At 36.5% G+C, this 72,089-nt stretch overlaps 2 non-coding genes across 2 annotated transcripts; one reads left to right on the top strand and one right to left on the bottom strand.

Annotated features, from left to right (window-relative positions):
- Window positions 1-19,558: 19,558 nt before the first annotated feature.
- LOC112704268 (small nucleolar RNA R71) lies at window positions 19,559-19,666 on the top strand. Its single transcript, XR_003154903.1, has one exon. It is a non-coding gene; the product is annotated as a small nucleolar RNA R71 (small nucleolar RNA).
- Window positions 19,667-29,328: 9,662 nt separating this feature from the next.
- On the bottom strand, window positions 29,329-29,432 carry LOC112704561 (small nucleolar RNA R71). Its single transcript, XR_003155180.1, has one exon. It is a non-coding gene; the product is annotated as a small nucleolar RNA R71 (small nucleolar RNA).
- Between the last annotated feature and the right edge of the window lie 42,657 nt (window positions 29,433-72,089).

Below are 72,089 nucleotides of genomic sequence, written 5' to 3'. Positions count from 1 at the left end.
AATTATATCACGAGAGAAGTGTGAAATATTTCAAAACTAGAGGATGCAAAAGAATTTGAAAAATATTTATTAAAAATGAAAGAGAAGAATCATAATTTCTTTTTCGAGCTTGAACTTGAGGTTGATCAATCAATTAAGATTGCTTTCTGGGTCGACGCAACAAGCAGGGCTGCCTGTGAGTATTTTAGAGATATTATTTCATTCGATACCACTTTCAATATAAATAGGTAATATGCTGTTCTGGTTTATGTGTATTTTGATATTACGTTTGGTGTACTTAGACAGTTTTTCAGTGTATATATGATTTTGTTTCTGTGTCGTATTTAAGTATAATCTGGTTTTTGGTTCTTTTGTTGGGGTGAAAAACCACGGTCAATCAACACTTCTGGGGTGTGCTTTGATGAAAAACGAGGATATTCAATCATTCAAATGGTTATTTCAATGTTAGCTTCGTTGCATGAGAGGAAATACACTGAAAGGCATTCTTACTAATCAATGTGCATCGATGCAAAAGGGCTATTGAGGCTCGTATGCCCACACATCAGTGGTGTATTTGGCATATCATGAAGAAGATTCCAAGTAAATTAAATGGCTACAAGTGACACGAAGAAATTGAACACAAGATGAGTCATGTTGTTTGAAACTCTTTTACAAAAGAATCATTTGATAGGAATTGGAATGATTTTCTGATGAAGGGTCTTGAGAACAACAAGTGGCTTTTAGGTAATGGTGTCTTTATTAGGATTAAGTGATGTTGTTTCTTTTAGTGTGTAGATGTTTATGTGTTTTTCTTCTGCAGTAGAGGTGTCAAACTGTATGTCTTTCATATTTTGGTTCTGAGTGGTATTTTTTAATTTTTTAGAGCTTTTCAAAGATTGTCATTTATGGATTTCAGTTGATCTTGATCACTACTTCTGGGCCGGGATGAGAAGCACATAAAATAGCGAGAGCATGCATACTTTTTTTAACAAGTTTATTATGCGCAACAGCCCAATTATCCGATCCGTCAAACAATACGATAATTGCCTAGGAAGTAGAGAGCAGAGAGAGAGAATCGGATGCTGCAGATTTTTATACCGTCATACATACAAAATCCTCAATAGAAGTTCAATTTTAGCATGTGTATACTCACGAGAAGTTCAGGAAGGTCCAAACATAATTTAGAAAAAAGGTGAATTGCATCACAAGATTAACGCAATCTACTCTAGGTTATATGGTATATGAAGTTGTAGAATAGATTTTTAACTCAATATTCAACAAGTTTGAAATTACAACCCACACGATATCATCTCAAGTTACGTACCTCAATAGGTGGGGTCTCCGCTCATAAAGATCTATTGTAATTTCTATTTCTAATCTTTCACCCCACCTCATCCCCCACCTCACATGTAGTAATCTCTGCTCGATCAGCTCAAGTAGGGGTGGCAAAATGGGTAACCCTTCCCACCTAGGAGTGGCAAAATGGGTAACCTTTCCCACCTAGGAGTGGCAAACAGACTAGCCCACTCTGCACTGTCCCGCTTAGTGAGACGGTCCTGAATTCCTCTCCGCCCTGTCTAACGGTAGGTTGGCGGGCTAAGCTCGTCAATTCTCTTTTTTTATTATTAATTTTTTAATTTTTTATTGATAGACCATTAAATATTAATCAATATATATAATTTCACAACTATTTCAATAACTTTATAATTTCTAAAGACATAAAAAAATTATAATTCCTAAGTTCACAGTCTTTATAATTCTAAATATATAATAAACATAAACATCAACCAAAATTTTTGAAATAAAATAATAAAACCAATATTGTAAAAAATAAAACAAACATTGTCCAAAATATATAATTAAACCTCTTCACGTCTCTAATCAATCAAATATAGAACATAATCTAAATTATAATTTAGAACATCTTCAATTACAAAAAAATGACGGGCCCATCGGGAAAGGCTGCCCCGCCCCACCGAAACCTGCCAAATCCCGCAGATTAGAAGGTGTGGGTTAGGTAGGCTTTTTAATTATAGTGGTTTCAAATTTTTAGTTGAGCCCGCCTTTTGTTGACGAATTACGCAGGCCAGTCCGGTGGGTTTCAGTCCATTTGCCACCCCTAGTTCCGTCCCACCATGATCCGCACCAAAAATAGGGCGGATCAACCCTCCTTGCCAAGAAAAATAGGCTCAAAATGCTAGTCCATTCTACTTTATAGCGGGTTGGCGGGAGAGCGGATTAGTCCGTTTAACTCTTTTCTTAAAAACAATAAAATGTATTAAAAAAATATTAATTAAAAAATAAATATAAATAAAAAATAGACAAATTACAATATACTTTTTTATTATTTTCTAAATTTTTAACTTCAAAAGAATTGTTCAAAATAATATCGTCAATAAAATCTATTTTATTTTCAGAAATAAGTCACATAATACCTAATTTGGTCCCTAATATTTCAAACGTCCTATTCTTATCCTACAAAATTTCAAACAGCTTCAGTGTAGTTTTACAATTAAATTTGACACTAATAGTAAACAGAATGAGTGACGTGAACGCTAATAATGTTACTAGTTAAGTCATATCTTCTTCCATATGTTAGAAAAATATAGCCAAAACCTTATTGTAACACTTCTTCTCAATTTCTTTTTTATACGAAATTCCAAATTCTAAAAATAATCATCAACGCTTCAAAATCAAAAGAAAAACTTTTTGGTTAGTGATCGTTGGTGGATTGGTTTACTTACATACTGAAATCAAATATTATTGGCTCTTCAATATGTGAATTGTTTGTGTCAAGTTTAATGTTAGGATAACATTGAACTCGCTTAAAACTTGTTTGGGATTGAAAAATGATGTTTGAAAGTTTTTGAAACTGAAATAGGACATTTAAAATGTTATAGACCAAATTACGAACTAGAATAAATAAAGTTGATAACTAAAAAAAGAATGAAAGAAAAAAACAAAAAATTTATTTGAAAAATTATATAATTATCAACTTTTATAGCACTAATCACTCTTTTATTTGATAAAAAAGAAAATAACCTTTGGCTCGACGGGCTAGCTCGCTTCGTCTTGCCAAAATCCACGAGTTTGGTGGTGCAGGTTTGACGAATTTTTTATTTGGCAGATTTTAAATTCTAACTTGACCCACTCTTTTTGGTGGGTTCGACGGATCAACTCAAGCTATTAGAATTTTTATTAAATTAACAATGAGTTTTTGTTCTTAGAGCATGCATAGCAATAATAAAATTGAAGTCACACTCACTATCACTATTTATATGACAAAAAGTAAAAAAGCAAGGATCTAGCATTGGAAGAGAATGAAAAGAAATTTCTTTATATTATTTGAAGCATGTGGAGCTCTAATAAGAGAGATTTAAGCTTCTTCAAAAATAGCCAATAAAACTTAAACATGTGTCAATAATAAAATAAAAAAATATTTTTAAAGTTAATAAAATTAAAAACAAATTTTATATATATATATATATATATATATATATATATATATGATGTGAAGTAACAGTCATATAACTGTTATTTTTAATATAATTTAGTATTATATTACTATATATAATGCTACTTACATACACTTTTATTCTCATAATTTTTTCTAATCTTCTTCAATCTCCTCTAAAATTTATAAAACTAATTTTTTTAATATTAATATTTTTTTAATAGTAAATTATTTTTGAATTTATAAATTTTAATGATATTATTATAAAAAATAGTAACTACATGGCGCTGTTGTCGCGAATTAATTGAGATTGGCAACTACCACATTAATTTTCTAAATTAGACTTTTTTATTTTCTTTTATTACTCACTAGAAATTTTTATACTGTGATGTTGAGAATTCCACCCTTTTTCTTCTTATTTTTCATGCAAGGCAACAGAGACAAGAAACTCTTTCTATTTGATCTAAAAATTGAGAGTACTCTTCATCAATTAAGGAGAAAATCTAAGATTTAAAGAGGAAGAAATTCAAGAAGAATTCAAAAGCATGGCAACCAACAACAACAATGCCAATGCTAGAAGAACTCCTTGGTCTTTCACTAAACCCACTTCTAAAAATTGTAAAAGTAGTATAGTAGCCTCTGCTATGGAGGCTAATAACTGAGTTGAAACTCCAGCTTATCTCCTTGGTGCAACAAAGTCAATTTAGTGGAAGCCTTCAAGGATATCCAAATTTAAATATTTTTACTTTTCTACAAATTTTTGGCACTGTTAAAACCAATGGAGTCTCTGTCGAAGCCTATAAATTGAGGCTATTCTCATTTTTTAGTGAGGGATCGAGACAAACAGTGTTTCCAAACGCTGATGGAGAGTATTTCAACTTGGGGTAATTTAGTCAACAAGTTCCTACCTAAATTCTTTCTACCATAGAATTTGGCAAAGTTGAAGCATGATATCTAAACTTTTACTCAGAAAAATGGAGAATCTCCCCATGAAGTTTGGGAGAGATACAAAGAAATGTTGAGATTCTCCATTTCTTTGTATCTCAACATTTCTTTGTATCTCTCCCAAACTTCATAGGGAGATTCTCCATCTTTCTGAGTGAAAGTTTAGATATCATGCCTCAAGTTTACCAATTTCTATAGTAGAAAAAATTTGGGTAGAAACTTGTTGACTAAATCACCCCAAGTTAAAATACTCTCCAGCGACATTTGGAACCACTGTTTGACTCAATTCCTCACCAAAAAATGGGAATAGCCTCAATTTTATAGGCTTAGACAGAGACTCTATTGATTTTAACAGTGCCAAAAATTTGTAAAAAAGTAAAAATATGCGAATTCAGGTCTTCTGAGGGCTCCCACTAAATTAACTTTGTTGTACCAAGGAGAAAAGTTAAAGTTTCAACTCAAAGTTATTAGCCTCCATAGTATGGGCTACTATACTACTTCTGCAATTTTTAGAAATGGGTTTAGTGAAAGACTGGAGAGTTCTTCTAGCATTGACATTGTTGTTGTTGATTGCCATGCTTTTGAATTCTTCTTGAATTTCTTCCTCTTAAATCTTAGATTTTCTCCTTAATTGATGAAGAGTTCTCTCCATTTTTAGATAAAATAGGGCGAATTTTTTGTCTCTGTTGCCCTGCATGAAAAATAAGAAGAAAAAAGGTAGAATTTTCAATGTCACAGTAGATAAATATCTAGTGAGTAATAAAAGAAAAATAAAAAAGTCTAATTTAAAAAACTAATGTGGTAATTGTCAATCTCAGTTATTTCGCGGCAACAGCACCATGTAGTTACTATTTTTTATAATAATATCATTAAAATTTATAAATTTATAAATAATTTACTATTAAAGAAATATTAATATTAAAAAAATTAGTTTTAGAAATTTAAGAAGAAGATTGAAGAAGATTAGAAGAAATTATGAGAATAAAAGTGTATGTAAGTAGTATTATATATAGTAATATAATTCTAAATTATATTAAAAATAACAATTATATGACTGTTACTTCACATCATATATATAAATAAATATATATAATGTGTTTTTAATTTTATTAACTGTAAAAATAGTTTTTTATTTTATTATTGACACATGTTTAAGTTTTATTGGCTATTTTTGAAGAAGATTGAATCCCTCTGAGTAGAGCTCCACATGCTTCGAATAATATAAAGAAATTTATTTTTACTCTCTTCCAATGTTAGATTTTTGCTTTTTGCTTTTTGTGAGATAAATAGTGAGTGTGACTTCAATTTTATTACAGTTGTGCATGCTCTAAGGATAAAAACTTATTGTTAAGTTAATGAAAATTCTAATAGCTTGAGCTGATCCGTCGAACCAACCAAAAAAAGTGGGTCAAGTTAGAATTTAAAACCTGCCAAATAAAAGATTCGTCAAACCTACACCATCAAACTTGTGGATTTTGGCAAGACGAGCAAGCTAGCCCGTCGACCCAAAAGTTATTTTATTTTTTTATAAAATAAAAGAGTGATTAGTGCTATAAAAGTTGATAATTATATAATTTTTCAAACAATTTTTTTTTATTTTTTTCTTTCATTCTTTTTTTAGTTATCAACTTTATTTATTCTAGTCCGTAATTTGGTCCATAACATTTTAAATGTCCTATTTCAGTCTCAAAAACTTTCGAACATCATTTTTCAATCCCAAAAAAGTTATAAGCGAGTTCAATGTTGTCCTACCATTAAACTTGACACAAATAATTCGCATATTGAAGAGCCAATAACATTTGATTTCAGTATGTCAGTAAACAATCCACCAATGATCACTAACAAAAAAGTATTTCTTTTGATTTTGAAGTGTTGATGATTGACTTTTAGAATTTGGAATTTCGTATAAAAAAGAAATTGAGAAGAAGTGTTACAATAAGGTTTTGGCTATATTTTTCTAACATATGGAAGAAGATATGACTTAACTTGTAATATTATTAGCGTTCACGTCACTCATTCTGTTTACTATTAGTGTCAAATTTAATTGTAAAACTACACTGAAGCTGTTTGAAAATTTTTAAGACATGAATAGGATGTTTGAAATATTAAGGACCAGTTAGGATTTGACCTGAACATTGAGGTCCAAAATAGTACTTTACCCTTTATTTTATTTTATATTTTTATATATATGCTCAAATATATGACTTATTTCTGAAAATAAAATAGATTTTATTGACGGATATTATTTTGAACAATTCTTTTGAAGTTAAAAATTTAGAAAATAATAAAAAAGTATATTGTAATTTGTCTATTTTTTATTTATATTTATTTTTAATTAATATTTTTTAATTCATTTTATTGTTTTTAAGAAAAGAGTTAAGCGGACTAATCCGCTGACCCGCCAACCCGCTATAAAGCGGAACAGAGTAGCAATTTGAGCCTATTTTTCTTGGCAAAGAGGGTTGGCCCGCCCAATTTTTGGGACGGATCTTGGTGGGGCGGAACTAGGGGTGGCAAACGGAACGAAACCCGCCGAACTGGGAGGCTTCATTTTTGTCGCTTTTTGGAAGAAGCACCCTGGTGAATTCTGTCCTATCGTCTATTCCCTCTTACACTATGCAAACTGCTTTACTTCCTATTACTACTTGTAATGTTATTGATCGGAAATACAGAATTTTTTTTGGGGAGAAACAGAGAACTCTAAGAAGATTCACTTCCTAAATTGAAAGAAACTTGGCGAACCGAAGAAGAATGGTGGCCTGGGAGTCTGACATGCTCATACTCTGAATTGTGTTTTTATGATGAAGATTGGATGGGGGCATATTGAGAGAAAGGATGCCTTGTGTGCTAGAGTCCTCACGTCTAAATATGGAGGAAGGAATGATATTATTCCAAAAGTAGATCAGAAGCAAAGAAACTTTAATCTTTGGAAAGGTGTTTGCACTAATTGGAATAATAGTGAGAAGAATACCATCTGGCGTATTGGGGATGATTTGAAAATCAAATTTTAGGAACACATTTGGGTTCCAAATATGGGGCACCTTGATATGCTCATTATTGGTGCGCGACATTAGAACTCGCACAACTTAACCGGCAAGTGCACCAGGTCATCCAAGTAATACCTTAGGTGAGTGAGGGTCGATCCCACGAGGATTATCAGACTGAGCAAGCAATGGTTATTCTGTTGGACTTAGTTAAGAAAATAGTAAAAGAGAGTTGTTGTTGTTGTAACGCATAAACAATAAACAAGAGAAATAAAGAAAGCAATAAATAGTTTGGTGTGAAAATATTGTGGGAAAACAGTTAAGGTATTGGAGATGTTCATCTTTCCAGATTAAAATGTCTTACCAACTATTTTAACAAGGAATGATTCATTCTATAGAAAATCATAATTGATTAAACCCTAATTTCTTAGTGATTTAATCTCCTCTAGTCCTCACCAAATGCCACTCTCGTGGTCACTCAATTTAGATAAGAAGATGAAGTTTAGAAAACTAGTTTAACGCCACAAAAATCCTAATTACCCAAAGCTAATAGGATTATATGTCACATATCCTAATTATTTCATGTAATTAGCAATTTAGGAGGAGTGTTTTCAAGTTGTAGTTCAAGTGAGATAACTCTCTCGAGAATCACAAGAACTCATGTAGAAAAGGGCCATACTCTCGTTCCACCCAGTTCATAAGATTAAGAACGAAAATAACTCCTTAGAATTGAATCAAATATAAATTAAAATAGAAGAATAATAGTTGTAATCCATAGAAATAACCAGAGCTCCTAACCTTAACTAGGAGGTTTAGTTGCTCATAACTTACAGAGAAAATAGGGTTCTGGAAAGTGCGGAAGGAAGAAGATCTTAAACTTAATTGATCTTTTCCATTAAATACTAACCTAATAATAAATGATAGACCTAAAAGATATTATTTGTAATAAAAATTACAAAAAGAAAATAAAATAAAACTAAGAAGTGCTAAATCCACTTGGAGGCTTAAAGAGGTGTGAAACGGGATGCTGTTGGTGTTCAACTTCAGGAATGGGCGTTGAACGCCAAGGAGAGAAGTATAATGTTGCTGGCCTGTTCCCCCTGCTAGCGCCAAATGCTAGGTGGGAGTTCAGCGCCCAGGGAGGGTGCTGCCAGCATTTTTCTTTCTTACACCAGACTTCTCCAAATTGCTCCGAATTTCACCTAAAATCATAAAAACACAAGAAAAACTCAAAGTAGCATCCAAAGGTGATTTTTGCACTAAAACCAAGCAAAAGTAAATAAAATTTAACTTAAAACAATATAAAAATAACTAGAAAAAGGATATAAGATTTTTGCACTAACACCAAACTTAAATCGTTGCTTGTCCTCAAGCAACCAGAAACAATTTAGGACCAAAGAAGAGAGAATGCTTAAGACCTTGAGTTGTCATTGAAGCTCAGGTATAGTTACTGAATGGGGCTTATGACACTCCAATTCTGAATAGGTTTTACATCTTACTATCCTTTGAAGCTCAGAAATATTGACATCCTTCAGAATTAGAACTCAGATGGTATTATTGATTATCTTCTTTAGGCTCTAATTGATTTTTAAACATAGCTTTTCTTTTCCTTGGTGCTTTGCACCTTTGAGCCTAGCCGTGACCCTGAGTGTTTTATTTTCAAGCTTACTTGATACATAAATGCCACAAGTACTTAACTGTGGGAACCTTTTGGGTTCGAATTTGTCTTTGCTTTTTCTCCCAGTCAGTGGTGCTCAGAGCCTTAGGCATACTCTGTAACAGCATTGGGTCACGACTTTAAGTGTTCAGTCTCAAGGTTTACTTGACACTTTCACACCACAAGCATATGGTCAGGGAAAATCACTCTTTTGAGCTTTAGATCACTTTTGACCCTCCTAACCATTGATGCTCAAGGTCTTGAACCTTTTTCTTTTGATTTTTGTTTAATTTTCAATTCTTTTTGCTATTTATTTTTCTCCAAGAATCAATCTTTTCTTATTTCAGAGAATCTATAATACTTTTTTAAGTTCCTGTTCCTCAAGAACCAATATACTTAACTCCAATATCAAATATGCACTGTTAATTCATACATTCAGAAGTAAAGATAAGGTCACCACATCTAGATAACTATAGGGGTGGCAAAGCAGGCCGGCCCGCCCCAACCTGCCCCGCCCCGCTCCGCTTAGGCCTGCCTCATAAACGGGCCGGACCGGCCCGACCCGCCAACTAAGATGGGTTCAAAATGCTAGCTCACCTCGCTTTATGGCGGATTGGCGGGTCGGCGGGCTAACCCACTTGACTCTTTTTTTTTATTTTAAAAAATAAAATTTATTAAAATTAACCTAAAAATAATAATTAAAAAATCAAATACAAATAAAAAATAGTCCAATTATAATATATTTTTTTACTATCTTTTTTTTTATTTTTAACTTCAATAAAATTGTTTAAAATAATATTTATCAATAGAACTATCTTTATTTTAAAAAATAAGTCACATAATTTGAGCAAATGTACAAAATTGTAAAATAAAATAAATAAAGTTAATAACTACAAGAAGAATAAAAACAAAAACAAAAAAAGTGTTTCAAAATTCTATAATTAGTAATTTTATAATAGTAATCACTCTTTTATTTAATAAAAAAAGAAAAATAAAAATCTTCGCCCCGGCGGACCGCCCCATCAAAACTCGCCAATTTGGCGGTGCAGGTTTGGCGGATTTTTTAATTTGGCCGGCTCCAAATCCTAGCCCGACCCACCTTTTTTAGCGGGTTTAGCGGGTCAGCCGACGGGTTCAACCTGTTTTGCCACCCTTAGGTAACTAGAATAACTCATAATATAGCTTAAGATCTCATGCATTTTGCTACTTCTTTTTCAATATATTTTTCTTTTTAAGCTTGATGCGGAATACATACGACATCTTGAAAGATTTTCAGAAATAAATTACTAACTAGGAAGCAAAGAAATCCTAAGAGTGATCATGTAAACTCGGACAAAAAAATAGATAATGCAATGAAACACTAGAAAAACAGAGATAAAACAAGGATAGGGAGAGTGAAACTATACCACATCAGTGATGGTGGCTGCTGCTCCCTCCGAAGAATCCTCTGGAGTGTTTAAGCTCCTCAATGTCATGCCTCTGCCTCCTTTGTTTTTCCATCATTCTCCTTTGATCTTCCATCATCTGATGGAGAAGAGCAGACTGGTCCTGATGCTCCAGTCTCAGCTGATCAACTGATGATGTCAGCTCCGCTAAAGATGTGGTCAACTGATCCCAATAGTCATGGGAATGAAAGTAGATCCTTTGAGGCATCTCCGACAGATCCTGTGCAGGCGGTAGAACTGGCTCCTATTGTGGTCCTTGCACGGGCTCCCTAGCGTGTTCCATACCTTTCTTCGTGATTGGTCTCTCCTCGTCGATCAGGGTATCTCCCTCTATGTGAGCTCCAGCTGCTGTACATAGTTGGAAAATGAGATGGGGGAATGCTAGCCTCGCAAAAGTGGAGGGCTTATCAGCTACTCGGTAAAACTCTTGAGGGATCACCTCATGCACCTCCACCTCATTACCAAGCATAATCAGTGAATCATCACTGCTCGCTCGACTGTAACCTCAAAGCGGTTACTCGTAGGGATAATAAAACGTTGGATGAACTCCAACCATCCTCTAGCTACTAGCCTAAGGTTAAGCCTACCCAGCTAGTAAGGTCGACTTTGAGCATCCCTCCTCCACTAAGCTCCAGGTATGTAAATGTCAGCAAGTACTTAATCCAACCTTTAGTAAGTGTTGACCCTACGAGTATATGAGTGAAGGTCCTCTCGTGGTTCTGGCAATTGTAGCGCCACCCTCACACTCTCTGGGCTGAAATCCATGATGTGTCCTTTAATCATGGTGCGCCAATTCTTCGGCTCTGGGTTCACACTTTTATCATGCTTGCTTGTTACCCAAGCGTTTGCGTAGAATTCTAGCCCCATCAATACTCCAACCTCGGTTACGGGGTTGGCCAGACCTTCTCAACCCTGTCTCAGAATCTGATATCAGATCTCTAAGTACTCATCATCCTTTTTCTTGAAAGAGATATCAGGAATCACCTTCTTCTTCCTCACCACGTCATAAAAATGGTCTTGGTGGTTCTTGGAGAAGAATCTTGTGAAATCCCATGGCTCGGAAGTGGGGGCTTTCTCCTCTCTTTTCCTTGAGGACTCTCCGATTTTTGGTGCCATGGAGGTAAGATTGAAGAAGCAAAAAGTAGAGTGCCCAACACCAAAATTAAAAGTGTTGCTCATCCCCGAGCAAAAGAAAATAGAAGACAAGAAAAAAACAAGAAGATATAAGAAAGAGATAGAGGGAAGGAGGATAGGCTTTGGCCTTTGGATGAGAAGAAAGAGAAATAAGAAGGAAAAGTGTATCGATGAAGAGAAAGTAAGGGGAAAAGAGTAGTGTGAGGTATGGTGAAAGTGGATGAAGAGGGGAGTATTTATAGGTGGGGTGGGATGAGTTCGGTTATGGGAAGAGAATGGAGGGAGGGGAAAATTGAATTTAAATGTGGGTTGTTGGTAAGAGAGATGGATAGGATTGATGAGAGGGGATTGGGTGGAGTGAAAGGTAGGTTAAGAGAATCAAGGAAAATGATGGGTGATGGGATGGATGAATGTGGATGGAAAAGTGGGCGAAAGATGAGAGAGAATGGATAAGATTTAGTGGTTGGTGGTTGGGGTTTATCCATTGACCAAAGGAACTTCAAAATTCAAAATCAGCATGCTGCCTCCCCTTTGGATGTTGAACGCCGGGCTGGCATTTGGCGCTACCAGGGTGATCTCCATCTCCTTTTTTCTGGCGTTTAACGCCAAGAATGGGAGTTCAACGCCCTAGGGGGACCGAAAATTGGTCTTGAACTGCTCCTTTTTGGACGTTAAACGTCCACTGCCCTTGCTCTACCCTGGGCGCTGAATGCTAGGCTGGCATTTGGCACCACCAGGAGGTCTCCTCCAGAGTGTGCTATTTTTCTTTCTACGCATCCTATTCTTGTTCTAAGTGCTATACATGATCACAAATATTAAAAAAATTAATAAAACCATGAAAATCAATATAGAATAAATTAATATGGAATCAAACTCAAATAAACTAAAATAGAATCAAGGAAAGTAAAAGTAAACTATAGGATACATATGGTTGGGTTGCCTCCCAACAAGCACTTCTTTACCATCATTAGCTTGATGGACAGCTGCTTTACGGAGGGTTATAGGAACTCAGATCTTCACCCCTCATTGTGAACTTTCTTCTTGTGCTCTCATGAATTAGTTCAACATGCTCCAGGGACAGGATTTTGCTCATAGTGTGCGGTATGATTGGACTTCTTGCGAAGACTACTCTCATGCCAGGTGAGAAGTCCTTAGTAGAGATCTTCTTATTTTTCCAACCTTTGGGTACTTTCTTCTTGGGGGCTCCTCCATTAATGGTGGGTGGTGAATGACCAACAATAAACTTAGGTTTGATGTCAGGAGACTCTGTATGCCTTTTCACTGAATGAGAAGGCTTGAGCACTGAGCTCTGCATGCTAGTACCACCTTTGTTTGAGAGAAGTTGAGGCTTAGAAATTTTGAACAGCAAATGATCCTCATGCATCTTCAGGACTAACTCTCCTCTCTCTACATCAACCAAGGCTCTCCCAGTAGCTAGGAATGACCTTCTTATGATGATAGAGTCATCATTTTTCTCTCTAGTATCAAGTATCACGAAGTCCGTAAGGAGGTACAATTCTTCAACCTTTACTAGAATGTTCTCCACCAATCCATATGCCCACTTTAAAGACTTGTCAGCCATCTCCATTTAGATTCTTGTAGGCTGCACCTCTTGAATTCCCAGCTTTTTCATCACAGAAAGAGGCATCAGATTTAAGCTTGATCCAAGGTTATATAGTGCCTTCTCAAATGTGATGGTCCCTATAGTGCAGGGAATCAGGAAGCTTCTGAGATCTCGCAATTTCTGAGGCAGCTTCTTTTGCACTAGTGCGCTGTACTCCTTGGTCAGCACCATAGTTTCATCTCCCTTAGGGTCTTTGGTGCACGAAATTGTGATCTCTACTTTTCACAACTCAAATAGTCCCCGGTAATGGCTCCAAAGACTTGGTGTTCAATACCATGGTCTAAACATAATTTCACAACTTCGCACAACTAACCAGCAAGTGCACTGGGTCGTCCAAGTAATAAACCTTACGCGAGTAAAGGTCGATCCCACGGAGATTGTTAGTATGAAGCAAGCTATGGTCACCTTGTAAATCTCAGTCAGGCAGATTCAAATGGTTATAGATGATTTATGAATAAAACATAAAATAAGGATAGAGATACTTATGTAATTCATTGGTGAGAATTTCAGATAAGCGTATGGAGATACTTTGTCCCTTCCGTCTCTCTGCTTTCCTACTGTCTTCATCCAATCCTTCTTACTCCTTTCCATGGCAAGCTATATGTTGGGCATCACCGTTGTCAGTGGCTACAGTCCCGTCCTCTCAATGAAAATGTTCAACGCGCTCTATCGCAGCACGGCTAATCATCTGTCGGTTCTCAATCAGGTTGGAATAGAATCCATTGATTCTTTTGCATCTGTCACTAACGCCCAGCCTTCAGGAGTTTGAAGCTCGTCACAGTCATTAAATCCTTGAATCCTACTCAGAATACCACAGACAAGGTTTAGACCTTCCGGATTCTCTTGAATGCCGCCATTAGTTCTAGCTTATACCACGAAGATTCTGATTAAGGAATCCAAGAGATAAATATTCAAGCCTTGTTTGCTTGTTGAACGGGAGTGGTTGTCAGGCATGCATTCATGAGTGAGAATGATGATGAGCGTCACATAATCATCACATTCATCATGTTCTTGGGTGCGAATGAATATCTTAGAACAAGAATAAGCTAAATTGAATAGAAGAACAATAGTAATTGCATTAATACTCAAGGTACAGCAGAGCTCCACACCTCAATCTATGGTGTGTAGAAACTCCACCGTTGAAAATATATAAGAACGAGGTCTAGGCATGGCCGTGAGGCTAGCCCCCAATGATCTAAGAACTAGGCGTCCAAAGATGATCCTAAGATCTAAAGTGATCAAAAGATCCAAAGATCAAAAGATGAAAATACAATAGCAAAAGGTCCTATTTGTAGAGAACTAGTAGCTTAGGGTTTACAAAGATGAGTAAATGACATAAAAATCCACTTCCGGGCCCACTTGGTGTGTGCTTGGGCTGAGCATTGAATCATTTTCGTGTAGAGACTTTTCTTGGAGTTAAACACCAGCTTTTGTGCTAGTTTGGGCGTTTAACTCCCATTCTTGTGCCAGTTCCGGCGTTTAACGCCAGGCAGTTTTGAGCTGATTTGGAACGCCGGTTTGGGCCATCAAATCTCGGGCAAAGTATGACTATTATGCATTGCTGAAAAGCCCAGGATGGCTACTTTTCAACGCAATTGAGAGCACGCCAATGGGTATCTGTAGCTCCAGAAAATCCACTTCGAGTGCAGGGAGGTCAGAATCCAACAGCATCTGCAGTCCTTTTCAGCCTCTGAATCAGATTTTTGCTCAGGTCCCTCAATTTCAGCCAGAAAATACCTGAAATCACAGAAAAACACACAAAATCATAGTAAAGTCCAGAAAAGTGAATTTTAACTAAAACTAATAAAAATATAATAAAAACTAACTGAAACATACTAAAAACATACTAAAAACAATGCCAAAAAGCGTATAAATTATCCGCTCATCACAACACCAAACTTAAATTGTTGCTTGTCCCCAAGCAACTGAAAATCAAATAAGATAAAAAGAAGAGAATATGCAATGAATTCCAAAAACATCTATGAAGATCAGTATTAATTAGATGAGCGGGGCTTTTAGCTTTTTGCCTCTGAATAGTTTTGGCATCTCACTCTATCCTTTGAAATTCAGAATGATTGGCTTCTATAGGAACTCAGAATCCAGATAGTGTTATTGATTCTCCTAGTTAAGTATGATGATTCTTAAACACAGCTACTTTATGAGTCTTGGCCGTGGCCCAAAGCACTCTGTCTTCCAGTATTACCACCGGATACATACATGCCACAGACATATAATTGGGTGAACCTTTTCAGATTGTGACTCAGCTTTGCTAGAGTCCCCAATTAGAGGTGTCCAGGATTCTTAAGCACACTCTTTTTGCCTTGGATCACAACTTCATTATTTTTTTTCTTTTTTTCTTTAATTTTTTTTAGTATTCACTGCTTTTTCTTGCTTCAAGAATCATTTTTATGATTTTTCAGATCCTCAGTAACATGTCTCCTTTTTCATCATTCTTTCAAGAGCCAATATTCATGAACAACAAATTCAAAAGACATATGCACTATTCAAGCATACATTCAGAAACCAAAAGTATTGCCACCACATAAAAATAATTAATCTATTATAAAATTCAAAATTCATGCAATTCTTCTCTTTTTCAATTAAGAACATTTTTCATTTAAGAAAGGTGATGGATTCATAGGACATTCATAACTTTAAGGCATAAACACTAAGACACTAATGATCATAAGACACAAACATAAATAAACATAGGCATGAAAATTCAAAAAACAGGAAAATAAAGAACAAGGAAATTAAAGAACAGGTCCACCTTAGTGATGGCGGCTTGTTCTTCCTCTTGAAGATCTTATGGAGTGCTTGAGCTCCTCAATGTCTCTTCCTTGCCTTTGTTGCTCATCTCTCATGATTCTTTGATCTTCTCTAATTTCATGGAGGAGGATGGAATGTTCTTGGTGCTCCACCCTTAGTTGTCCCATGTTAGAACTCAATTCTCCTAGGGAGGTGTTGATTTGCTCCTAATAGTTTTGTGGAGGAAAGTGCATCCCATGAGGTATCTCGGGGATTTCATGATGAGTGGAATCTCTTGTTTGCTCCATCCTTTTCTTAGTGATGGGCTTGTCCTCATCAATGAGGATGTCTCCCTCTATGTCAATTCCAACTGAATAACAGAGGTGACAAATGAGATGAGGAAAGGCTAACCTTGCCAAGGTAGAGGACTTGTCCACCACCTTATAAAGTTCTTGGGCTATAACCTCATGAACTTCTACTTCCTCTCCAATCATGATGCTATGAATCATGATGGCCTGGTCTATAGTAACTTCGGTCCGGTTGCTAGTGGGAATGATTGAGCGTTGGATAAACTCCAACCGCCCCCTAGCCATGGGCTTGAGGTCATGCCTTCTCAGTTGAACCGGCTTTCCTCTTAAATCTCTCTTCCATTGAGTGCCCTCTTCACAAATGTCTATGAAGACTTGGTCCAACCTTTGATCAAAGTTGACCCTTCTAGTGTAAGGGTGTTCATCTCCTTGCATCATGGGCAAGTTGAATGCCAACCTTACATCATGGATAAGCCAATTCTTTGGATTCGGGTTCACACTTTAATCATGGTTCTTGGTGATCCATGCATTGGCATAGAACTCTTGAACCATTAAGATTCCGACTTGTTGAATGGGGTTGGTAAGAACTTCCCAACCTCTTCTTCGGATCTCATGTCGGATCTCCGGATATTCACGCTTTTTGAGTTTGAAAGGGACCTCGGGGATCACCTTCTTCAAGGCCACAACTTCATAGAAGTGGTCTTGATGCACTCTTGAGATGAATCTCTCCATCTCCCATGACTCAGAGGTGGAAGCTTTTGCCTTCCCTTTCCTCTTTCTAGAGGTTTCTTCGGCCTTAGATGCCATAAATGGTTATGGAAAAACAAAAAGCAATGCTTTTACCACACCAAACTTAGAAGGTTTTCTCGTCCTCGAGCAAAAAAAGAAAAAAGAGAGTAGAAGAAGAAGAAATGGAGGAGATGGAGGAGGCTTTGTGGTTCGGCCTTTATGAGTGGGTTTGGGAGGGAAAGTGGTTTGAATTTGAATGGTGAGGTAGGTGGTTTTATGAAGGATGGATGTGAGTGGTGAAGAGAATAGTGGGATTTGATAGGTGAGGGGTTTTTGGGAAAGAGGTATTGAGGTGATTGGTGAATGGGTGAAGAAGAGAGAGAGTGGTGGGGTAGGTGGGGATCCTGTGGGGTCCACAGATCCTGAGGTGTCAAGGAAAATTCATCCCTGCACCAAGTGGCGAGCAAAAATGCTCTTTATGCCAATTCTGGTGTTAAACACCGGGCTGGTGCCCATTTCTGGCGTTTAACGCCAGCTTCTTGCCCTTTCCTGGCGTTTAACGCCAGTCTGGTGCCCCTTTCTGGCGTTAAATGCCCAGAATGGTGTCAGACTGGGCGTTAAACGCCCATTTGCTGCCCTTACTGGCGTTTAAACGCCAGCAAGGTTTTCCTCCAGGGTGTGCTATTTTTCTTTCTATTTTTCATTCTGTTTTTGCTTTTTCAATTGATTTTGTTACTTCCCATGATCATCAACCTACAGAAAACATAAAATAACAAAGGAAAATAGATAAATATAACATTGGGTTGCCTCCCAACAAGCGCTTCTTTAATGTCAGTAGCTTGACAGAGGGCTCTCATGGAGCCTCACAGATACTCAGAGCAATGTTGGAACCTCCCAACACCAAACTTAGAGTTTGAATGTGGGGGTTCAACACCAAACTTAGAAGTTGGTTGTGGCCTTCCAACACCAAACTTAGAGTTTGACTGTGGGGGCTCTGTTTGGCTCTGTTTTGAGAGAAGCTCTTCATGCTTCCTCTCCATGGTTACAGAGGGGTATCCTTGAGCTTTAAACACAAAGGATTCTTCATTCACTTGAATGATCAATTCTCCTCTATCAACATCAATCACAACCTTTGCTGTGGCTAGGAAGAGTCTGCCAAGGATGATGGATTCATCCATGCACTTCCCAGTCTCTAGGACTATGAAATCAGCAGGGATGTAATGGTCTTCAACCTTTACCAGAACATCCTCTACAAGTCCATAAGCTTGTTTCTTTGAATTGTCTTCCATCTCTAGCGAGATTCTTGCAGCTTGTACCTCAAAGATCCCTAGCTTCTCCATTACAGAGAGAGGCATGAGGTTTATACTTGACCCTAGGTCACACAAGGCCTTCTTGAAGGTCATGGTGCCTATGGCACAAGGTATTGAGAACTTCTCAGGGTCTTGTCTCTTTTGAGGTAATTTCTGCCTAGACAAGTCATCCAGTTCTTTGGTGAGCAAAGGGGGTTCATCCTCCCAAGTCTTATTACCAAATAACTTGTCATTTAGCTTCATGATTGCTCGAAGGTACTTGGAAACTTGCTCCTCAGTGACATATTCGTCCTCTTCAGAGGAAGAATACTCATCAGAGCTCATGAATGGCAAAAGTAAATCCAATGGAATCTCTATGGTCTCATTATGAGCCTCAGATTCCCATGGTTCCTCATTAGGGAACTTATTGGAGGGCAATGGACGTCCATTGAGGTCTTCCTCAGTGGCAATCACTGCCTTTTCCTCCTCTCCAAATTCGGCCATGTTGATGACCTTGCAATCTCCTTTTGGATTTTCTTCTGTATTGCTTGGGAGAGTACTAAGAGGGAGTTCAGTAACTTTCTTACTCAGCTGTCCCACTTGTGCCTCCAAATCCCTAATGGAGGACCTTGTTTCAGTTATGAAACTTTGAGTGGTTTTGATTATATCAGAGACCATGGTTGCTAAGTCAGAGTGGCTCTGCTTAGAATTCTCTGTCTGTTGCTGAGAAGATGATGGAAAAGGCTTGCCATTGCTAAATCTGTTTCTTCCACCATTATTGTTGTTGAAACCTTGTTGAGGTCTCTGTTGATCCTTCCATGAGAGATTTGGATTATTTCTCCATGAAGAATTATAGGTGTTTCCATAGGGTTCTCCTATGTAATTCACCTCTTCCATTGAAGGATTATCAGGATCATAAGCTTCTTCTTCAGATGAAGCATCCTTAGTACTGCCTGGTGCATTTTGCATTCCAGACAGACTTTGAGAAATCAAATTGACTTGCTGAGTCAATATTTTATTCTGAGCCAATATGGCATTCAGAGTATCAATCTCAAGAACTCCTTTCTTCTATTCGTCCCATTGTTCACAGGATTCCTTTCAGAAGTGTACATGAATTGGTTATTTGTAACCATTTCAATGAGCTCTTGAGCTTTTGCAGGCGTCTTCTTCAGATGAAGAGATCCTCCAGCAGAGCTATCCAATGACATCTTGGACAGTTCAGATAGACCATCATAGAAAATACCTATGATGCTCCATTCAGAAAGCATGTCAGAGGGACACTTTTTGATCAATTGTTTGTATCTTTCCCAAGCTTCATAGAGGGATTCACCTTCCTTCTGTCTGAAGGTTTGGACATCCACTCTAAGCTTACTCAATTTTTGAGGTGGAAAGAACTTTGCCAAGAAGGCATTGACTAGCTTTTCCCAAGAGTTCAAGCTTTCTTTAGGTTGTGAGTCCAACCATATCCTAGCTCTGTCTCTTACAGCAAAAGGGAATAGCATAAGTCTGTAGACCTCAGGGTCAACTCCATTGGTCTTGATAGTGTCACACATTTGTAAGAATTCAGCTAAAAACTGATGAGGATCTTCCAATGGAAGTCCATGGAACTTGCAATTCTGTTGTATTAGAGAAACTAATTGAGGCTTAAGCTCAAAGTTGTTTGCTCCAATGGCAGGGATAGAGATGCTTCTCCCATAGAAGTCGGGAGTAGGTGCAGTAAAGTCACCCAGCACCTTCCTTGCATTGTTGGCATTGTTGTTATTTTCGGCTGCCATGGGTTCTTCTTCTTTGAAGATTTCTGTTTGGTCCTCTACAGAGAGTTGTGCTTTAGCTTCTCTTAGCTTTCGCTTCAAGGTCCTTTCAGGTTCAGGGTCAGCCTCAACAAGAATGCTTTTGTCTTTGTTCCCGCTCATATGAAAGAGAAGAGAACAAGAAAATATGGATTCCTCTATGTCACAGTATAGAGACTCCTTGAAGTGTCAGAGAAAAAGAAAAATAGAAGGAAGAGATAGAAAATTTGAACTTATCAAGGAAAGATAGAGTTCGGATTGTGCATTGAGGGGTAGTGTTAGTCCATAAATAGGAGGATGTGAGAAGAGGGAAGAAATTTTCGAAAATAAATTAAAAAGATTTTAAAAACATTTTGAAAAATACTAATTGATTGTCGAAAACTAAGAGTGGAAAAGAAATCAAGTGATTTTTGGAAAAGATTTTGAAATTAGAAATAAAAAAGATATGATTGAAAACTATTTTGAAAAATATGTGATTAAGAAGATATGATTGACAATTTTGGTTTTAAAAAGATGTGATTGAGAAGATATGATTTGAAAAACAATTTAAAAAGATTTGATTTTGAAAATTAATGACTTGGCTAACAAGAAAAGATATGATTCAGACATTAAACCTTTCTCAACAGAAAAGGCAACATACTTGAATTGTTGAATCAAATCATTAATTGTTAGCAAGTATCTTTGAAAAAGAAGGAAATTGATTTTGAAAATATATGATTGAAAAGATATGATTTGAAAAAGATTTGATTTTGAAAAATGTTGAAAACTAAAAAAAAATTGGCATTAAAAACAAAATCTTTCCCCTTGTGCCATCCTGGCGTTAAACGCCCAGAATGGTATACATTCTGGCGTTTAACGCCCAAATTGCTAGCCTTTTGGGCGTTAAACGCCCAGCCAGGCACCCTGGCTGGTGTTTAAACGCCAGTTTTTCTTCCTCACTGGGCGTTTTGAACGCCCAGCCTTTTTTGTGTAATTCCTCTGCTGAATGTTCTGAATCTTCAATTCCCTGTATTATTGACTTGAAAAGACACAAATTAAAATTTTTTTTTTGGATTTTTAATAATGAGACTAAGATCAAATAAACAATGCATGTAAGACACCAAACTTAACAGTTTGTATACTATTGACACTAACAAAATGAGAATGCATATGAGAAACAACAAAACACTCAAGACAAGCGAATTTACAGATCAGAGTAAGGAAATCATCAAGAACAACTTGAAGATCAATGAAGACACATGAATGAATTCAAAAAATGCAAGAAGAACAGAAATATGCAATTGACACCAAACTTAAAATGAGACACTAGACTCAACAAGAAACATACAATATTTTTGGTTTTATGATTTTGTAATTTTTTTTGGATTTTTTTCGAAAATTAAGTGGAAAAGAAAATAAAGATATCAAAATTCTTAATGAGAATTCCAGGAATCATGCAATGTTAGTCTAAAGCTTTAGTCTAAAGGAATTAGACATGGCTAGCCAAGCTTCAGCAGGACATTACATTCAAGAGCTAAATTGATGAGAATCAATCAGCTTTGGTGATGATAAGAACATCACCTTGAAACACTAGAATTCATTCTTAAGAATTCTGAAAAATACCTAATCTAAGCAACAAGATGAACCGTCAGTTGTCCAAACTCATAACAATCCCCGACAAGGGCGCCAAAAACTTGGTGCACGAAATTGTGATCTCTACTTTTCACAACTCAAACAGTCCCCGGTAATGGATCCAAAGACTTGGTGCTCAATACCATGGTCTAAACATAATTTCATAACTTCACACAACTAACCAGCAAGTGCACTGGGTCGTCCAAGTAATAAACCTTACGCGAGTAAGGGTCGATCCCACGTAGATTGTTGGTATGAAGCAAGCTATGGTCACCTTGTAAATCTCAGTCAGGCAGATTCAAATGGTTATAGATGATTTATGAATAAAACATAAAATAAGGATAGAGATACTTATGTAATTCATTGGTGAGAATTTCAGATAAGCATATGGAGATGCTTTGTCCCTTCCGTCTCTCTGCTTTCCTACTATCTTCATCCAATCCTTCTTACTCCTTTCCATGGCAAGCTGTATGTTGGGCATCACCGTTGTCAGTGGCTACAATCCCGTCCTCTCAGTGAAAATGTTCATCATGTTCTTGGGTGCGAATGAATATCTTAGAACAAGAATAAGTTGAATTGAATAGAAGAGCAATAGTAATTGCATTAATACTCGAGGTACAGCAGAGCTCCACACCTCAATCTATGGTGTGTAGAAACTCCACCATTGAAAATACATAAGAACAAGGTCTAGGCATGGCCGTGAGGCCAGCCCCCAATGATCTAAGAACTAGATGTCCAAAGATGATCCTAAGATCTAAAGTGATCAAAAGATCCAAAGATTGAAAGATGAAAATACAATAGCAAAATGTCCTATTTGTAGAGAACTAGTAGCTTAGGGTTTACAAAGATGAGTAAATGACATAAAAATCCACTTCCGGGCCCACTTGGTGTGTGCTTGGGCTGAGCATTGAAGCATTTTCGTGTAGAGACTTTTCTTGGAGTTAAAGGCCAGCTTTTGTGCCAGTTTGGGCGTTTAACTCCCATTCTTGTGCCAGTTCCGGCGTTTAACGCCAGGCAGTTTTGAGCTGATTTGGAACGCCGGTTTGGGCCATCAAATCTCGGGCAAAATATGGACTATTATACATTGCTAGAAAGCCCAGGATGTCTACTTTCCAACGCAATTGAGAGCGCACCAATTGGGCTTCTGTAGCTCCAAAAAAGCCATTTCGAGTGCAGGGAGGTCAGAATCCAACAGCATCTGCAGTCCTTTTCAGCCTCTGAATCAGATTTTTGCTCAGGTCCCTCAATTTCAGCCAGAAAATACCTGAAATTACAGAAAAACACACAAACTCATAGTAAAGTCCAGAAAAGTGAATTTTAACTAAAAACTAATAAAAATATAATAAAAACTAACTGAAACATACTAAAAACATACTAAAAACAATGCCAAAAAGCGTATAAATTATCCGCTCATCAGTCTTCTTTTCATAGAGTATGCTTTTTAGACAGGCCATATAAGAAGGCTTCTTCTCTAATACCTCAGCAAAAGGATTATTGACTTGTAACTTCTTGAAGACTGCCAAGAATTGAGCAAGTTGCTCATCCTTGGTCTCTTCTTGCACGTTCAGAATGTTTTATACTTCAGGCTCCTTCATCATTACTGGGGCGTGTACTACTGCACTCCCAGTCTCTTCTTGAGCCCTTTTCTCCTTCAAATCCTCAGTAACACTCTCCTCTTTAGGAACGACCTCCTTGTCCATGGTGAAGACTTTGCACTCCTCCCTTGAATTTACCTCTGTGTTGCTTGGAAGAGTGCTGGGAGGTCTCTCGGGTATCCTGCTGCTCAACTGACTCCCTTGTATTTTCAAGTTCTGAATTGAAGACCGAGGCTCTTGATAAAACTGTGAGTGGCCCTTGAAAGATCATAGACTATTGTGGCTAAGTCAGAGAGGCTATGTTTGGATGTCTCCATCTGCTGCTGAGAGGGTTGGAACTGCCTGTTGTTGAACCTATTTTGATTGGTTCCACCCGGATTATTGTTGAAGCCCTGTTGAGGCCTCTGCTGCTCCCTCCACCCAAAGTTAGGGTGATTCTTCCATTCCTGATTGAAAGTATTTACATATGGATCATTATTGGAATTTCTAGAGGAATTTTCCATGTAATTTACTTTCTCTATGGTGGGATGAGAAATGTCACACACGTCCCCTTGAGTGTAGCTCCCAGTCATGCTATATGATGCATCTTGAGCGCTGACAGCTGAAACCTGCATCACGGTCAAGTGCTGAGAAATCATGCTTATCTGTTGGGACATGAGCTTGTTTTGAGCCAAGATGGCCTTCAACGTGTCCACCTCCATGACTCCTCTCTTTTGAGAGATCCTAGTGTTTACATGGTTTCTCTCGGAAGTGTACATGTATTGGTTGTTGGCAACCATCTCAATAAGCTCATTTGCCTCCTCAGGCATCTTCTTCATGCGTAAAGATCCACCTGCAGAGTGATCTAATGACATCTTGGCCATCTCAGAAAGACCATCATAAAAGATCTGCAGCCTGGTTCAATCTGAAACCATGTCAAAGGAGAATCTCTTGATCATTTGCTTATATCTCTCCCATGCCTTATAGAGGGACTCTCCCTATTTTTGTCTGAAGGTTTGGACATCCACTATCAGCTTACTCAGCTTCTGGTGTGGAAAGAATTTGGTCAAAAATCCAGTGACCACCTTGTCCCATGTGTCTAGACTCTCCTTGGACTGAGAATCTAGCCACAACGTTGCTCTGTCTCTTACAGTAAAAGAAAAAAGCACGAGCTTGTAAACTTCAGGGTTCACTCCATTTGTTTTAACAGTATCATAGATCTGCAGAAATTCAGATATGAATTTGTTGGAGTCTTCCTGTGGGAGTCCATAAAACTGACAATTTTGCTGCACCAGAGTGACTAGTTGAGGCTTAAGCTCGAAATTATTGGCACCAATGGCAGGTACAGATATATTGCACCCATAGAAGTCAAGTGAGGGTGCAGTGTATGATCCAAGCACCTTCCTTGTTTGCTCTTCAGCGTTCGGATTCCCTCCATTAGCTGCCATAGTGGTTTCTTCAACTTCCTTCTCAAAGGATTCCTTAAGATTTTCTTTAGCTTTGTAAGCTTTAGCTTATTACAAATGCCGCCTCAAGGTTCTTTCAGGTTCAGAATCAAACTCGAAAAGGAGTTCTTTATCCCTGTTCTTGCTCATAAACAACAAGAAACAAAGAAAAAGTGGGAGTCTCTATGTTAGAGTATAAAAAACTCCCTGTGAGGTATCCTAAAAGAAAGAAAGAAAATAAAATAAAGTAAGCAATTAACCAAAAAAATTCGAAAACAAAGATGAACAAATAACCTAAAAAGATTTTCGAAAATAAATTAAAATAAAATAGAGAAAAAAATTCAAAAATTTTCAAAAAGAAGAAACCAAACCCTAAAGGGACACCAAACTTAAAATCAAAAACTGAAAGAAAATAACTGAAGCAGAGAAAATTCAAAAATAAGGAAAAATAAATAAATATGAGAAATTCAAAAATTAAAAGAAAGGTAATTAAAGAAAAATAATTAAGATAAAAATAAAAAATTAGGAAAAATAAATAAGATAGAAATCGAAATTAAAAAGAGAAACAAATGAAAAAACTAATAAAAATACCTAATCTAAGCAACAAGACAACCGGTAGTTGTAAATCACGAACAATCCTCGACAACGGTGCCAAAAACTTGGTGCTCAAAATTAGAACTCGTACAACTTAACCGACAAGTGCACCGGATCATCCAAGTAATACCTCAGGTGAGTGAGGGTCAATCCCACAAGGATTGTCGAACTGAGTGATGAGCGGATAATTTATACGCTTTTTGGCATTGTTTTTAGGTAGTTTTTAGTAAGTTTGAGCTACTTTTAGGGATGTTTTCATTAGTTTTCATGTTAAATTCACATTTCTGGACTTTACTATGAGTTTGTGTGTTTTTCTGTGATTTCAGGTAATTTCTGGCTGAAATTGAGGGACTTGAGCAAAACTCTGAAAAAGGCTGACAAAAGGACTGCTGATGTTGTTGGAATCTGACCTTCCTGCACTCGAAATGGATTTTCTGGAGCTACAAAACTCCAAATGGCGCGCTCTCAACGGCGTTGGAAAGTAGACATCCAGAGCTTTCCAGCAATATATAATAGTTTATACTTTATTCGGAAATTGACGACGTAACCTGGCGTTGAACGTCAAGTACATGCTGCTGTCTGGAGTTAAACGCCAGAAAAACGTCATGATCCGGAGTTGAACGCCCAAAACACGTCATAACTCGGAGTTCAACTCCAAGAGAAGCCTCAACTCGTGAATTAATCAAGCTCAGCCCAAACAAACACCAAGTGGGCCCCGGAAGTGGATTTATGCATCAATTACTTACTCATGTAAACCCTAGGAGCTAGTTTATTATAAATAGAACATTTAACTATTGTATTAGAGAGTCTTTGATCATTCGGTCTTGTGACCACATGAGGGCTGGCCATTCGGCCATGCCTGAACCTTTTACTTATGTATTTTCAACAGTGGAGTTTCTGCACACCATAGATTAAGGGTGTGGAGCTCTGCTGTACCTCAAGTTTTAATACAATCACTATTACTTTTCATTCCATTCTCTCTTATTCTTATTCCAAGATATACGTTACACTTAACTTTGATGAATGTGATGATCCGTGACACTCATCATCATTCTCACTTATGAACGCGCGTGATTGACAACCACTTCCGTTCTACCTTAGGCCGGACACATATCTCTTAGATTCCCCAACAGAATCTTCGTGGTATAAGCTAGATAGATGGAGGCATTCATGAGGATCCGGAAAGTCTCACCTTGTCTGTGGTATTCCGAGTAGGATCCTGGGAATCCGGAAAGTCTCACCTTGTCTGTGGTATTCCGAGTAGGATTCCGGTATTGAATGACTGTGACGAGCTTCAAACTCCTGAAGGCTGGGCGTTAGTGACAGACGCAAAAGAATCAATGGATTCTATTCCAACCTGATTGAGAACCGACAGATGATTAGCCGTGCTGTGACAGAGCATAGGAACGTTTTCACTGAGAGGACGGGATGTAGCCATCAACCATGGGTGATGCCTCCAGACGATTAGCCGTGCAGTGACAGCGCATAGGATCATTTTTCTGAGAGGATTGAAAGTAGCCACCGCTGATGGTGAAGCCCTACATACAGCTTGCCATGGAAAGGAATAAGAAGGATTGAAGGAAGAGCGAGTAGTGAAGTAGAGATTCAAGAGGAGCTCAGCATCTCCACACACTTATCTGAAATTCCCACTATTGATTTACATAAGTACTTCTATCCCTTTTATTTTCTTTTTATTATTAATTCTTTGAAATCCATAAACCAATTTTAATCCGCCTAACTGAGATTTACAAGGTGACCATAGCTTGCTTCATACCAACAATCTCTGTGGGATCGACCCCTTACTCGCGTAAGGTTTATTACTTGGACGACCCAGTGCACTTGCTGGTTAGTTGAACGGAGTTGTGTCCACTCGTGCCAATTTCAAATTCCATAATTTTACAAGGAGTGCAACTTAAAGAATAAGGATCACAATTTCGTCCACCAAGTTTTTGGCGCCGTTGCCGTGGATTGTTCGAGTATGGACAACTGACGGTTCATCTTGTTGCTCAGATTAGGTAATTTTCTTTTTAAAAATCTTTTTCAAAATTTTTCTTTTCTTTTTCGTTTTTCTAACCATGTTTTTCGAAAAAATTAAAATAAAAATACAAAAAAATTAGAAAATCATAAAAATCAAAAATATTTTGTGGTTCTTGTTTGAATCTTGTGTTAATTTTTAAGTTTGGTGTCAATTGCATGCTTTTAAAATTTTTCTTGCATTTTTCGAAAATCTCATGCATTCATAGTGTTCTTCATGATCTTCAAGTTGTTCTTGACAAGTCTTCTTGTTTGATCTTGATGATTTCTTGTTTTGTGTTGTTTGTTTTTTTTCATGTGCACTTTTGCATTCATATTTTCCATGCATTAAAGATTTCTAAGTTTGGTGTCTTGCATGTTTTCTTTGCATCAAAATTTTTTTCAAAATTATGTTCTTGATGTTCATCATGATCTTCAAAGTGTTCTTGGTGTTTATCTTGACATTCATAGCATTCTTGCATGCATCTTGTGTTTTGATCCAAAATTTTCATGTTTTGGGTCATTTTTGTGTTTTTCATTAAAAATTCAAAAATCAAAAAAATATCTTTTCCTTATTTTCCTCCAAATTTTCGAAATTTTGGGTTGACTTGGTCAAAAATTTTTAAAAATTAGTTGTTTCTTACAAGTCAAGTCAAAATTTCAATTTTTAAAAATCTTATCTTTTCAAAATCTTTTTCAAAAATTATATCTTTTTCAATTTTTTCTATTTTTTTCGAAAATTTCAAAAATCTTTTTCAAAATCTTTTTCTTATCTTTATATCAAATTTTCGAAAATTAGCTAACAATTAATGTGATTGGTTCAAAAATTTGAAGTTTGTTACTTTCTTGTTAAGAAAGGTTCAATCTTTAAGTTCTAGAATCTTATCTTTTAGTTTCTTGTTAGTTAAGTAACTTTAAAAATTAAATCTTTTTCAAAAATATCTTTTTCTTAAAAATCTTTTTATCTTTTATCTTATCTTTTTCAAAAATTTTATCTTTTTCAAAATTTGATTTCAAAATATCTTATCTAAACTTCTTATCTTCTTATCTTTTTCAAATTTGATTTCAAATCTTTTTCAATCAACTAACTAACTTTTGTTTGTTTCCTATCTTTTTCAAAACCACCTAACTACTTTTCCCTCTCTAATTTTCGAAAATATCTCATCTCTTTTTCAAAAAATTCTTTTTGTTTTAAATTTTAATTTTAATTTCATCTTATCTTTAATTTTCGAAAATTACTAACCTCTTTTTCAAAAATTATTTTCGAAATTTCTCTTCTCTTCTCTTATTCTATTTAATTAATTAATTACTAACACTTCTCTTCACCTCTCTTCATCTAAAAATCCGAACATCATATATCCCTTGTGTTTGGATTCTTCTACCCTTTTCTTCTTCTACTAACATAAAGGAATCTCTATACTGTGACATAGAGGATTCCTCTTTCTTTTCTTGTTTTCTTCTCTTTCATATGAGCAGGAACAGGGAAAAAGGCACTCTTGTTGAAATTGATCCAGAACCTGAAAGGACTCTGAAGAGAAAATTAAGAGAAGCTAAATTACAACAATCCATAATTAACCTTTCAGAAATTTTCGAACAAGAGAAGGAGATGGCAGCCAAAAATAATAATAATAATGCAAGGAGAATGCTTAGTGACTTCACAAAGCCAACGTCCAAGTTTGATGGAAGAAGCATCTCCATTCCTGCCATTGGAGCCAATAACTTTGAGCTTAAGCCTCAACTAGTTGCTTTAATGCAACAAAACTGCAAGTTTTATGGACTTCCATCTGAAGATCCTTATCAGTTTTTAACTGAGTTCTTGCAGATCTGTGAGACTGTCAAGATGAATGGAGTTGATCCTGAAGTCTACAGACTCATGTTTTTCCCTTTTGCTGTAAGAGACAGAGCTAGAATATGGTTGGATTCACAACCTAAGGATAGCCTGGACTCTTGGGATAAGCTGGTCACTGCCTTCTTAGATAAATTCTTTCCTCCTCAAAAGCTGAGCAAGCTGAGAGTGGATGTTCAAACCTTCAAACAAAAAGATGGTGAATCCCTCTATGAAGCTTGGGAAAGATACAAGCAATTGACCAAAAGATGTCCATCTGACATGTTTTCAGAATGGACCCTATTAGATATATTCTATTATGGTCTCTCTGAATTTTCGAAAATGTCATTGGATCATTCTGCAGGTGGATCTATTCACCTGAAGAAAACGCCTGAAGAGGCTCAAGAACTCATTGACATGGTTGCAAACAACCAGTTCATGTATACCTCTGAGAGGAATTCTGTGAATAATGGGGTACCTCAGAAGAAAGGAGTTCTTGAAATTGATGCTCTGAATGCCATATTGGCTCAGAACAAAATGTTGACTCAACAGGTCAACATGATCTCTCAAAATCTGAATGGATTGCAACATGCATCCAACAGTACTAGAGAGGCAGCTTCTGAAGAAGCTTATGATCCTGAGAACCCTGCCATGGCAGAGGTTAATTACATGGGTGAACCATATGGAAACACCTATAACCCATCATGGAGAAATCATCCAAATTTCTCCTGGAAGGATCAACAAAAGCCTCAGCAAGGCTTTAACAATGGTGGACGCAATAGGCTGAGCAATAGCAAGCCATATCCATCATCTTCTCAGCAACAGACAGAGAATTATGAACAAAACACTTCTAATTTAGCTAATATAGTCTCTGATCTGTCAAAGGCCACTTTCAGTTTCATGAATGAAACAAGATCCTCCATCAGAAATCTGGAGGCACAAGTGGGCTAGCTGAGTAAGAAAGTTATTGAAACTCCTCCCAGTATTCTCCCAAGCAATACAGAAGAGAATCCAAAAGGAGAGTGCAAGGCCATTGATGTGATCAATGTGACCGAATGCACAAGGGAGGAGGAGGACGAAAATCCTAGTGAGGAAGACCTCCTGGGACGTCCCTCAAGCAAGAAGGAGTTTTCTATTAAGGATCCAAAGGAATCTGAGGCTCATATAGAGACCATAGAGATTCCATTAAATCTCCTTCTGCCATTCATGAGCTCTGAAGATTATTCATCCTCTGAAGAGGATGAAGATGTAACTGGAGAGCAAGTTGCTCAATATTTAGGAGCTATCATGAAGCTGAATGCCAAGTTGTTTGGTAATGAGACTTGGGAAAGTGAACCTCCCTTGCTCATTAGTGAACTGGATACCTGGATTCAGAAAACTTTACCTCAAAAGAAACAAGATCCTGGCAAGTTCTTAATACCCTGTACCATAGGAACCATGAGCTTTGAAAAAGCTCTATGTGATCTGGGGTCAGGGATAAATCTTATGCCACTCTCTATAATGGAGAAGCTAGGGATCATTGAGGTACAACCTGCCTTGTTCTCATTACAATTGGCAGATAAGTCATTAAGACAAGCTTATGGAATAGTAGAGGACGTGTTAGTAAAGGTTGAAGGCCTTTACATCCCTGCTGATTTCATAATCTTAGACACTAGGAAGGAAGAGGATGATTGCATCATCCTTGGAAGACCTTTCCTAGCCACAGCAGGAGCTGTGATAGATGTCAACAGAGGTGAGTTAGTCCTTCAATTGAATGGGGACTACCTTGTGTTTAAGGCACATGGCCATCCCTCTGTGACAAAAGAGAGTAAGCATGAAGAGCTTCTCTCAGTTCAGAGTCAAGAAGAGCCCACACAGTCAAACTCTAAGTTTGGTGTTGTGAGGCCACAACCAAACTCTAAGTTTGGTGTTAAGATCCCATATCCAAACTCTAAGTTTGGTGTGGATAACTATACAACATTGACCTGATCACCTTGTGGCTCCATGAGAGCCACTGTCAAGCTATTGACACTAAAGAAGCGCTTGTTGGGAAGCAACCCAATTTTAATTATCTAATTTTTATTTTGTGTTTTATTAGGTACATGATCATGAGGAGTCATGAAAAAAATCAAAAAAATTAAAAACAGAGTCAAAAACAGAAGAAAAAAATTTTTCACCCTGGAGGACGCACAGGCTGGCGTTCAACGCCAGAACAGAGCACCATTCTGGCGCTGAACGCCAGAAACAAGCAACATCCTGGCGCTGAATGCCAGGAATGTGCCCAGAGAAGAAAAACTGGCGCTGAATGCCAGTAACAAGCATGAAACTGGCGTTCAACGCCAGAAACATGCTTTACATGGGCGTTGAACGCCCAGAATGTGCACCCATGGGCGTTTAAACGCCAGAATGGTGCACGAAGGCATTTTACATGCCTATTTGGTGCAGGGATGGAATTCCTTGACACCTCAGGATCTGTGGACCCCACAGGATCACCTCAATATCTGTGGACCCCACAGGATCCCCACCTACCATATTCCCACCTTACCTTTTAATCCAAATCACACTCTCCTAATCCTAATCTCATTTCACTCTTTCCCATGTCACAAATCCCAACACTTCTCACCAATCACCTCAATTCATCTTCCCAATTACCCCATTCACCATTCACATCAACCCACTCTTCCCCATAAACCCCACCTACCTTCATAAAATTCAAATTCAATTTCCCACCCATTCCCACCCAAAATGGCCGAACATGCACCCTCCCTTCTCTCTATAAATACCCTTCCATTCTTCTTCATTTTCACACAACACAAACCAATCTTCTCCCACATAGCCGAACCTACTTCTCTCCCTCTCTACCATATTCTCTTCTTCTTCTTCTTCTCTTCTTTTCTTTCTTGCTCGAGGGCGAGCAATATTTTAAGTTTGGTGTGGTAAAAGCATAAGCTTTTTGTTTTTCCATTACCATCAATGGCACCTAAGGCCGGAGTATCCTCTAGAAAAGGGAAAGGGAAGATAAAAGCTTCCACCTCCGAGTCATGGGAGATGGAAAGATTCATCTCCAAGAGCCATCAAGACCACTTCTATGATGTTGTGACAAAGAAGAAGGTGATCCCCGAGGTCCCTTTCAAGCTCAAAAAGAATGAGTATCCGGAGATCCGACATGAGATCCAAAGAAGAGGTTGGGAAGTCCTAACCAACCCCATGCAACAAGTCGGAATCCTAATGGTTCAAGAGTTCTATGCCAATGCATGGATTACTAGGAACCATGATCAAAGTATGAACCCGAGTCCAAAGAATTATCTCACAATGGTTCGAGGAAAATACTTAGATTTTAGTCCAGAAAATGTGAGGTTGGCGTTTCACTTGCCTATGATGCAAGGAGATGAACGCCCCTACACTAGAAGGGTCAACTTTAATCAAAGGTTGGACCAAGTCCTAATGGATATATGTGTGGAAGGAGCCCAATGGAGAATAGACTCCAAAGGCAAGCCAGTTCAACTAAGAAGACTGGATCTCAAGCCTGTGGCTAGAGGATGGTTGGAGTTCATCCAAAGATCCATCATTCCTACTAGCAACCGATCTGAAGTTACTGTGGATTGGGCCATCATGATTCACAGCATCATGATTGGAGAGGAAGTGGAAGTTCATGAGGTCATCTCCAATGAACTCTACAAAATAGCCGACAAGCCCTCACCCGTGGCACGGCTAGCCTTCCCTCACCTTATTTGCCATCTATGTTACTCAGCTGGAGTTATCATAGAAGGAGACACCTCCATTGAAGAGGATAAGCCCATCACCAAGAAGAAGATGGAGCAAGCAAGAGAGATCTCTCACGGTTCTCAAGAGATGCATGAGGAAGCTCATCATCAACAAATCCCTGAGATGCCTCAAGGGATGCACTTTCCTCCCAACAACTATTGGGAGCAAATCAACACCTCCTTAGAAGATTTGAGCCACAATGTGGAACAATTAAGGGTGGAACATCATGAGCACTCCATCATTCTCCAAAAAATAAGAGAAGACCAAAGAGCAATGAGGGAGGAGCAACAAAGGCAAGGAAGGGACATAGAAGAGCTTAAGGACATTGTTGGTCCTTCAAGAAGAAAATGCCACTAAAGGTGGATTCATTCCTTGTTCTTTATTTCTTTCTGTTTTCGTTTTTTTTTATGTTGTGTTTATCTATGTTTTGTGTCTTTACTTCATGATCATTAGTATGTAACCATGCCTTAAAGCTATGAATAAAATCCATTAATTCCTTCACCTCTCTTAAATGAAAAATGTTTTAATTCAAAAGAACAAGAAGTACATGAATTTCGAATTTATCATTGAAATTAAGTTAATTATATTGATGTGGTGACAATACTTTTTGTTTTCTGAATGAATGCTTGAACAGTGCATATGTCTTTTGATCTTGTTGTTTATGAGTGTTAAAATTGTTGGCTCTTGAAAGAATGATGAACAAAGAGAAATGTTATTGATGATCTGAAAAATCATGAAATTGATTCTTGAAGCAAGAAAAAGCAGTGAAAAAGGAAGCTTGCGAAAAAAAAAAGTGGCGAAAAAAATTAGAAAGAAAAAGAAAAAGTAAGCAGAAAAATCCAATAGCCCTTAAAACCAAAAGGCAAGGGTAAAAAAGGATCCAAGGCTTTGAGCATCAATGGATAGGAGGGCCCAAGGAAATAAAATCCAGGCCTAAGCGGCTAAATCAAGCTGTCCCTAACCATGTGCTTGTGTCATGAAGGTCCAAGTGAAAAGCTTGAGACTTAGTGGTTAAAGTCGTGATCCAAAGCAAAAGAGTGTGCTTAAGAGCTCTGGACACCACTAACTGGGGACTCTAGCAAAACTAAGTCACAATCTGAAAAGGTTCACCCAGTTATGTGTCTGTGGCATTTATGTATCCGGTGGTAATACTGGAAAACAAAGTGCTTAGGGCCACAGCCAAGACTCATAAGTAGCTGTGTTCAAGAATCAACATGCTTAACTAGGAAAGTCAATAACACTATCCCAAATTCTAAGTTCCTAAGAGACGTCAATCACTCTAAACTACAAAGGAAAAAGTGAGATGCCAAAACTATTCAGAAGCAAAAAGCTACAAGTCCCGCTCATCTAATTAAATTAATATTCATTGATATTTTGAAATTTATAGTATATTCTCTTCTTTTTATCCTAATTGATTTTTAGTTGCTTGGGGACAAGCAACAATTTAAGTTTGGTGTTGTGATGAGCGGATAATTTATACGCTTTTTGGCATTGTTTTTAGGTAGTTTTTAGTAAGTTTGAGCTACTTTTAGGGATGTTTTCATTAGTTTTCATGTTAAATTCACATTTCTGGACTTTACTATGAGTTTGTGTGTTTTTCTGTGATTTCAGGTAATTTCTGGCTGAAATTGAGGGACTTGAGCAAAACTCTAAAAAAGGCTGACAAAAGGACTGCTGATGCTGTTGGAATCTCACCTCCCTGCACTCGAAATGAATTTTCTGGAGCTACAAAACTCCAAATGGCGCGCTCTCAACGGCGTTGGAAAGTAGACATCCAGAGCTTTCCAGCAATATATAATAGTCCATACTTTATTCGGAAATTGACGACGTAACCTGGCGTTGAACGCCAAGTACATGCTGCTGTCTGGAGTTAAACGCCAGAAAAACGTCATGATCCGGAGTTGAACGCCCAAAACACGTCATAACTCGGAGTTCAACTCCAAGAGAAGCCTCAGCTCGTGAATTAATCAAGCTCAGCCCAAACATACACCAAGTGGGCCCCGGAAGTGGATTTATGCATCAATTACTTACTCATGTAAACCCTAGGAGCTAGTTTATTATAAATAGAACATTTAACTATTGTATTAGAGAGTCTTTGATCATTCGGTCTTGTGACCACATGAGGGCTGGCCATTTAGCCATGCCTGAACCTTTTACTTATGTATTTTCAACAGTGGAGTTTCTGCACACCATAGATTAAGGGTGTAGAGCTCTGTTGTACCTCAAGTTTCAATACAATCACTATTACTTTTCATTCCATTCTCTCTTATTCTTATTCCAAGATATACGTTACACTTAACTTTGATGAATGTGATGATCCGTGACACTCATCATCATTCTCACTTATGAACGCGCGTGATTGACAACCACTTCCGTTCTACCTTAGGCCGGACGCATATCTCTTAGATTCCCCAACAGAATCTTCGTGGTATAAGCTAGATAGATGGCGGCATTCATGAGGATCCGGAAAGTCTCACCTTGTCTGTGGTATTCTGAGTAGGATCCTGGGAATCCGGAAAGTCTCACCTTGTCTGTGGTATTCCGAGTAGGATTCTGGTATTTAATGACTGTGACGAGCTTCAAACTCCTGAAGGCTGGGCGTTAGTGACAGACGCAAAAGAATCAATGGATTCTATTCCAACCTGATTGAGAACCGACAGATGATTAGCCGTGCTGTGACAGAGCATAGGAACGTTTTCACTGAGAGGACGGGATGTAGCCATCAACCATGGGTGATGCCTCCAGACGATTAGCCGTGCAGTGACAGCGCATAGGATCATTTTCCCGAGAGGATTGAAAGTAGCCACCGCTGATGGTGAAGCCCTACATACAGCTTGCCATGGAAAGGAATAAGAAGGATTGAAGGAAGAGCGAGTAGTGAAGTAGAGATTCAAGAGGAGCTCAGCATCTCCACACACTTATCTGATATTCCCACTCTTGATTTACATAAGTACTTCTATCCCTTTTATTTTCTTTTTATTATTAATTATTCGAAATCCATAAACCAATTTTAATCCGCCTAACTGAGATTTACAAGGTGACCATAGCTTGCTTCATACCAACAATCTCTGTGGGATCGACCCTTACTCGCGTAAGGTTTATTACTTGGACGACCCAGTACACTTGCTGGTTAGTTGAACGGAGTTGTGTCCACTCGTGCCAATTTCAAATTCCATAATTTTACAAGGAGTGCAACTTAAAGAATAAGGATCACAATTTCGTCCACCACTGAGCAAGCAATGGTTATTCTGTTGGACTTAGTCAGGCAAATAGTAAAAGAGAGTTGTTGTTGTTGTAACATATAAACAATAAACAAGAGAAATAAAGAAAGCAATAAATAGTTCAAAGTGAAAATAACGTGGGAAAACAGTTAAGGTCTAGGAGATGTTAATCTTTCCGGATTAAAATATCTTACCAACTATTTTAACAATGAATGATTCATTATATGGCAAATCACAAGTGATTAAACCCTAATCTCTTAGTGATTTAATCTCTTCTAATCTTCATCAAACGCCACTCTCGTGGTCACTCAATTCAGATCAGAGGGTGAAGTTTAGAAAACTAGTTTAACGGCACAAAAACCATAATTACCCAAAGCTAACAGGATTATATGTCACATATCCCAATTAGTTCATGTAATTAGCAATTTAGGAGGAGTGTTTTCAAGCTGTATTTCAAGCGAGATAACTATCTCGAGAATTGATAGATGAGAATAATGCCAATTCAGAAAACTAGATAAAGTAATTCCGTTGTGAGTATAGTCCAAACCGGCAATGGATCCTCTCAATCAAAATTCAATTCAAGATAATGTCACAATTCAAACCAATTTAACCAAGAGTATATAGACTCTCGGGTCGTCTTTCCTAGGAACTAATGCCAACAAGTGCACAATTTTGGTTGCAAGAACAAAGGGGGTTTTCAATGAGAAGGGAGCAAACAAATAAAGAGATAAAAGAACAAGACAAAATTGCAATTAATAAAGCAATAAAAGAACAAAAGAACTATGTATGTAATATAAACAAGTAAGGCTATAAAGCGATGAAAAGATGATTCAAAACATAAATGAAACCTTGACTTGGGATGAGTCATGGAATCCCTTCCTTGCCATAACCACAACTATGATCATTATGATGGATTAATCTCACTAAGTCAACCCTCACATCGGAGACTAAGTCAAGTGAGCATAATTGTTATCAACCCACAAGTCCTAGCTAACTTACTAATTACCTTAGTAAAAAGCTAGCGTTAGTGGAAACAATAACAACTAACAACCCAAGAATTATCACTAAATGTTGGACATTATGGCTTTAGTAATCCATAAACTCATTTTCCCCAAGATAAGGGGTGGAAATTACCCCATAATCAAAATTGCCATTTCATCAAACACATAGAGGGCATAAACATAAAACATGGCAAAATTGGAAAAATGATGAAAGCTATGAACCATAAATGATCAAAATCAATAAAAGCAACTCAAACAAACATATAAAAGCCATCAAACATCAAATTAAACAATTAGAAATCCAAAATTGCAAAGCAAAGTAAATATTGACAAAGAAAATTAAAGTGTAAGGAAGTGTAGAACAAGTCGTGTAATTGAAAGAGAAATTAAAGAAATACTTACAATGAAATAGCAAAATCCAAAAGCAAAACTTGAAGTATGAAATGTTACAAACCCTAATTAAAACCCTAAGAAAGAATTTCCTAAAACTACACTACTCCTACTCCTACTATGTAAAACTATGAAAAATTATGTCTAAGTCCTAATGCTTTCAAATTTTGAATTCCCCTTCATATAGCATCCAAATTCAGCCTTCAAGCCTTCCAAAATGGGCCAAGAGGCCTCAGAATTCGTGAAGCACGTGTTTCATTAATAAAATCATGTGCAAGGACCTGTGCGGACGCACAGATGTGTGCGTCCGCACAGATGTGTACGTCCATGGTGCACGAAATTGTGATCACTACAACTCAAATAATCCCCGGTAATGAATCCAAAAAGTTGGTGCTCAATACCATGGCATAAACACAACTTCGCACAACTAACCAGCAAGTGTACTGGGTCGTCCAAGTAATAAACCTTACGCGAGTAAGGGTCGATCCCACAGAGATTGTTGGTATGAAGCAAGCTATGGTCAACTTGTAAATCTTAGTCAGGCAAACTCAAATGGTTATGAATGATGAATAAAACATAAAGATAAAGATAGAGATACTTATGTATTTCATTGGTGGGAATTTCAGATAAGCGTATGAAGATGCTGTGTTCCTTCCGTCTCTCTGCTTCCCTACTGTCTTCATCCAATCCTTCTTACTCCTTTCCATGGCAAGCTGTATGCAAGGGTTTCACCGTTGTCAGTGGCTACCTCCCATCCTCTCAGTGAAAATGTTCAATGCACCCTATCACGGCACGGCTATTCATCTGTCGGTTCTCAATCAGGTTGGAATAGAATCCAGTGATTCTTTTGCGTCTGTCACTAACGCCCAGCCTTCAGGAGTTTGAAGCTCGTCACAGTCATTCAATCATTGAATCCTACTCAGAATACCACAGACAAGGTTTAGACCTTCCGGATTCTCTTGAATGCCGCCATCAATTCTAGCTTATACCACGAAGATTCCGGTTAAAGAATCCAAGAGATATCCACTCAATCTAAGGTAGAACGGAGGTGGTTGTCAGGCACACGTTCATATGTGAGAAAGATGACGAGTGTCACGGATCATCACATTCATCAAGTTGAAGAACAAGTGATATCTTAGAACAAGAACAAGCGGAATTGAATAGAAGAACAATAGTAATTGCATTAATACTCGAGGTACAGCAGAGCTCCACACCTTAATCTATGGTGTGTAGAAACTCCACCGTTGAAAATACATAAGAACAAGGTCTAGGCATGGCCATGAGGCCAGCCCCCATGATCTAAGAATACAACGATCTAAAGATACCAAGATGATCTAGAGATCTAAAGTGATCAAAAGATGAAAATACAATAGTAAAAGGTCCTATTTATAAAGAACTAGTAGCCTAGGGTTTACAGAGATGAGTAAATGACATAAAAATCCACTTCCGGGCCCACTTAGTGTGTGCTTGGGCTGAGTATTGAAGCATTTTCGTGTAGAGACTCTTCTTGGAGTTAAATGCCAGCTTTTATGCCAGTTTGGGCGTTTAACTCCCATCCTTGTGCCAGTTTCGGCGTTTAACGCTGGGAATTCTGATGGTGACTTTGAACGCCGATTTGGGCCATCAAATCTTGGGCAAAGTATGGACTATCATATATTGCTGGAAAGCCCAGGATGTTTACTTTCCAACGCCATTGAGAGCGCGCCAATTGGGCTTCTGTAGCTCCAGAAAATCCACTTCGAGTGCAGGGAGGTCAGAATCCAACAGCATCTGCAGTCCTTTTTAGTCTCTGAATCAGATTTTTGCTCAGGTCCCTCAATTTCAGCCAGAAAATACCTGAAATCACAGAAAAACACACAAACTCATAGTAAAGTCCAGAAAAGTGAATTTTAACTAAAAACTAATAAAAATATACTAAAAACTAACTAGAACATACTAAAAACATACTAAAAATAATGCCAAAAAGCGTACAAATTATCCGCTCATCAGTCCACACACTTGGCTAAAAATCCTCCTGTGCGTATGCACAGGTACTTGTGTGCATGCACACGTCGCTGTGTGTGCTTTTCCTTGTTTTCTTCATGTATTCTCCCTTGTACATGCTTTCCTCCACTTTTGGCCATCCATTCTTGCCTTTAAGGCCTGAAATCACTCAACAAACATGTCATGGTATCAAATGGAATAAAAGTGGAATTAGATTGCTCATTTCAAGCACAAAATTGCATGTTTTCACATTTAGGATCAAATTAGGGACCAAACACAAAAGTATGCTATTTGGGTGCTTAAGTGTAGCTTTATGTGATGAAATCCACTCAAATCAAGCCAAAATATCTCATCAAATATGGACTCATCAATTCCCCCACACAAGCTGTGCCATCGCTCCCATCAGAGGGGATGCGAGTTGGCGTGCGGACGCACACGTCTGTGTGGACACACAAAGAGCACAAGAAGGGGGACGTGTGCATACCCACAGAGCAAGGAGGTTTGTGCGCCGCACAGATGTCCTATTTTCCAAAAAAAATTTCTTCAAATTCTAGGGCCTCCACCTTATCTCAACACATTTTTCAACCCCAAACATTCAAAATCCATCAAATCATGATCCATATGGAACTTAACCTACCAAACTCAAAAATTAAACTAACCTAAGCTAACCAAAACAAGTAAACATGCAAGAAACTAAAATTAAAACAAGTAAAGGATAGGAACAATGTTACCATGGTGGGGTGTCTCCCACCTAGCACTTTGGTTTATAGTCCTTAAGTTGGACTTGTTGAGGAGACTCTTGCTAGGGTGGCTTGTGTTTCCACTCCTCCTTGAATCTCCATCCAAGCTTCGTCTTTAAGACTCCACCGGGATCCCATATTCTAGTTTTCCATTCTCCTTCTTGTTGATCTACATGCTTCAAGCTGGATGGATAAGATCCTAATTGGCCTTTGTAACAACCCAACATTCTCCGGAAACCACTCAATTGTGCTTCACACCATGCTTGAGCTCTAACTCTTGAATTTATTTTTTTGAAGAGCCTTGGATTCTCTTGGCAACCAATACTCCTTCTTCCACTATGTACCAACCCAAGAAGGACCTTGAGTTGATAGTCCATCTCCAAGGTAGCATATTGATGGGGGCCAATGAAGCTCATAGATGAAATTGCCACCCACTCAATGTGCTCTTGGACCGGAATTGCTTCCTCACCAACTTCCTCTTCCTCATCACTCAAATCATAACAAAGAGGTTATGAAAAGTCTACCTCCATGTCTCCCTCAAGCTCAATGGGAAGAGGTTCATAAGGGTCATTAAGGGGATTGACTAAGGAGGACAAAAAATCATCAATGATGGAATCCTCATCTTGATCAATCTCCCTCAACTCCCTCTTGCTCTCCTCTGGTTCACATACTTCACTTTCTTCCTCTTGTTGCACTTCAAGCTCTAACCATTGTTCTTTCCCGTGTGACTCCATGCTTTCCTTTTCACCACACTCTTTAGTAGATTCTTCACATTCTTCAAGAAAAATGCCTTGATCGGATGAGCGAATGAGGATTAAGCGGGTAACCGCTTCGCCTATGGTAGCCATGAAGTGCCCTTGTGTCCTTCGGAATCCTTCTTGCTCTTGGAGAAAGACTTGAAGGTCTTGATGGTCTTGGGTCAAGGTTGGGAAAGCTTCACATTGGGTTAAAAGAGAAGGTTCATAATTTGGAAGGAAGGTTGCATATATGGGAGGTGAGTCATGTTGGTAGGTATCTTGAGGTGGTGTGTAAGGAGGTGGATGTTGGTATTGGTATGGTGTTTGAAAATGTGGTGATTGAGGGTTATGTTGGGAGTATGGGTCATAGGTATATGGTGGTGGAGGGGTATAGTAATAGTGGAATCCACCATATCCTAGGTTTGGGTATGCATATTGGGGAGGGTCTTGCTCATTGTGGTGTGGAGGCAGTTGCTCTTCCCAAAATTGATGTCTCCATCCCATGATGCAATCCAAAGTTAAAGTTATCAAACCCTACAAAAAGATCACAACCAAACTCCAAACCAAGAATGTGGTAACTCATAGAGAAAATAGAAAACAAAAAAAAAACAAAAGACATCAATTAACAAAAGAAGCAAAAATCCTAATTAATAACAAAAACAAGCAAAAAACCCAAAAGGTATCTATTTACACTATGGACATATTTACAACAACCAAAATATAGCACTCATGACGCTAGCTCCCCGGCAACGGCGCCAAAATTTTGATAGATGAGAATTATGCCAATTCGGAAAACTAGATAAAGTAATTCCGTTGTGAGTATAGTCCAAACTGGCAATGGATCCTCTCAATCAAAATTCAATTGAAGATAATGTCACAATTCAAACCAATTTAACCAAGAGTATATAGACTCCCGGGTCGTCTTCCCTAGGAACTAATGCCAACAAGTGTACAATTTTGGTTGCAAGAACAAAAGTGGGTTTCAATGAGAAGGGAGCAAACAAATAAAGAGATAAAAGAACAAGACAAAATTGCAATTAATAAAGCAATAAAAGAACAAAAGAACTATGTATGTAATATAAACAAGTAAAGCTATAAAGCGATGAAAAGAAGATTCAAAATATAAATGAAACCTTGACTTGGGATGAGTCATGGAATCCCTTCCTTGCCATAACCACAACTATGATAATTATGATGGATTAATCTCACTAAGTCAACCCTCACATCAGAGAGTAAGTCAAGTGAGCATAATTGTTATCAACCCACAAGTCCTAGCTAACTTACTAATTACCTTAGTAAAAAGCTAGCGTTAGTGGAAACAATAACAACTAACAACCTAAGAATTATCACTAAATGTTGGACATTTTGGCTCTAGTAATCCATAAACTCATTTTCCCCAAGTCAAGTGGTGGAAATTACCCCATAATCAAAATTGGCATTTCATCAAACACATAGAGAGCATAAACATAAAACATGGCAAAATTAGGAAAATGATGAAAGCTATGAACCATAAGTGATCAAAATCAATAAAAGCAACTCAAACAAACATATAAAAGCCATCAAACATCAAATTAAACAACTAGAAATCCAAAATTGCAAAGCAAAGTAAATATTGACAAAGAAAATTAAAGTGTAAGGAAGTGTAGAACAAGTCGTGTAATTGAAAGAGAAATTAAAGAAATACTTACAATGAAATAGCAAAATCCAAAAGCAAAACTTGAAGTATGAAATGCTACAAACTCTAATTAAAACCCTAAGAGAGAATTTCCTAAAACTACACTACTCCTACTCCTACTATGTAAAACTATGAAAAATTATGTCTAAGTCCTAGTGCCTTCAAATGTGTTGAATTCCCCTTCATATAGCATCCAAATTCAGCCTTCAAGCCTTCCAAAATGGGCCAAGAGGCCTTAGAATTCGCGAAGCACGTGTTTCATTAATAAAATCATGTGCAGGGACCTGTGCGGACGCATAAATGCGTGCGTCCGCACACTTGGCTGAAAATCCTCCTGTGCGTACACACAGGTACTTGTGCGCACGCACACGTCGCTATGTGTGCTTTTCCTTGTTTTCTTCATGTATTCTCTCTTGTACACGCTTTCCTCCACTTTTGGCCATCCATTCTTGCCTTTAAGGCCTGAAATCACTCAACAAACATGTCATGGCATCAAATGGAATAAAAGTGGAATTAAATTGCTCATTTCAAGCACAAAATTGCATGTTTTCACATTTAGGATCAAATTAGGGACCAAACACAAAAGTATGCTATTTGGGTGCTTAAGTATAGGTTTATGTGATGAAATCCACTCAAATTAAGCCAAAATATCTCATCAAATATGGACTCATCAAGAATCACAAGAACTCATGTAGAAAAAGGTCATACTCTCGTTCCACCCAGTTCATAAGATTAAGAACGAAAACAACACCTTAGAATTGAATCAAATATAAATTAAAAATAGAAAAATAATAGTTCTAATCCATAGAAATAAACATAGCTCCTAACCTTAAGCATGAGATTTAGTTGCTCATAACTTACAAAGAAAACAGGGTTCTGGAAAGTGCAGAAGGAAGAAGATTCTAAACCTAATTGATCTTTTCCTTTAAATACTAACCTAATAATAAATGCTAGACCTAAAAGATATTATTTATAAATAAAAATTACAAAAAAAAATAAACTAAGAAATTCTAAATCCACTTGGAGGCCCAAAGATGTGTGAAATGGGCTGCTACTGGCGTTCAACTTCAAGAAAGGACATTGAATAAGTGAGCTATAATAAAATAATGGCCTCAATCACATAAATGCATAGATATACACTAATAATGGACATATAGAATGGAACAGACCAAAGATTGCAATCATAGAGAAGAAAACACACAAGAATCAAAATCATGGTTAAGTGATGTAACCATGCAATTAGACTAAAAACCTCACAAGTTGTGTGTTCTTAGCTCAAAAATTATATTTCAAACTATATACATCATGCAAGTTTCAATGAAAAATTTCAATCCAATTCAATTTGAATCTTAATGCCTTTTTAAGAAAAAGAAGAATTTCTTGAAAATTTTATTAAATTGACTAACATTTATTCTTTTATATATATAATATGATATGATGTGATTGTGAAAAATAAAAATCCTTAGTTTATTTTCCATTTTCAATCAACTCAATTTCTCATATGTATCGGAATAAACTAATTTCAATTACATATTCCAATCATAACTAATCAACTACAATAAACTAAGCTATATCTATATACTACCAATATAAAAAGATGCAAACTATACTAAAAGTCTAAAATATATACAAGCAAAAGTATAAAGTGCGATAAACTAAAGAGTATTCAAAACAACCAATATGTACAAAAATCCAAAAGTATACTAAAATAAAGATGTAAGTGCTGAAAATAAAATAAAATAAGAGTGTCTAGAGTGGAATGATTCACCCAAAATAACTCTGCCGAGGCAAGGCGGCCTCCCCACACTTAAATATTAGCATCGTCCTCGATGCTCCTCAAATCAAGCTGGGTGAGAAGGGTCATCGCCATCAGCTCTACCGTCTGCTACAGGTGCCTGTGGCTCTGCCAGCTCCTCATGCTGGACCTCCTCCTTCTCAGACTGATCAGATGGAGTGTAGGACTGAAATGGAATGTCAGTGCCTTTAGAAGTAATGATCCACCTCAAGTGTGCATAATGTCGCTTGTTGCGACATTCTATATGGTCCATACGCTTGTAGAGGCGCTGTACAAGATGGTAGATCGGCTGTGAAGTAGATGATGGTGGTGCTGATCTCAGAGGCGCTGAAGGTCCTACTACTGCTGAAGATGTGGTCGCCTCTGTAGGGGTAGTCATCGGTGCTCTGTGACCTCGAAGTCCGAACCAGTTGTCGTGCAGAATAACTTTCTTTTTACCGGCAATTGTCGGTGTCTCATCTACCGACACCCAGGGTACTTCAGCCTGGTGAGACATCTGAGTGATCAAATATGGGAATGCTAAGGTGCCTCTACATGTACTCAGGACATGTATCTTCTGATGAGTCTTGGAAGGTATAACTCCTTCCCTTCCAAGACACACCAAATAAGAACAACCATATCTATTGGCACCTCTGACTCATGAGTGCTAGGCATGACGTAGTTACTCAGGATCTGTTGCCACACCATATCCTCAATGGACAGATCATCAACCTTGATGCCCCGTGGAGATGGCTTCGACGTTCCAAACACCCACTGAACATCAGGATGAATAACAATGGTATGGAGTACTGCATCCCGGTCAAAATCCATAAGCTTAATTGCCTCCTCAGCCTTATGAATATCATCTTTATCACTAGTTTTCGGTTGAAAGTGGAGGATATCTTCAATTGCCTCCTCTGTGACCAAAATCTGCTTGCCTCAGAGCTGAACCGCATCTAGAGTTGCCCGGTAATAGTTACAATAGAATTTTTGGACCCAAGATAAGTTCACTCGCACCAATTCTCTGTCCAAAGAATACCCAACCACGCTGCTCAATTCAACGCTCAGTAAACTGCGTCATGTCGGTTGGTACCACAAGTTTCCTCTTTTCGTGGAGGTTTCGCTTCTGCAGAAATTGTAGAAATTTCAATTCACAATAGAGGTTGGCAAACTTTACTGGGCAAAGGAAGGCGTAGCTTGATCATCCTTCTCCTTTACGGTAAGTTTCTTTTCAGATAAAGACTCATCCGTGATGAGCAGATATTTTATACGCTTTTTGGCATCATTTTCATAAAGTTTTTAGCATGTTTTGTTTAATTTTTATTATGTTTTCATAGGTTTTAGTGTAAAAATCACATTTTTGGATTTTACTATGAGTTTTTGTGTTTTATGGTAATTTTAGATATTTTCTGGCTAAAATATGAGAGTTTTAACAAAGTCTGATTCAGAGGCAAGGAAAGGGTAGCAGATGTTGTCAGGATCTGACCTCCGTGCACTCAAGGAAGTATTTCTGGAGCTATAGATATCCAAATGGAGCATTCTCAATGGCTATGGAAAGCTAACATCCAAGGATTTCCAGAAATATATAATACTCCATACTTGTCTTTGAAGATGAAGGCCCAAAACTGACGTTCAACGCCAGGTATCTACCCCCTTCCTTGCGTTGGACGCCCAAAAGGGAGTAGCTGGCATCCAACGCCCACAAAGGTGTCCCAAGCAGGCGTTCAACACCCAAGGAGCATCCTAGCATGTGGGAGACCTAAAGCTTAGCCCAAACACTCACCAAGTGTGCCCCGAAAAAGAATTTTTTCACTACAAGCCTAAGCCTATCATATTTTTGTAATCCTTAGTTATTAAATTAGTATATATAGACAATAGTTCACCCTTGTTAGAGAATCTTGCCTACTTTGACATTTCATTTTGTATTTCTTCTATTAGAATGAGTGACTAAACCTCCTAGGTTAAGGTTAGGAGCTCTGTTGAGTTTTATGGATTAATAAAAGTACTACTGTTCTATTTCAATTCGTGTTTGATTCTCTCCTAAGATGTATCTTTTTTCTTCAACCTTATAAATGAGTTGAACCATTAAAAGTTATCTCTATTCTACATGGGTTCAGCAAGCGTCTTTCATCGGATATCAATGAACCACTAGCTTGAGGATACGGCTCTTAGACAACTAATCCACGACTTCATTGGGGACTTCTCGAGACATCAGTTCAACTGAGGTATGGGGATATTAGGGTCTTTGTGGTAAAGGCTAGAATCAAGGTGCAGCATTCTCTGATTCAGAAGATTCAACCTTGTTTGTGGCGTTTTGAGTAGGATCGCCAAGGGAATGAACTGTAGGAGCTTCACCCTCATTCAGACTGGATGCGCACTAAACCTGGTGTTCAGCCTAGAGGAAGATTGGCGACCGCTCAAACCGGCGTTGATCACATATAGCCTACTATAGAAGAAATCGTTCACAGTTGGAGTAGACAGTAAGAAAGGATTGATCCAGAAGAACTAAGAATCTCTGAAGCCTTAACCATCTTCTTATCATTGAATTCACAATTATTAAGTAACGTTATCTTTATTTTACTTTTATGCGTTTAAACAACTACACAACTTTTCTATCCGCCTGACTAAGATTTACAAGACAACCACTGTTTGATCCAAGCCAACAATCCTCGTGAGATAGACCCTGACTCAACTCATGTATTACTTGGACGGCACAGTGCACTTGCTGGTTCAGTTGTACATAGTACGAGAATCTGTGCACCAAGTTTTTGACACCGTTGCTGAGGATTGTTCGTGTTTGAATGGTGCACGAAATTATGATTCATATGTTATTGCATTTTGTAAAATTCATTGCTTTTTCTTTCCCTGGCAATGGCGCCAAAAACTGGTGCCAATACCATGGTTCACAACTTCGCACAACTAACTAGCAAGTGCACTGGGTCGTCCAAGTAATAAACCTTACGTGAGTAAGGGTCGATCCCACAGAGATTGTTGGTATGAAGCAAGCTATGGTCATCTTGTAAATCCCAGTCAGGCGGATTTAACCAATTGATTATGGATTTTCTTAAATAAATAATAAATAATAAACATAAAATAAAGATAGAGTTACTCATGTATTTCCATGGTGGGGATTTCAGATAGGCGTATGGAGATGCTGTGCTCCTCCTGAATCTCTGCTTTCCTACTGCTTTTATCCAAGTTTATCACTCCCTTCTATGGCAAGCTGTATGTAGGGCATCACCGTTGTCAATGGCTACATCCCATCCTTTCAGTGAAAAAGGTCCAAATGCTCTGTCACAGCACGGCTAATCATCTGTCGGTTCTTAATCAGGTTGGAGTAGAATCCCTTGATTCTTTTGCGTCTGTCACTAACGCCCAGCCTTCAGGATTTTGAAGCTCGTCACAGTCATTCAATCCCAGAATCCTACTCAGAATACTACAGACAAGGTTAGACTTTCTGGATTCCCATGAATGCTGCCATCAATTCTAGCTTATACCACGAAGAATCTGATTAAGGAATCCAAGAGATATGCGCCCGGTCTAAAGTAGAACGGAAGTGGTTGTCAGTCACGCGCGTTCATAGGTGAGAATGATGATGAGTGACACGGATCATAACATTCATCAAGTTGAAGTGCAACGAATATCTTAGAATAGGAAGAAAGAGAATTGAATAGAAAATAGTAGTAATTGCATTGAAACTTGAGGTACAGCAGAGCTCCACACCCTTAATCTATGGTATGTAGAAACTCCACCGTTGAAAATACATAAGTGAAAGGTTCAGGCATGGCCGAATGGCCAGCCCCCCAAAACGTGATCAATATTCTCCTCAGATGAAAAATAAAATAAAACTGAGACCAAAGATATCTAGTACAATAGTAAAAGTTCCTATATATACTAGACTAGCTATTAGGGTTTACAGAAGTAAGTAATTGATGCATAGATCCACTTCCAGGGCCCACTTGGTGTATGTTTGGGCTGAGCTTAGTCTATCCACGAGCTGAGGCTTTTATTAGAGTTGAACGCCAAGTTATAGCGTGTTTCTGGCGTTCAACTCTGGGTCGTGACGTGTTTCTGGCGTTTGACTCTAGACAGCAACATGGAACTGGCGTTGAGCACCAGTTTACGTCGTCAATTCCCGAATAAACTATGAACTATTATATATTATTGGAAAGCTCTGGATGTCTACTTTCCAACGCCATTGAGAGCGTGCCATTTGGAGTTCTGTAGCTCCAGAAAATCCATTTTGAGTGCAGGGAGGTCAGATTCCAACAACATCAGCAGTCCTTTTGTCAGCCTTTTTCAGAGTTTTGCTCAGGTCCCTCAATTTCAGCAAAAAATTATCTGAAATCACAGAAAAACACACAAACTCATAGTAAAGTCCAGAAATGTGAATTTAACATAAAAACTAATGAAAATATCCCTAAAAATAGCTTGAACTTACTAAAAACTTTCCTAAAAATAATGCCAAAAAGCGTATAAATTATCCACTCATCACAACACCAAACTTAAATTGTTGCTTGTCCCCAAGCAACTGAAAATCAATTAGGATAAAAAGAAGAGAATATACTATAAATCCCAAAATATCAATGAATATTAATTCTAATTAGATGAGCGGGACTTGTAGCTTTTTGCTTCTGAACAGTTTTGGCATCTCACTTTTTCCTTTGAAGTTTAGAATGATTGGCTTCTCTAGGAACATAGAATTCAGATAGTGTTATTGATTTTCCTAGTTAAGTATGTTGATTCTTGAACACAGCTACTTTTATAAGTCTTGGCCGTGGCCCTAAGCACTTTGTTTTCCAGTATTACCACCGGATACATAAATGTCACAGACACATAACTGGGTGAACCTTTTCAGATTGTGACTCAGCTTTGCTAGAGTCCCCAGTTAGAGGTGTCCAGAGCTCTTAAGCACACTCTTTTTGTTTTGGATCCTTTTTACCCTTGCCTTTTGGTTTTAAGGGCTATTGGCTTTTTCTGCTTGCTTTTCTTTTCCTTTCTATTTTTTTTTTTGCCACTCTTCTCTTTTTTTTCAAGCTTTTGCTTTTTCACTACTTTTTCTTGCTTCAAGAATCAATCTCATGATTTTTCAGATTGTCAATAACATTTTTCTTTGTTCATCATTCTTTCAAGAGCCAACAATTTTAACATTCATAAACAACAAGATCAAAAATATGCACTGTTCAAGCATTCATTCATAAAACAAAAAGTATTGTCACCACATCAATATAATTAAACAAAATTCAAGGATAAATTCAAAACTCATGTACTTCTTGTTCTTTTGTATTAAAAACATTTTTCATTTAAGAGGGGTGAAGGATTAATGGAATTATTCATAGCTTTAAGACATAGTTACTAAATACTAATGATCATGTAATAAAGACACAAACATAGATAAACATAAAAAAATGAAAAGCAGAAAAAAAATTTAAGAACAAGGAATGAGTCCACCTTAGTGAGGGTAGCGCCTTCTTGAAGGACCATTGATGTCCTTGAGCTCTTCTATGTCTCTTCCTTGTCTTTGTTGCTCCTCCCTAGTGATTTTGGTGCTCCTAATAATTATGTGGTGGAAAATGTAACCCTGAGGTATCTCAGGGATTTCTTGATGAGGGAATTCCTCATGTTCTCTTGATGTGCAGTCAAATACTTGCTCCTGCTCATATGAAAAAAAAGGGAACAGAAAATAATAATAGGGATCCTCTTTGTCCAGATATAGAGGTTCCTTTATGTGAGTAGAAAAGAAGAAGAATAGGAAGGAAAAGAGGAAAATTCAAACTCAGAGAGAGGGGGTTTGAATTTTAGGATAAAGAGAAGTGTTTAGTAAATAAATAAAATAAATAGAAAGATATGAGGGGGAAAGAAATTCAAAAATAATTTTGAAAAATGGGTTAGTAATTTCAAAAATTAAAGAGAGAAAATTAGTTAGGTGGTTTTGAAAAAGATAAAAGATAAAACAAACAAATAAATCAATTAGTTAGTTGAAAAAGATTTGAAAATTAATTTTGAAAAGATAAGAAGATAAGAAGTTAGATAAGATATTTTGAAATCAAATTTTTGAAAAAGATATGATATAAAAGATATGACAAAAAGATATGATAAAAATATATGATTTTTGAAAAGATAAGATTGAAAAGATATTTTTGAAAAGATATGATTTTAAAAGATATGGTTTTAAAAAGATATAATTGAAATTAGTTTTGAAAAGGATTTGAATTTTAAAATTACAATTAATGACTTGACTCACAAGAAATCACAAGATATGATTCTAGAACTTAAAGTTTGAATCTTTCTTAACAAGAAAGTAACAAACTTGAAATTTTTGAATCAAAACATTAATTGATGATGTGATTTTCGAAAATATGATATAAAAATAAGAAAAATATTTTGAAAAATTTTTTTGAAATTTTCGAAAATAATAAAAAATGGAAAAGATATGATTTTTGAAAAAGATTTTAAAAAGATAAGATTTTTAAAATTGAAAATTTGACTTCACTTGTAAGAAACAACTAATTTTAAAAATTTTTGACCAAGTCAACCCAAAATTTCGAAAATTTGGAGGGAAATAAGGAAAATATATTTTTTGATTTTTAAATTTTTAATGATGAGAGAGAAAAACATAAAAATGACCCAAAACATGAAAATTTTGGATCAAAACACATGATACATGCAAGAACACTATGAATGTCAAGATGAATACCAAGAACACTTTGAATATCATGATGAACATCAAGAACAAATTTTTGAAAAATTTTGATGCAAAGAAATCATGCAAGACACCAAACTTAGAAATCTTTAATGCATGGACTCTAACAAACGAAAAATGCATATGAAAAACAACAAACAACACAAAACAAGAAAACATCAAGATCAAACAAGAAGACTTGTCAAGAACAACTTGAAGATCATGAAGAACACTATGAATGCATGAATTTTCGAAAAATGCATAAAAATATTTTTTTAAAACATGCAATTGACACCAAACTTAAAAATTGACTCAAGACTCAAACAAGAAACGCAAAATATTTTTTGTTTTTATGATTTTCTAATTTTTTTGTATTTTATTTTATTTTATTTTTTTCGAAAAACATATGAAAAAAGAAAATAAGAAATTCAAAATATTTAAGAAGAATCCCAGGAATCTTTCAATATTAGCCCAAAGCTCCAATCAAAGGGTTGGACATGGCATAATAGCCAGCCAGCTTTGGGATATAATCAGTCATACAACAGCAAGTGGATGAGGAATAGTTGGGTAGCTCTTGTGATGATGATTTGGAAGCCTTAGTCCAAAAGAATTTGGACATGGCTTTACTACCAGCCAGGCTTCAACATGTTTCTTGAAACACTAGAATTCATTCTTTAAAAATTCTGAATAATTTTCGAAAACAAGTGAGGGATTTTCTTGAAAATATTTTTGAAAACTTTTTTTGAAAAGAAAATTACCTAATTTGAGCAACAAGATGAACCGTCAGTTGTCCATACTCGAACAATCCCCGGCAACGGCGCCAAAAACTTGGTGCACGAAATTGTGATTCATATGTTATTGCATTTTGTAAAATTCATTGTTTTTTCTTTCCCTGGCAATGGCGCCAAAAACTGGTGCCAATACCATGGTTCACAACTTCGCACAACTAACCAGCAAATGCACTGGGTCGTCCAAGTAATAAACCTTACATGAGTAAGGGTCGATCCCACAGAGATTGTTGGTATGAAGCAAGCTATGGTCATCTTGTAAATCCCAGTCAGGCGGATTTAACCAATTGATTATGGATTTTCTTAAATAAATAATAAATAATAAACATAAAATAAAGATAGAGTTACTCATGTATTTCCATGGTGGGGATTTCAGATAGGCGTATGGAGATGCTGTGCTCCTCCTGAATCTCTGCTTTCCTACTGCTTTTATCCAATTTTATCACTCCCTTCTATGGCAAGCTGTATGTAGGGCATCACCGTTGTCAATGGCTACATCCCATCCTCTCAGTGAAAAAGGTCCAAATGCTCTGTCACAGCACGGCTAATCATTTGTCGGTTCTCAATCAGGTTGGAGTAGAATCCCTTGATTCTTTTGCGTCTGTCACTAATGCCCAGCCTTCAGGAGTTTGAAGCTCGTCACAGTCATTCAATCCCAGAATCCTACTCAGAATACCACAGACAAGGTTAGACTTTCTGGATTCCCATGAATGCCACCATCAATTCTAGCTTATACCACGAAGATTCTGATTAAGGAATCCAAGAGATATGCGCCCGGTCTAAAGTAGAACGGAAGTGGTTGTCAGTCACGCGCGTTCATAGGTGAGAATGATGATGAGTGACACGGATCATAACATTCATCAAGTTGAAGTGCAACGAATATCTTAGAATAGGAAGAAAGAGAATTGAATAGAAAATAGTAGTAATTGCATTGAAACTTGAGGTACAGCAGAGCTCCACACCCTTAATCTATGGTGTGTAGAAACTCCACCGTTGAAAATACATAAGTGAAAGGTTCAGGCATGGCCGAATGGCCAGCCCCCCAAAACGTGATCAATATTCTCCTCAGATGAAAAATAAAATAAAACTGAGACCAAAGATATCTAGTACAATAGTAAAAGGTCCTATATATACTAGACTAGCTACTAGGGTTTACAGAAGTAAGTAATTGATGCATAGATCCACTTCCAGGGCCCACTTGGTGTATGTTTGGGCTGAGCTTAGTCTATCCACGAGTTGAGGCTTTTATTGGAGTTGAACGCCAAGTTATAGCGTGTTTCTGGCGTTCAACTCTGGGTCGTGACGTGTTTCTGGCGTTTGACTCCAGACAACAACATGGAACTGACGTTGAGCGCCAGTTTATGTCATCAATTCCCGAATAAAGTATGGACTATTATATATTGCTGGAAATCTCTGGATGTCTACTTTCCAACGCCATTGAGAGCGCACCATTTGGAGTTCTGTAGCTCCAGAAAATCCATTTCGAGTGCAGGGAGGTCAGATTCCAACAGCATCAGCAGTCCTTTTGTCAGCCTTTTTCAGAGTTTTGCTCAGGTCCCTCAATTTCAGCCAGAAATTACCTGAAATCACAGAAAAACACACAAACTCATAGTAAAGTCCAAAAATGTGAATTTAACATAAAAACTAATGAAAACATCCCTAAAAGTAGCTTGAACTTACTAAAAACTTCCTAAAAACAATGCCAAAAAGCGTATAAATTATCAGCTCATCATTGAACAAACTAACGGATTATTTTGTTGCTTAGATTACGTACTTTTTAATTTTGTTTTGAGTCTTTTGTTTCTCTTTTTCGAAAAAATAAAAAAAATTTCAAAAATCTTTGCTTTCTTTTTAATCTTTATATTTTTTGTTTGAGTCTTTGTTCTTGTTCTTGGTAAAAGTTTCAAATCTTCTTGAGTCTTTTTCAAAAAATTTTCAAAAATAGTATCTTTTGTTTGAGTCTAGTGTCAAATCTTAAGTTTGGTGTCCATTGTGTGTTCTTTAATTGCTTTGAATTTTTTGAGTTTATTCTTGGTATTCTTCTTGATCTTCAAGTTGTTCTTATTTTTCTTTTTGTTTTGATGTTTAAATTTTTAAGTTTGGTGTCTTTAGGTGTTTTTCTTTAAGATTTTTGAATTCTAATGTCTTTAAATCTAAAAATTTAAAGTTTGGTGTCATTTAGTTGTTTTTCTCTTTCTTCTTTAATTCAAAAAAATAAAAAATATCTTTTTATCTTTTTACTTTAATTTTTGAAAATTGCAACAAAATTTTCAAATTTTAATTTCAAAATCATTATCTTATCTTAGTTTTAAATTTCAAATTCAAATCTTTTCAAAATCAAATTTTTTTCAAAATCATATATTTTTCAAATTACTATCTTATCTTTTTATCTTTTTTTAAAATTCAAAAATCTTATCTTATCTTATTTCAAATTCAAATTTTAAAATTCAATTTCAAAATTTAAAATTTAAAATTTAAAATTTCAAGTTTCAAAAATCAGATCTTTTTCAAAAATCAAATTTCAAACCTGATCTCTTTCAAATCTTTTCAAATTTTTATCTTATCTCTTCTAATTTCAAATTTTAAAATCAATTTTTTTTTCAAATTGTTTCAACCTCTATCTTATATTTTCTAATTTTAAATTTTAAATTTTAAATTCAAATCTTTTCTAATCTTCTATCTTATCTTGTTTTCAAATCTTTCTTAATTAGTTACTTCTTTTCACTTTCTTCTTTTTCAAAACTTCCTAACTGATTCTTTTCTCTTCTAATTTTCAAAAATATCTTCTCTATTTCTCTCTCTTATTTTTTGAAATTCATTATTTAATTTTCAAATCTTTTTAGTTAATTAGCTTTTATTTTCGAATTTAATTAATAAATAAAATAAAAACAAAAATATCTTAATTCTAGTTTCTCTTATCACTTCTTAATTTTCAAATTCTTCTTCACTTTTATTGAAATTATTCTTCCCCTCTATCTATCTTTATTCTTCCTTCTTCTTCACATCTCACAAGGAATTCTCTGTACCGTGAAATAGAAATTTCTTTTCTTCTTCTTTCTTGGTTTTCTTTTCTTGTTTATGAGAAGGAACAAAGATAAAGAACCTCTCTTTAATCTTGTTCCTGAACCTGAGAGGACTCTAAGGAGAGATTTACACCAAACTAAAGCACATCACTCCAAAGAAAATATCACAAAGATTTTTGAACAAGAAGCTGAAAGCATGGCAGCTGCGCCTAATAATTGAGGAGATGCGAGAAAGGTTCTTGGTGACTACACCATACCAACTTCTGATTTCTATGGAAGAAGTATCTCCATACCTGCCATTAGAGCAAACAACTTTGAGCTTAAGCCTCAACTAGTCTGTCTAATACAACAGAATTGCAAATTCTATAGACTTCCACTGAAAGATCCACATCAGTTTCTATCTGAATTCTTGCGAATCTGTGACACTATTTAGACTAATGGAGTGGATCCTGAGGTCTATAAACTTATGCTCGTTCCTGGAAAAAATTGGTCAATGTCTTCTTAGCCAAGTTTTTTCCACCTTAATTAGAAGATGAGCAAAATCAGAGTGGAAGTTCAAACCTCAAAAAAAAAAGAAGGTGAATCCCTCTATGAAACTTGAAAAAGATACAAGCAACTGATTAGGAGATGTCCTTTTGACATGCTTTCAGAATGGTCTATCTTAGGAATCTTCTATGATGGTCTCTCTGAGATGTCCAAAATATCATTGGATAGCTCTGCAGGTGGATCACTCCACTTGAAGAAAGATGGTTGCAAACAAACAATTCATGTATACTTCTAAGAGAAATCCTGTAAATAATAGGGTAGCTCAAAAAAAAGGAGTTCTTGAAGTAGACACACTGAATGCCATATTGGCTCAAAACAAGATCTTAACCCAGCAGGTCCATATGATCTAACAGCATTTGACTAGAATGTAAGTTGCAACTGGTAGCACCCAAGAAGCTTTCTCTGAAGGAGAAGCTTATGATCCTGAACAACCCATGATGAAGGAGGTGAATTACATGGGAGAACCCTATGAAAATACCTACAACCCCTCATGGAGGAATCATCCTAACCTTTCATGGAAGGATCAACAGAAGCCTCAGTAAGGCTTCAATAATAATCAAGGTAGAAGAACCCAGAATAGGTTCAACAACAGGCCACCATTCCCATCTTCTCAAGAACATATGGAGACTCTTAGGTAGAGCCTTTCTAACTTAGTCACTATAGTCTCCAACCTTTCTAAGGCCACTCAGAGTTTCATAACTGAAACAAGATCCTCCATCAGAAATTTGGAGGTACAAGTTGGTCAAATGACTAAGAGAATCCCTGAAACTCTTCTTAACACTCTTCTTAGTAACACTGAAGTAAACTCAAGAGAAGAGTGCAAGGCCATCACTACTGAAGCTGAGACCGAATTTGAAGGGAGTAATTTGGGGTTGAACGCCAATGATGAGCTCCCTAATGGGCGTTCAACTCCCAATGCTACACCTTTAATGGCATTGAACGCCAGGAAGGAGGTTCCTCCTGGGCATTCAACGCCCAAACTGGCACAAGAGCTGGCATTGAACGCCCAGTAAGGTCCACCTTTCTGGGCGTTCAACGCCCAAATTGGCAGAGAAGTTGGCGCTGAACACCAGTAAATGTGTTCCTACTTAGTATTCAAGACCCACTGATGAAGTCCCTATCCAAGAATTAAAGGAAGCCAAGGCTCATATGGAGACCATAGAGGTCCCCTTGCAATCACTCTTGCAATACATGAGTTTTGAAGAATACTCATCCTCTGATGAGGATGAGAAAACTAGGGAAGAGCAAGTTGCTCGGTACCTACGAGCTCTCATGAAGTTAAATATCAAGTTATTTGGAGTGAAGACATCGGAGGAAGAACATCCAGTGCTTACCAAAGAACTCAACGCTTTGGTTCAGCAGAAGCTGCCTCAAAAGCTTTCGGATCCCGGATGCTTCCTAATTCCTTGTACCATAGGTACCATGACCTTTGAGAAGGCTTTGTGTGACCTAGGGTCAAGTATAAACCTCATGATACTCTCTGTGATGGAGAAGTTGGGCATCTTTGAGGTACAAGCTGCAAATATCTCACTAAAGATGGCAGACAAGTCAATGAAAAAAGCATATGGCTTAGTAGAGGATGTCTTGGTGAAGGTTGAAGACCTTTACATCCCTACAAACTTCATAATCTTAGATACCGGGGAAGATGAGGATGAATCCATCATCCTTGGAAGACCTTTTCTAGCCACTGCCAATGCTATCATTGATGTAGCAAAGGGAGAACTGATTTTACAACTAAGGGAGGAGCACATCTTGTTCAAGATGCCTCACACCAACTCTCCCTCTGAGAAAAAAGATATAAATGTGCAACACTTAGTGTTTCAACCATCTCTCTCAGTGAAGAACTTTACTAAACCCACAGACACCAATTCTAAGTTTGGTGCTGGGCAGCCATCAACAAGCACTGAGAACAAAGGTACTAAGAAGAAAGTACTTAAAGGATGGAAGGACAAAAAGATCCCCACAGAAGGCCTCTCACCTGGCATGAGAGTTGTCTTCACCAAGAAACCAGTCATACCATATACAGTGAGTCGTGTCTTGTCTCTAGAGCATGTGGAGCTCATCCATGAGAAGACAGGAAGAAAGTTTACTGTAAGGGTGCGAAATTCTGAGCCCATATCATTCTCTGTAAGGAGCTAACCGTCAAGATAGTGACGTTAAAGAAGTGCTTGTTGGGAGGCAACCCAACCATAGTTATTATTTATTTATTTTTTCTTTGAATTTTTTTTCTTAATTATTTTCTTTAGATTCATGATCATGTGCATTAGTCAGAACAGAGACACAAACATTCAGAAGCGGAAACAGAATACCCTGGAGCACATGTTTTGCTGGCGTTGAATGCCAGACAAGAAGGCAGGAGTGGGCGTTCAACGCCCACAAAGGGTAACATTATTGGTGTTGAACACTAGCCCTGGAGCAGAGGCTGGGTGTTCAACACCCAAAAGAGGCAAAAGATGTGGTGTTGAACGCCAGGAAGGAGGTCCCTCCTGGGCTTTCAACACCCTGAGTGGAGCAGCAAGCTGGCGTTGAATGCCAGCTTTGGAGTATGAGCTGGGCGTTCAACGCCCATAAGGAGGGCAGGGAATTTGAATTACCTAGCCTCTCAAGACTAGTGGGTCCCACAGCATCTTCACCTACCCTACCTTCTTCTCTCTTCTTTTCACACTTCCCACACACTCTACCCTATAAACCCTCAACCAATCACATCTATACCTCTTTCCCAAAACCATCATAACTCCTACCAACCCCACCCACTAAAATTCAGATTTTCCCACCCATATTCCCCCGCATTAATTCAAAACCCTAACCATACCCTCACTATAAAAACCCCACTCTTACCACTTATCCCACACACTACTCATACCCCTTTAGCCCTCACTTGGCCTAATTGCTCTTCTCCCTCTATATCCATCTATTTTCTTCTTCTTCTACTCCATTCTTCTCTTTTGTTTATTTTTACTCGAGAACGAGCAAAGTTTTAAGTTTGATGTTGGAAAAGCCTTGCTTTTTGCTTTCCATTCCCACTTATGGCACCCAAGGTTGGAGAACCCTGTAGAAAGAGGAAAAGAAAGGCAGTAGTCGCCACCTCCGAATCTTGGGAGATGGAGAAATTCATCACCAAAGCCAACCATGACCACTTCTATAAAGTGGTGGCAAAGAAAAAGGTGATTCCTGAAGTCCCTTTTAAGTTTAAGAAGAATGAGTATCCAGAGATCCGACATGAAATCCAGAGAAGAGGTTGGGAAGTCCTAACCAATCCCATTTAAGAGGTTGGGATCTTAATGGTGCAAGAGTTCTATGCTAATGCATGGGTCATGAAAAACCATGACATTAGTGTGAACCCTCATCTTAAGAATTAGAGCACCATGGTCTAAGGAAGAATCTTAGAGTTTAGCCCGAAAAGTGTGAGGTTGGCGCTCAATTTGCCTTTGATGCAAGGAAATCTACATCCTTACACTAGAAGAGTCAATTTTGATCAAAGGCTAGATCAAGTACTCTCAGACATCTGTATGGAAGAAGCACAGTGGAAAAGGGATTTCCAAGGTAAGCCTATCCAACTAAGAAGGCCTAACCTCAAGCCCAAAGCTAGAGGATGGTTAGAATTCATCCAACACTCTATCATCTCTACTAGCAACCGATCCGAAGTGACCATAGACCGAGCCATCATGATCCATTGCATCATGCTCGGAGAGGAGGTGGAAGTACATGAGGTGATACCTCAAGAGTTGTACAAAGTGGCAGACAAACCCTCCACCCAAGCAAGGTTAACTTTCCCTCATCTTATCTGTTACCTATGCAATTCAGCTGGAATTGTTGAAGAACTGAAGATTGATGGTTTAGAAGTTATAATAAATTCTCGTTGCAAGTATAGTTTCTAAACCAAGCAATCAACCTTTCTTACAAATGTTTTGGTTGTCACAAGTAACAAAACCCAATAAATTTATAAACTGAAGTATTCAAACATCGGGTCGTCTTCTCAAGGAATTGCAGGGAAGTATGATTTATTATTGGTTATAGAAAAATAGTGTTTGGGTTTGAAAAAGATTTTTAGCAAGAGAAATAGATTGCAAGAATTAATAAATTAATAACTAGTAAAACTCTTGGCAAGGTATGAAAACTGGAAGTCCTATCCCAGTTGTCCTTATCAATTGTGATGAGAATTAGATTTTTCTCCCACTTAGTTAACCTTTACTAAAGCAAAGAAAAGTCAAGTGGAATAATTAGTTTGATCCTCAAGTCCTAGTCAATCCCTTTGGGAAGACTAGCTTTAGAGCAATCTAGATCAATTAGAATCTGCCAATTTCAACCACTGCTGAGTTTGACAACTCAAGAGTTACCAATTAATCAACCAAAGCCAAAAGGGAATAAAATCTACTTGAATGAAAATAATTTGGATAGAGCCCAAGCATCAATAACATAAATTAGAGAAAACAATCATAAGTCTGAAATACCTCAAATTGCATGGAGATGTCAATTCTAACATGGAAAAGTTCATAAGCCAATTGGGCAACATAAATCAAATACAAATAAAAGCTTCAGAATAAACAAAAATAGAAGAGAAACATAAATTATTGAACCTGGTATGAAGAAACAATCCTAATCCTAATAGAAATCCTAATCCTAAATCCTAAGAGAGAGGAGAGAACCTCTCTCTCTAAAAACTACATCTAAAACCTAAAATTGTGAGTAATGATTGAATGATTCCCTCTGCTCCACTCCCAGCTTCTAATCTGTGTTTTCTGGGCTAAGAATTGGGTCAAAAACAGCCTAAAAATCACTCCCAGTGCTTTCTGGTCCGTACAGGTCGCGGCAAAGTGACGCGGAGGCGTCATCCACGCGTTTGCGTGGAATGAGATTCGCAGATGTGACGTGGGCACGTCACTCACGCGTCCGCGTCACCTAACTTCGGAGCAGCTATGGAAAATTATATATCGTTGCAAAGCCCCGGATGTTAGATTTCCAATGCAACTGGAACTGCATCATTTGGATCTCTGTAGCTCAAGTTATGGTCGTTTTAGTGCGAGAGGGTCAGGTTGACAGCTTTGCAATTTCTTCAACTTCTTGTATTCCTTCCACTTTTGCATGCTTCCTTTCCATCCTCTGAGCCATTCATGCCCTGTAATCCCTGAAATCACTTAACACACATATTATGACATCTAATGGTAATAAGAGAGGATTAATATTAGCAAATATAAGGCCAAAGAAGCATGTTTTTAATCATAGCACAAAATCCGGAAGGAAAACGTAAACTCATACAATTAGTATGAATAAGCGTATGAAAGATTAATAACATCCACTCAATTGAGTACAAGATAAACCATAAAATAGTGGTTTATCAATTGTCATAGAAGGTGACACTCCAATTGAGGAGGACAAGCCCATCGCTAAAAGAAGGATGGAGCATACTAGAGAGTCGGCACATGAACCACAACATGAACATGTGGAGCCGCCTCAACATGAGATCCCTGAGATGCCTCAAGGGATGTATTTTCCTCCTCAAAGCTATTGGGATCAATGGCATAATTCTATGGGAGAATTAAGCTCTAACATGAATCAGCTGAGGATGGAGCATTAAGAGCATTCCACCATCCTCAATAAATGAGAGAAGATCAAAGAGCTATGAGGGAAGAACAACAGAGACAAGGGCGTGACATTGAAGATATCAAGTGCTCTATTGGATTCTCTAGAGGAAGTGGTAGTCGCCATCATTAAGGTGGTCCTGTTCCATCACCCCTTGCTTTTATGTCATTTTTCTATTTTCCATTATGTTTTATTATCTGTTCTCATGTTCTTATTGCATGATTATTTCTATCTATGTCTTAAAGTTATAAAATGTTCCATATATCTCTCACCCTACTCTAAAGAAAAATTTTATTTGAAAAAGAAAATTAAGATGCATGAATTTCACGTTTATCTTAAGAATAGATCAATTATCTTGATGTGGTGACATTGTTTTTGTTTTTTGAATGTATGAATGAACAATGCATATTTGAAATTGGAATTAAGAATGTTGGCTTTTGAAAGAATGATGAAAAAGGAGAAGTATTATTGGTAATCTGAAAAATCAAAAGAAATTGATTCTTGAAGCAAGAAAAAGCATCAAAAAGTAAGATGCAATAAAAAGAAAAACAACTGCATGTGAAAAAAATGCGAAAAAAATTATATAGCAAAAAAAGCCAATAGCTCTTTGAACCAAAAGGCAAGAGCAAAAAGCCAATAACCCTTTAAACCAAAAGGCAAGGGTAAAAGGATCCAAGGCTTTGAGTATCAATGGTTAGGAGGGCCTAAAAGAAACAAAATCTTGGCCTAAGCACTCCAATTGAACAGTGTCCCAAACTATATGCTTGTGGTGTGAAGGTGTCAGGTAAAAAGTTTGAGACTGAGCAGTTAAAGTTGTGATCCAAAATAAAAAAAGAGTGTGCTTAAGAACTCCGGACACCTCTATTTGGGGATTCTATCAAAGTTGAATCACAATCTGAAAGGGTTCACCCAGTTAAGTGTCTGTGGCATTTATGTATCCGGTGGTAATACTGGAAAACAAAGTGCTTAAAGCCACGACCAAGACTCTAAAAAGATGTGTTCAAGAATAAAAAAGAACTAAACTAGGAGAGTCAATAATATCATCTGGATTCTAAGTTCCCAAAGAGGCCAACATTTCTGAGTTTCAATGGATAGTGAGATGCCAAAACTATTTAGAAGCGAAAAGCTATTAAGTCCCGCTCATCTAATTGAAACTGAGCTTCATTGAAAACTCTGAGATTTATTGTATCTTACTCTTCTTCTTATCCTACTTTGTTTTTAGTTGCTTGGGGACAAGCAACAGTTTAAGTTTGGTGTTGTGATGAGCAGATCTTTTATACGCCTTTTGGCATCATTTTCATATAGTTTTTAGCATGTTTTGTTTAAGTTTTATTATATTTTCATAGGTTTTAGTGTAAAAATCAAATTTTTGGATTCTAATATGAGTTGTATTTTATGGTGATTTCAAGTATTTTTTGGTTGAAATCTGAGAGTTTTGACAAAGTCTTATTCAGAGGCAAGGAAAGCGTAGTAGATGCTGTTAAGATATAACCTCCGTGCACTCAAGGAAGCATTTCTAGAGCTACAGATATCCAAATGGAGCATTCTTAACGGCTATGGAAAGCTAACATCTAGGGCTTTCCAGCAATATATAATATTTTATACTTGTTTTTGGAGATGAAGGCCCAAAACTGGCATTCAACGCCAGCCATCTACCTCTTTCCTGGCGTTGGACGCCCAAAAGGGAGCATTTGGCATCCAACACCCACAAAGGTGTCCCAAGCAGGCATTCAACACGCAAGGAGCATCCTAGCACGTGGGAGATACAAAAGCTCAGCCCAAACACTCACCAAGTGAGTCCCGGAAGTGGATTTTTACACCCCTAAGCCTATCATATTTCTATAATCCTTAGTTATTAAATTAGTATATATAGACAAGAGTTTACCCTTGTTAGAGACTCTTGCCCACTTTCACGTTTCATTTTGTGTTTCTTCTATCAGCATGAGTGACTAAACCTCCTAGGTTAAGGTTAGGAGCTCTGCTGAGTTTTATGGATTAATAAAAGTACTACTGTTCTATTTCAATTTGTGTTTGGTTCTCTCCTAAGATGTATCTTCTTTCTTCAACTTATGAATGAGTTGAACCGTTAAAAGTTATCTCTATTCTACATGGGTTCAGCAAGCGTCTTTCATCGGATATCAATGAACCACTAGCTTGAGGATACGTCTCTTAGACAGCTAATCCACGACTTCATTGGGGACTTCTCGAGACATTAGTTCAGCCGAGGTATGGGGATATTAGAGTCTTTGTGGTAAAGGCTAGAATCAAGGTGCAGCATTCTCTGATTCGGAAGATTCAACCTTGTCTGTAGCATTTTGAGTAGGATCACTAAGGGAATGAACTACAGGAGCTTCACCCTCATTCAGATTGGATGCGCACTAAACCTGGTGTTTAGCCTAGAGGAAGATTGGCGGCCGCTCAAACCGATGTTGATCACATACAACCTACTATAGAAGAAATCATTCACAGTTGGAGTAGACTGTAAGAAAGGATTGATCCAGAAGAACAAAGCATCTCTGAAACCTTAACCATCTTCTTATCATTGAATTCACAATTACTGAGTAACGTTATCTTTATTTTACTTTTATGCGTTTAAACAACTATACAACTTTTCTATCCACTTGACTAAGATTTACAAGATAACCACTGTTTGATCCAAGCCAACAATTCTCGTGGGAACGACCCTAACTCACCTAATGTATTACTTGGGCGACCCAGTGCACTTGCTGGTTCAGTTATACGGAGTGTAAGAATCCGTGCACCAATCTGCTATCCCAGCGAATGGTTGTGATCTTTTCCTTTTACTTGAGGTGGCCTTAGCCTTGCCTTTTCCTTTTCTGTCAGACATCCTGATAATGAAAATTAACAGAAAACGGGATATCAAGTATAAGCTAAGGCATGTAAGGAAAAAATAATATAATAAGTAAGTAAGAGACAGAAAACAGAGGAATTAAATGCTTATGTGTGAAGTAAGTTAATAAAAATACAATCAACTTGGAATGGAATGGAAATGGGAATTAAAATCAGTAAAAAATTCACATTCCAAGTAATTGTGTGCAAAGAAAAACAATTTGCTTGTTGTAACACCTTAACTTTTAGCACCTCATGATCATACCAAAAGTAAGGCGTTACTAACATAATTCCCTTTATTATCTATTTAATATTGAGCCTTTACGTATAAGTCTATCGATGGTTTTACTAATACTATAACTTTTCTAACAAGTACAAACAACACATATTCATATATTTAATATTAATAATACGTTGTAGTGTTATATACAAAATCATTTACAGAACCTTCCTCTCTGAATAAAACTCTAACTAACAAGGCGAGGGAAAATAAATTCTAACAACTCAACTTGTAAATATATTTCTCTGTGCTCCCGCAGCTTCGCAATAAGCCTTCGCACCTGTAACTGAAAGGGGTGGAGATAGGGGGTAAGAACTGGGGAGTTCTTAGTAGGGTCGGGGTTAAGAGTTAAATTCATTCTATATATACAGTAATAACAGTCAACAAGGTACCATCTAATTCAACAATTAAAGAACACAGAATTCAAACAGTCATTTAGCACACCCATAATCACAAAAAATTATACTCACAAACAAATATGCGCAAACATGTATGATGCATGTCTATCCCTAGTGCAAGTAATGAGCTTATTTGTCGGTTTCGACCCGCTCCCAATGCAACTCAGCAACCTCTGTCTGAGTTTGGTTTCCAGTGTCATGACCTTTGTAAGCAACCTCTGTCTTACAGGTGCGACTCTCTTGAGCCGATGTATGTAAACATAACCTCTGTAAGCAACCTATATCTTATAGGTGCGGCTTTCTCTAGCCAATGTATGTAGCGATAACCTCTGTAAGCAACCTCTGTCTTAGGTGCGACCATCCCCTAGATTGGTCGATGTATCTCTGGAAAGCAAATTTTGGTGGACTCACCACCATATCTCTGCTCATTTTCAGCATGTAAACAATCATCTCTGCTTCTCTTCATTTCTTTTCGTTCTTTCTTTCCTTTTTTCTATTCTTTGCTCTCCCGTGGCAGAGGTTCTTTAGATTCTTTTAATCTTTTGACTCTCTGCTCTCCAGTGGCAGAGGTTGTTTTAACTAATATATTCTTTTCTTTTCTTTTCTTTTCTCTTCTCATCATTCTTTTAGTTACTTACTTTTAACATCAAAAACTATCTTCACACTTTTCTCTCATCTTTCCCTAAATATTTTATGAAGAGGGGATCATGAAATCTTTAACTTAGATTTGTCTTTCTAAAACTTTTAAAAAAAAAACTTGTCTGTTTACCACTCTCGGTTTTATTTTTTTCATAATACACACAATAATATTCTAAAAAAAATAATATTTTGATAAATAATAACTTGTAATAATAATTTACTATAATGTCAATGAGTAATTTTAAACAAATATTTAAAATAATATTTATAATACTCTTAAAACTTATTTTATAAAATCTTATTTTTAAACTTTTATTAATTACTTTCTAAATCACGAATTTTTTAATATTTTATTTTTGACTTTAATATTTTATAAAATTATATTTAAACCTTCACTTTGTTTCATATTTATATAAATAATCCTAAACTTTTATAAAATATCCGTTTTACTCCTGAACTTTGTTTATTACTCAAAATACCCAAAAAAAACATATAATTTTAATATTAAACTCAATCTTTTCATAAAAATACAAGTATATTTCCTCTAAAATAATTCTTCTTGGTTGATTTTTCTCTTCACTAAGAACCGAAATCCTCCTTATTCTCTTTTAAAATATACATTTAAATCTTAATCCGTTTTTTAGTTTTACGGTTATTGATTTTTCACAATTTTTAATTTAATTCCTCAGCCATTAAATCTCACCCATTTTATTCAAAACTAACACAATGACAGCCCCAGATCAGTCTCATTATCATAGTTTAGGCGGCACAAATATAACCAAATCACAAGTTTAATCATATATAACAATATATCAACAAAATTCAATATAAAGTCAATCAAACTCCATCAATAATCAATTACAACAACCATTCACTTATCCAACACAAATATAATCGGTGAGAATTTACCGAAACCCTACCTCTGTATGAAATCAAAATACTCGAGGCTACAGAAAAGCTTTTTGACCGAGCTGCCAAAAAAGAAAATGTCAGAATCGTCTGTGCCTCTTAGAACTCCAATTAGCCAAGTTCAAAGGAAAGAGGAGTTATGTTACTGTCAATTTCTATTGCACAAAAATAACACCAACGTGTATAAGAAGAGGATACGAACACTTTTACCGAATTAGATTTTTTATTAAAATTACGAATAGCAAGAAATCGAGACCGAAAAATGAACGAGAGTCACGGTTCTCTCACCCACACTCTTGGTCCTTTTTTTTCTTTGTTTTTCCTCAAACTCATTCGGTGATGCATGAGGAATTAAGTATTATTGGTTGTTAAATAAGAGAGTTGTATGTGTCATGCTTATATCAATATATAGGAGAATTTTAGTATACATAGCAAAAGTTGGTACAGATTTAAAGATTTGTCTACATCACACTTTCTAAAGCCACACTTTAAACCGTAACTCTTCACAAAAAAAAGCGTCACCTAATGGAAAAAAGTAAATTAGAAGATTTAAGAGAAGAAATAATCAAGTTATCAAAATTAATAGACCAAAAATTAATGATTTTAACTAATGTTAACTGTAATGACACCGAATTCTTAAAATCAATACAAAATGATTTTTCTCAAAATCTTTATTTTACTATAAGTTTTATTGAAGGACTTCAAAAACCTGAAAAAACTTATTTTTCACACGGAATTTCTAAGAAATGTTACCATGGAAATGATTCCCCACATCTTTATCATACTTTTAACCCACAATTAAATTCTATAGTAGATATGCTTGAAGAAATATTAGTATCCATAAAATTTCAAAGAAATAAAGAAAAAGAGAATCCCAAAGAAGAAAAATTTCAAAATATAATCAACATAACAGATCTAAAAGTAAAACCACCACTAAAATTATGAATATTGAAGAAAAATTAGAAGAAGTTACAATGCTTTTTAAACAATTAAAAATGGCTCAAGAAAATAATATTATGGAACAAGGATTTCAAATAGAAGAATTAGTAAATTCTGAAAATATAGAAAATGAAGAACACATCCTAGATTATTCAAGTGACGAAGAACCAGCAATTCCAATACAAGTAAAAAATGAAGCTGGAACATCTAAAGATAACCAATCTCAATATAAATGGGAAACAGGTTTTGATAATTATGCTTTTAAAAAAGGGTTTATAAATAAAGATTCAAAATATACAAAAATACCATCAAAGTACGTTCCTAAAATCCAGGAAATGGAAGGAGAAAGAATGCTTGATTTAGACTGTAAAAAGAATGAAAAAGAAATTTTCGAAAATTGGTTGAATTCCTTTTTATTAGAAGCTTTTACTAATCCAAAGCTTAGTGAATTGTCTGGAAGAGATATTTGGAATTACATAGGATTTCATACTAAAGGAACTATAAGAGATTATATGACATCAATAGAAAACCAAATAATAGAAGATTTAGCAACAAAAATAACAGCTTATGATAAGATATTATATATAATGATGATTCTATATAAAGAATTTTTGGAAAAAATATTATAGATCATAGACAAGAAGTCTATAATAAAGAATATCAAGAAGCAAAAAACCATTTAGCTAATATCCAGATATATGATCTATGTAATGTGGAATCTTATATATGTGAATATAGAATACATTATTACAAATTAAAAGAAGAAGATAAAAATCATTATCTTAGTATGTATATAACAAAACTTCCATATCCTGCTAATGAATTTATAATGGGAAGATTTATAAGAGAAATAAATAGAGGGACAATTGAAAATAATTTTGGTGGAGCAACCGCTGCAATAAGAGAGGAAATAAAAGAGCGTTGTATGCAAGAAGCAACTCAAAAAAGATTTGCAAATATAATTAGAATCTGCTGTCAGGATAATGAAGAGATACCCCAAAAATATGGGCTTAATAAAAATTTTCAGAGAAAGAGAAAATATCAATTTAGAAAAAGAAAATACTATCCAAACTGGAGAAAAAGAGGTATTTTAGAACAAGAAATAACAATAAAAACAAAAGGCAAAAAAGTGACTATTGCCTAAATAAAAAAGAAAACTGTAAGTGCTGGTATTGCCAAGAAGAAGGACACTATGCAAATGAATGTCCGAAAAAGAAGGATAAAAAAGATCTTACTAAACAAATAGAAATTGCTAAGTCTTGTTTTATGGAACCTTTAGAGGAATCTGATGATAACCTAGACTATATTTTTGAATATGTCTCAGAAACAGACTCAGAGACTGAGTAATAATGCCACATTTATTACTATAAAAATAACAGAAAAATTTATAAATGCTTTTATAGATTCTGGAGCAACACAATGCTTTGCTAGTTCAAACATAAAACTTGATTGGAAAAAATTAAAGAAACCATTAAGAGTTAGAATAGCTGACAAATCAATACATAAAATTGACCAAAAAACAGATATGACTGAAATTTTTATTCAAAATTATAGGTTCATTGTTCCATCTATATATATGTTAGATTCGGGAATGGATTTTATCATAGGAAATAACTTTTTAAAACTATATCATCCATTCATTCAAGAATTAATATGTATAGTTTTAAAAGCTCCACATGATTCTTCAATAAATCAAAAATCAAAACGTATAAAAATACCAACTACTACTATAGATAAGATCTTAAAATTTAAAATATTTTCTATATTAGAAACATGTTATTTAAATTTATATTTTCAGATAAACATTCCAAAAAATAATCTTGAAATAAAAATAGAGAAACTTTTGGATGAAATTTGTGCTGAAAATCCTTTAGATATTAAAAATACAAATAACGAATTAGTAAGCATTAAATTAAAAGATCCTACAAAAGAGATAAATGTTCCAAATAAAATTCCTTATTCCGCAAGAGATAGAGAAGAGTTCTCTTTAGAATGTAGAGATCTTTTGGAAAAAGGAATTATAAGATTAAGTAAAAGTCCTCATGCGGCTCCAGCCTTTTATGTCGAAAACAATAATGAAATTAAGAGGGGAAAACGAAGAATGGTTATTAACTATAAAAAGATGAATGAAGCAACTATTGGTGATGCTCATAAACTTCCAAGAAAAGATTCTATTTTAGAAAAAATAAAAAGAGCGACTTGGTTTTCATCTCTTGATGCAAAATCAGGATATTGGCAACTTCGTTTAGACGAAGAAACAAAGAAATTAACTGCTTTTACTTGCCCAACAAAAGAATCAACAAGTGTGTTACTCTATGAATGGAATGTATTACCATTCGGATTAAAACAAGCTCCAGGTATTTATCAAAGATTTATGGAAGAAAATCTAAAAGAGTTAAATGAATTTGTTTTAGTGTACATTGATGATATACTAATTTTTACAAAATAGGATAAAGAAGATCATCTTCAAAAATTATTAATAGTTTTAGAAAGAAGTAAATAAAAAGGACTAGTTCTTAGCAAAAAGAAAGCAAGAATAGCAAAACAAGAAATAGAGTTTCTTGGATTAATTCTATCCACTCAAGGAAAGCTAAAACCTCAGCCAAATGTCCTAGAAAAAGTAAATTTATTTCCTAATAAAATAGAAGATAGAAAACAATTACAAAGATTTTTAGGATGTATAAATTATATTTCTGATCAAGGATTTTTAAAGAATATAACAGAATACACTAAAAGCTTATTTCTAAAAATAGGTACTAAAAAAATGGAAATGGGATGAAAAAGACAATATGCAAATTCAAAAGATTAAACAATTATGTGAAAAACTTCCATAACTTTATATTCCAGAAGAAAATGACTACTTAATAGTAGAAACAGATGCTTCAGACATAACCTGGTCAGGATGTCTAAAAGCTAAGAAAGCTATAAAAAGTTTGGAACAAGAAAAAGAATCACTAGATTCTAAATATTCCCCAAAGGAATTACTTTGCAGGTATATTTCAGGGACTTTTACTCCAACAGAACGGAGATATACCACTCATGAAAAGGAAACTCTAGCAGCAATTAAATCTCTTAAGAAATGGAAAATTGATTTACTACCCAGAGAATTTACATTAAGGACAGATTCAAGTTATCTAACAGGTTTCATACGATATAATTTAAAAGTTGATTATAATCATGGACGATTGGTAAGATGGCAATTATTTTTGTTACAATATCCAATAAAAATTGAATATATTAAGGGTGACAAAAATGTTATTGCAGATACATTAACAAGAGAATGGAGTTCGTCTACAACGCATTAGATCAAGAAATTCAGAAATATGAACAAGAACTTGAAAAATGCAAGCATTGTTAGCAAATAAGGACACAGATCCAATCCCTCAAAAAGGCCATCGAAGCAATGAAATCAACACAACAACCAAAACCATCAGAGTTCAGCCAGCTAAGCGTGGTGGACAAATCAGGTGAAGAAAAAATTCCAGAAAATAAAATAATTGCTGAAATTATCAAAAAATTCACCCAAGATAAAAAATATTATGTAATTTATAATGGCCCCATGAAAGGAGTATATGATGCCTGGGAAAAAGCAGCACCATTTACACATCAATCAAGGATAATTCATAAAGGAGGGTTTTTAACACTGGAAGAAGCAAATGAATCTTTCAGGGAATATGAAACTCTTCATCCAGAGCAAACCCTAAAAAGAGCAGATAAAGCTCCAATTCAAACCCAGAGAACAGTAATAATAAGAAACATTCCTACAAGGGCCGAAATCAAGGAAAAGAAAAGGGTCTGTAGATCAAATCTCAGAGAAACCCTTAACATAGTTCTAAATTGGACTGAAGAAAAAAGGGCAATCTTAGGATATTATCCTATTGCCAAAGAACAGCTAACAAAGCTGGTTATATTTCCAGAGGCTTCCCCATCTGACACCTATCAGTTTTTCCAGTATGGATTAATTGATATAATTTTAATTTTTAATGATTTGAAAATTATTAGTGAGTTTCCTGCAGGATTTATTGGTGCAGTAAAGAGATTTAAAAATATGATTGACAATGTAAATCCAAGGGATATATCCCTAAAATTTACGAATAGTCAACCTATTTTTAATGAAGAAGAAGAATGCTTGGTTCCAGCACATCAAGTAATCTTCATGTCCGTCTTCCCAGGAAATTTTCAACCAATTGATCAAGTTCAAGATTTAACAATCTACAGTCATGAAGGAAGACTAGCCAGCACACTAGCAAGGGTCTTCGAAAGAACTCAAAAGATAACAAGGGAATCTCACACAAGAATCAATTATAAAAGCAGAAATACTTTGCTTGTGTCCAGCAAAAGGAATGAAATTGAAGAAAGAGAGATGAGACTCTTAGTGGAATTTGAATCAGCATTCTACAACTTATTTGGACTCTTAGAAAAGCTCCCCGAAGGGATAAAGAGGAATATCTGCTATTTGATAAAAGACAGAGAAGACCATAAGTGCCAGCTATGTGTCTCAGAGTTATCTGAAGAAAGCAATAATAAAACGGAATCAACCCACATGATAAAGGAAGAAGACAACGCATCTGAAGGTCACATGATGAAAGAGGAGGACAGCACATCTAAAGCATCTCTCAACATTATTGCATAGTGACGTAAGCGCTTAGGTCGTAGAGCACCAACAATGTAGCTGGTGCAAGATAATAAACAATGATGTAAGCAATGACATCATAAGAAGGGTAAGGATGGGAATTGTCCATCAGACCCAACCATTATAAATAGGTTGCTTAGGCAATTGTAGAAGGCATCAAACAATAGAAAGCAGAAGGCTAAGAGTACTCATATGCTAGGAGAGCAAGGAGGAAGCGGCCGAGCCGATTCTATAGTTTGAAGAAGAATTCCCTTAGGAAAAACCAATTCTAAACTCCCCTCTGGAGTTAGTATCTACAATCTCCCCTCTGGAGATAAAAACATCTTATGTAAAATATTCTAAATAAAGGAAGTTTTTCTCCAGAAAGGTACGCCTTTATCTTAATCTCATAGTTATGAATTATTTAGAA

This window comes from Arachis hypogaea, chromosome 7, assembly GCF_003086295.3.
Source record: "Arachis hypogaea cultivar Tifrunner chromosome 7, arahy.Tifrunner.gnm2.J5K5, whole genome shotgun sequence".
Taxonomy (NCBI): Eukaryota; Viridiplantae; Streptophyta; class Magnoliopsida; order Fabales; family Fabaceae; genus Arachis; species Arachis hypogaea.
Note: the sequence above shows the minus strand (reverse complement) of the source record. Positions and strands in the feature narration are given on the sequence as shown.